Source organism: Acomys russatus, chromosome 23, assembly GCF_903995435.1.
Source record: "Acomys russatus chromosome 23, mAcoRus1.1, whole genome shotgun sequence".
Classification (NCBI taxonomy): Eukaryota; Metazoa; Chordata; class Mammalia; order Rodentia; family Muridae; genus Acomys; species Acomys russatus.
In genome coordinates this window covers 46,718,227-46,777,366 of record NC_067159.1, presented here as the reverse complement: position 1 = coordinate 46,777,366, position 59,140 = coordinate 46,718,227, and the positions used below count along the sequence as shown (strand labels likewise).

General features: G+C 44.6%; 1 protein-coding gene across 2 annotated transcripts; it reads right to left on the bottom strand.

The window, feature by feature from the left end:
• Positions 1-13,873: 13,873 nt before the first annotated feature.
• On the bottom strand, positions 13,874-49,538 carry Syde2 (synapse defective Rho GTPase homolog 2). Of its 2 annotated transcripts, none has more exons than XM_051165859.1 (7): positions 48,237-49,538; positions 38,616-39,308; positions 34,385-35,475; positions 29,029-29,155; positions 21,576-21,757; positions 19,722-19,950; positions 13,874-15,348 (listed from the first exon to the last, which is right to left on the bottom strand). In XM_051165859.1, the coding sequence occupies exons 1-7, from the start codon at positions 49,420-49,422 to the stop codon at positions 14,852-14,854; spliced, it is 4,005 nt and encodes a 1,334-aa protein (XP_051021816.1). In that variant the 5' UTR covers positions 49,423-49,538; the 3' UTR covers positions 13,874-14,851. The 2 variants fall into 2 exon arrangements, with proteins under 2 accessions (XP_051021816.1, XP_051021815.1); XM_051165858.1 differs by having other exon boundaries at positions 38,616-39,311; positions 48,237-49,536.
• Between the last annotated feature and the right edge of the window lie 9,602 nt (positions 49,539-59,140).

Here is a 59,140-nt window from a genome sequence, read left to right as displayed (position 1 = left end):
GTCCTCTCACTGAGACAGCGTGTACTCTTCCCCACTGAGCCATCACCCCGACCCCTCAACCACCATTCTGATCGAGTCTTCATTCACCACGGAGGGATAATAACTTCTACCACATGGAATTATAAAGATGAAGGGTAATAAGGAAACTGCTGTGCAGTGCGGTAGATGCAGCTGGGGCAATATCAACAACACCGAACGAATTTGAACTCTGGGGTAACTTGAATCAGCAAAGAAAGTTTACCTACAGTTGCTATGCTATAGCTTTTGCTGGTGTGATTCCTCGCAGTCAGTGTGCAACAGTCAACTTACCAAGATCTTCCACTCAACACTCCACTGGGAAAATAAACAGAAAACAGGCACTCATAAGCAATCCATTTGGGAAAAGGAGCCCAAATCAGACTTTCTGTTATAAAAGAGAGAGCCACTGCGTAAAAGGTAGGGTGAGTTTCAGTATGTTCCTCTCAGCTCTGTGTCGACAAGGGGACCATGGAGCCCTCTCTTGAGCATACCTTACTTTTTCAGGGCATTAGAAACTGTCTTGGGTTACAGTTCTCCAGCAGGCCGTTCTTAGCCCAGCACCAGGGAAGAGCAAAGCCAGGAGAGACCCATTGGCTCTAAGAAGGGAGCACTGGGGAGTGTTCTTATCCTTGAAGATGCTATAAGAGGACACAATTGAAAACAAAAGGCTCCGTTGGCTCATGGGCAGAGAAGGGAAGGCAGAAACTGAATCTTCCTGCCCGGCCCTGTGTGTCCATGTTTTCTGGAGCCCTGTGACGGACTTCTAGCCAGAGGGTGTGGGTGGAAGAGACAGAACCCCGCTCCAGGTCTGATCTGATCCCCCACCCTCGAAGTCCCTCCACGTCATCCGTGTTTGAGATGCCAGCACTTACGAGCAGAGAAATGTTTCTTGATCCACATCAGATTTTCACACCTGGGGAATTACCTTTTAGCATATTAACCCATCAGAAACTCCGGGTTTATGTGTTAGCACTGCAGCAGAGTCCACGCTAATGGTGAGTGGATTGGCCAGGGCACCACCTCATTAGAATTTGTGGGCACTGACAAAATCAGGAATTTGGCTTAAACCTTCATATAGAAAAACCAAACAAAGAAACAACAGTATGAAATCTTCTCTCTCTCTCTTTTTTGTTTTTGTTTTTTGTTTTTTTGTTTTTCAAGACAGGGTCTCTCTGTGTAGCCTTGGCTGTCCTGGACTCACTATGTCGACCAGGCTGGCCTTGAACTCACAGCAATCTGCCTGACTCTGCCTCTGGTGTGCTGGGATTAAAGGTGTGCACCACTACGCCTGGCTAACAGTATGAAATCTGAAAAGAAAGAAAAGAAAGAAAGAAAGAAAGAAAAAGAAGAAACCTTTTCTAGGCTGAAGCTTCCTTGTGTGTCTGCAGGTTGAAAGAGCATATGGCCATCCAAGTCAACTCCAGGTCCTGCACCTGTTGTTTTTAATTATTAATAGGGCCTAATAATCGTTTATCAGGCATATTATTATTACTTAGTATAACCCGATAGCAATCAATCAAAACACATACACTTGTATTTTAAAATAGTCTTAAGGCCGGGTGGTTGTGAGTTCGAGGCCAGCCTGGTCTACAAAGTGAGTCCAAGACAGCCAAGGCTACACAGAGAAACCTTGTCTCAAAAAATAAATACATACATACATAAATAAAATAGCCTTAGTTAACCTGGGGCAGGGCAGATATCAATCCTCTAAACTACTTCCCATAGCAGGGCAGGTGTGGGCTACCTGCCCCAATCCCATGTCATCTGTTTCTAATAACTTCTACCAAGCTACCTCCCATCCATAATCCCAAATACTTGCTAATGTTCTTCATCTAGGCCAAATCTCCATCCACGCTGGCCACGTGCTTTTCTTTCACCTAACCCATGGCAGCCTCCCTCTCTTCTCCTCTCTCCTCAGTCTGGTCTCTCTCTTTCTTCCTCCCAGGATTCCTGTCTCAAGCCAGGGAACCTTAGCCACGCCTATCTCAGTTGCCCTGCCCAGGTGGGATGGCTTTTTATTAATTAGCATCAAAATACATCAGACTATCCCCCAACATGTACCAAGTGTGTTCATTTCACTTCAGATCCCACAGCTTTAAATACTCAACACCAAAGCTGATGTCACTGTTTAAAATCCAAACTCTGGAACATAGAAAAGTTTGTTTTTAATTTTTAAAATGTATTAGCCTTTTGCATGTGTGTTTGATACAGAGTCACACCCTGCTCATTAGTTAGCTCAGAATAGCCTGGAACTCATGATAGTCCTCATGCCTCTTGCTCTCAAATGCTGCCGTGCCTGGCTGGGGGTTTATGGACTGAAGTGCACACTGGAAAACACTTTCCTTAGACACGCCTTCCCGGGGAGAAGCAGGAGCAGACAGCACAAGTCATATGGGATGTGCTGTCACTGTGCGCGCTCTGGTTGACACACTAGTCTTCAGAAGCAGCAGGTAGGAGTGCTCCTGAACATGCTGCAAAGACAAAGTATTGACCTCTTGTCCTAAAGAGAGGTGGACATGAACGTGTATGAGTGACTGGCACACCCATCGATAGAAAGGCAGGAAACATCCTGATCATCTGGGAAATCACTGTTTTCACTCATGATGAGCAGTGATGAAAAACTGTATACACCAATGGACAGGGAGTCCATAAGTCATCAAGGGAAAAGTCAGGTCATAAACAAAGTGCACCGGGGCCCCAGTGCTACAGAAGTGTTCTTGTGTTGCAGTAAGTAGGGGTCACATTCTCAGTAGATGAGAGTTGAGAGTGTGCCCATCAAAATGTTGGCCATGTTTGCTTCTGAGAAACGGAAAGGAGAAGGAGGGTATAAAAAGCATAGACAGGGGGTTGGAGAGATGGCTCAGTGGTTAAGAGCACTGGCTGCTCTTCCAGAGGTCCTGAGTTCAATTCCTAGCAACCACATGGTGCCTCACAGCCATCTGTAATAGAATCTGAGTCCCTCTTCTAGTGTGCATGAAGACAGAACACTCATATACATAAAATAAATCTTTAAAACAAAAAAGTGTAGATGAGCCCTTCACCACCATGACCAGTTTAAGGAGTCTGTTCTCTCTGTCCTCCATGTGGGTTCCACTACTGAATTCACGCCATTAGACTTAATAGGACATGCCTTTACCCACAGGACCATATCACCAGTCCTGACCCTAATTTAAACAACGATCAGAACTGAAATAATCTCTATACCTGCCACTACAGATTGTTCCAAAGTAACACCTATTTAATGAAAGATTAGGAGTGTTCTGTCTGCATGCAAGTATTTGTATCATATGTATGTCTGGTGCCTGAGGAGGCCAGAGGAAGACTTGACTCTCCAGAAACAGGAATTATAGACAGCTGTGAGCTGCCATGTGAGTGCTGCCAGTCAAACCTGGGGCCCCTGCAAGAACAGTGGGGCACTCTTAAAACTCAGAGCCATCTCTCTACCCCTAAAAATGTTTCTTTTAATTCTTGAATATTTTTATCCTGCCTTTGGTGACTTGAGCAATCTTTACAGATACCAAGGTTTTCTTCAAGCAGTTTGAGACTTTTAAGCTTTTGGGGTTTGTTTTGGTTTTGTGAGACAGGGTTTCTGTGAGTAGCCTTAGCTGTCCTGGAGCTCACTCTGTAGACCAGGCTGGCCTCAAAATCATAGAAATCCACCTGCCTCTGCCTCCCGAGTGCTGGGATCAAAGGTGTGTGCCACCACCACCCAGCTGAGACTTTTCAACTTTTATTCTTTCTTTTCTTCTTTTTTCTTTTTCTTTTTTTTTTTTTTTTTTTTTTTTTTTTTTTTTTTTTTTTTTTTTGTTTTTGAGACAGGGTTTCTCTGTGTGGTCTTGGCTGTTCTGGACTTGCTTTATAGACCAAGCTGGCCTTGAACTCACAGAGATCCACCTGCCTCTGCCTCCCAAGTGCTGGGATTAAAGGTGTGCACCACCACCGCCCGGCTCAGCTTTATTCTTAGTTAACTCATCTTGAGTTAACTTTTACATATGGTCTGAGATATGGATGGGCAGGTCTCATTTTTCATTTTGTACATAAAGATCCAACTTATGGTGCTGTTTGTTGAAAAGACCATCCTTTCCCCGTAGATTGCCTATGCTGTCCACATCAGCCTACTCCTGGGTTCATGGAGTTGATGCGATGCTGTATCACCTTGACTGTTGCCACTTTGTATGTCAGCTTAAAAATCAGCTAATGCTGATTAAAATCTGTGTGTGTGTGTGTGTGTGTGTGTGTGTGTGTGTGTCTAAGAAATATATTTGAGACAGAGTCTCATTGTTTAAACTAAGCTGAACTCAGACTTACATCAATTCTGTCTTTGCCTCCTGTGGTTGCCAACTGTGCTCTTTTTCAGTTCCTTTGGTTAGCTTAGGCTTTCAAATGTAGGCTTAACATATTAAAATAAATTTTATGAAAGTCAAAATCCTACATAATTCAGTGACTGACATGGGCAGTCGAGATAACTAATACAGAAGCCAAGGGCTCCCACAGCTAAAAAGAGTCAAGAAAAAATGTGTTCTCCTAGCATTTCCTTGGGAATAGTCTAGAAAGAGGTTTGTTTTGTTTTACTTTAAAATTAAAATAAAAATGAAGTGAAGCTGTGCATAGTGCGGTTGCTGGCAACCCCGTGAGGCAAAGACAGAATTGACATAAGTTTGAGTTCAGCCTGGTTAAAACAATGAGACTCTGTCTTAATATATATGTATTATTTCTTAAGTCAGAAAAGGCACACATGTGCGTGCACACACACACACACACACACACATACACACACACACACACACACACACACACACACACACACACTGTTCGATGTCTGGCAAATCAGCTGGGGTATATCATGGCAGCTATTGCTAGTGAGTGCTTGGGACCCTTTGTTGGTTTTGGCTGCTACTGGCACAGCTCATTATTTCTGGTTCCTCCTCTTCTTATTGAGGGTTCCCACATTCCACTAGTATTAGAGGAAGCAATATGAGCATTTGGGAGGAGACATCATTTCCTTTTTCCTTTTCCTGTTTCCTTCCAAGGGAGGGAATTCTAAACCTCAGGACAGGAAAAGTTGCTTCCCACTTTGGCTCCCTCAGTCACAGGCTGACTCATCCAGTGAGTGGAGGGGCTGGGTGTCTTCTGTGCTGTCCCCATAGCCAGCCTGTGGCAGGTGTGTGTATGGTTTTTATTTCTATACCTGTGTATTTGCATGAGCACACAGAATATTTGGAGGCCATAGAGCCTGCAGTGGGTCCCCTGGAGCTGGAGTCAATGGGCAATTTGGAGCCTATGTGATTGCTAAAAATCCAACTCAGGTCACCTGACAGAGGAGCAAGCACGGAGCCAGGAGTCATTCTCTCCAGCACTCACAGAAAGGTTTTGCTGTTGTTTTCTTGCTTGCTCTATACAAACTGTTGCACTAAGTCTACCAGTGAATGGGCAGGGGCGACCAGCCTGTGAAAGTGTGAAGCAGCTCACTGGGACAGGGTTCACACCAGGCTCTACAGGGGTTCACACCAGGCTCTACAGCTTACCGTCATCGCGTGGGATCTGGTGTTTCAGTTTGTGCACATCTAACTCCCGTGTCTTGGTTCTAGTCTTAGGAGGGAAAGTAGATCTGTTTTTGATCTCCTACCCCTGCTATAAAAGCAGATGTAAGTCAGGGAAGATTTGCCAGCAACAGCTACGGCATCAAACACTGAAGGGGAATTCATGGTGAGGGCAGCAGGAATTCTTGTGGCAGACATGAGGTGATGGGGTGGAGGTGGGGAATGGGGGGGCGGGGCGGGAGCCATGCTGGAGCACAGCATTGGACAGGCTGCAGACACACAGATCCTCCTGAGTAGACCCTTGGGAAATCTTAACCTCTGCAGTGCCACCTCAAGATGAGACTTGGGCAAGTGTTTATCTGGACAAGGTCCATTCAATCCCTAAAATGAAGAACGGTCTGGAAGTAGCTTTGTGTCCAACCCCAGAGCAGCTTTGACTTTTATGCCCCTCTGTTTGTGAGAGGAAGGAGGTACAACATTCCCGCAGTTACTGTGTGCATACAGCTCAGGGTGTATATCACTATACGTATAACAACTTAGGAATTTATTGTTATGTATAGGAAAAAATTATGCTTGCTGATGACAAGTGGTACTGGCTTTCTACTCACGGAACAATAAGGTTTACTCTAAATTTCACTTTTAAAAGATTTTTTTTTTATTTTGAAATTATGTTATATGTTTATATGTGTGTAGTGTGTCCCACAGTGTGTGTGGTACAATTTGCCAGGAGTCAGTTCTCTCTTTCACCCCCGTATGTCCCAGGGATCAAACTCAGGTCGCCAGTGCCTTTCCCTGCTTAGTCATGTTCTAACGTTGTGGAGAGACACCTTGAGGACAGTGGCTCTTATAAAGGAAAGCATTTCCCTGGGGCTGTCCTTCAGAGGTTTAGTCCACTGCTGTCATGGCGGGAAGCAAGGTGGCACGCAGGGAGACCTGGTGCTGGAGCAGTAGTTGAGATATCTACATCTGGATTGGCAGGAAACAGGAAAAGAGGGAGCCACTAGGCTCACCTTGAGCTTCTGAGACCCCAAAGCCCACGCCCAGGGACACACTTCCTCAAGACCACACCTCCTAATCTGCGCTGCTTCCTATGAGCCTATGGAGGCAATTTTCTTTCTTTCTTTTTTTTTTTTTTTTTTTTTTTTTTTTCCGAGACAGGGTTTCTCTGTGGAGCTTTGACTATCCTGGACTTGCTTTTGTAGACCAGGCTGGCCTCGAACTCACAGCAATCCGCCTGCCTCTACCTCTCGAGTGCTGGGATTAAACGCATGCGCCACCACGCCTGGCTGTTTTCATTTAAACCACCACACCTGCTGAACCATCTTGCTGGTCCTTAAAAAAAGACTCAGAAAAATCAGAAAAGCACTTAATGGCCAATTGTAGTGATACACGCCTTTAATCCCAGCACTGGGAAGGGAAGAGCAGGAAGATCTTTGTGAGTTCTAAGCCAGCCTGGTCTACATAGAGAGTTCCAGGCCATCCTGGGCTACATAGTAAAACCCTGCCCCCCCACACACACAAAATTAAGATAGATGGGATAGAAACATGACTGAATAGCTATAGGAAATGCTTTTATGCTTATGACTTTTACGTGCATGCACGTACATGTGTGTACCCAGTGCATACCTGCAAAGGTCAGAAAATGACATCAGATGCCCTTGAACTGGAGTTACAGCTGTGAGCCTCCCTGTGGGTGTTGGGAAGCAAACCCTGAACTTCTGCACAAACAAATGTTCTTAATCATTGAGGCGTCTCCGCAGCCTAAAACGTCTGTTCTCACAGGTGGTAAAGGGTGTTCATGTGGCATTCTGCTCTGTACGTCAAAGTGTTTATGACAAAATGCTGAGGAGCAAAAGAGACACAGATGCAGCAGCCTTCTCTCACATCCATCTGCTCAGCTTTGGGCTAACGTGGCACACAGACGTGTTGTGGAGTTAGTTCCTCTGATGAGGCACTGTTTACTAGAGGAAGGAGGAAGACGTCATACTCAAGAGGCCAAAATTTACAGGACCCAGAAGCGAGGAAGCTGCAAGACTAACAAGATGCCACCCTGAAGTCTGTAAGCAGCAAAGAATTACTGGAGGGAGGAGATGCAGTCCGGGGGTGCAGCACCCCTGCTGGCGTGGGCTTTCTGAAGGGACCGATGCCGTTGAGTCATTCGTGCACACACAAACCTCATAAAGTTACCGGCTGATCACACTTGACTTGGAATCGGTTTTGTTCCATTGTGGGCACTGCCTGGAGTGAGCAGACATTTGTTCATGTCTGCCCAGGGGAAGCCAGACACGATCAACTGCAGATTCATAACCTTGGACAGCCGGCAGTCTGTGCTGCCACCATGCCTTATCTGCCAGTCCAGACAGGCAGTTTTCACTTACCTAACGATCCAAACTCGCTCCTCGGGCAGAGTGAGCTGGACGGCCACAGGGGCACGGGTAGGCAAGAGCAGACACCAACAAGCTGGCGGCCTGCACCTTGTTTCTTGAGAAGATCAAGAACACAGGGCCTCTGTTCACAACCTGCAGCTGGGGAAACTACACAAGCTACAGGTTGCTCCGGTAACATCACAAAAAACACCCTGGATGTGAAAGGGGGTTCCCTCTCTCGACTTAATGTGAACTGTAGTGTTCTAAAGCTGGGACTTTAACCTCGCCATACAAGTTTACTTTGATGAGCGGAATTTCCACAGAAGTATAGAGGGATCCAGAAGCAAAGCCAAGATTTCACTACGCCCATGTCTCCATCAGGCGAGACCAGAGATAAACACAAATGACTTGAAAATGAATGGAGAGGCCTGAACAAGCAAGGATGAGGACAATCCAACCCAGAGGTTTAGACACAGAACAGGAAAGATAAGATGCCAAGCCTTGTACATGCTTCCCTGTATGGCTTCCCTGCTACTCTAATGAGAACGTTCTATTTTTTGTTTGTTTGTTTTGTTTTGTTTTGTTTTCAAGGTAGTCTCTCTGTGTAGCCTTGGCTGTCCTGGACTCACTTTGTAGACCAGGCTGGCCTCGAACTCACAGAGGTCCACCTGCCTCTGCCTCCCCAAGTGCTGGGATTAAAGGCATGTGCCACCACCGCCCAGTGAGAACATTCTACTTATAAGCCCTGTGCAAGCTTATGAAACTACTTCCTTTTAATAAAGAGGAAAAGAGAACTATGCATTTCTAGAAAAAAAATCTATATGTACACAAGTGAACTGGGCCAAAATCAAAAGGGTGTATTTTATTTTATTTTATTTTTTGGTTTTTCGAGACAGTGTTTCTCTGGGTAGCCTTAGCTGTCCTAGACTCACTTTGTAGACCAGGCTGGCCTCAAACTCAGTGATCTGCCTGCCTCTGCCTCCCAAGTGCTGGAATTAAAAGCGTGCACCACCATACCTGGCCAAAAGGGTATATTTTAATCATGCTTGTGTAAGGCTTCGTTAAATAAAATCTCCTTTAGAAACTGGTCTTGTGGCAAGATAGATCTTTTCATACACAAATAATTAAAGTAATCATTCTCACTCAGCAAAACTACCCAAAATTTACCAATTAACTTTTATGAGTGACTAATCTCCCCAAGTCCATTCTAATTCCAAAATTCCAAACCAAAGATACATCACTAAGACAAAACACGGGTAATTTATCATCAAGGGGCATTTCCTATCTGTGTATGTGTTCACCTGCCTGAGTTTGCCAAAGCTCATGGGGCCAAAAGAGGGCATCAGGTCCCTGGTGCTGTAGCTACCGGTGACTCAAGAAGAGGCTGCAGGAGCAACAAGTGCTCCTAACCACCAAGCCATCTTTCCAGCCCCAAAGATGGAATTAACTTTTTTTGAGTCACATAGAAATTGCATGTTGTAGCCCTTAGGCTTCACCTTTCCTCTATAAAGAGACAACCACCCTAAAAGTATCTTTCCCAGTAATCCATCTTTTAATAAATCGCTGATTACCTTCTAAGCTATTGCGCCTCTAGGCATAGGTATATGGTGATGAGCTAGACAGACAAGCTTCTTGTTTGCCACGAAAACACTGTTTACGTTTGAAAGACAGAGACAGATAACAAAACAAGGTAACTTCAGATAAACACCTTAATGGGAATAAGCCAGTGACAGTGTGTTGCAGCTTATAATGCTTTTTTAAAAAATGTATTTATTATGCATGTGTACATGCATGTGTCTGTGTAATACTGTGCACCCACCCAAGTCAGAAGCACCGCCCTCCTTCCACCTGGTGATTGAACTCAGGTCATTAGGCGTGGCAGCAAGCACCTGCCTAATGGGCCACCTCCACGCTGTGACGGTTTGAACAAAAAATGTCCCTTATAAGCTCCAAGTTTTGAACACATGGTCTCCAGTTGACGGTGCTGTTTGGGAAGGTTTAGGAGGCGTGGCCTTACTGGAGGAAGTATGTCAGTAGTGGGCAGGCTTTGAGGTTTAAAAGCCACACACCATTCCCAGTTTGTTCTCCGCTTTCTGCAGGGATGGTTTGAGATGTGTGCTCTCACCTTGCAATTCCAACTGCCAGGCCTGCCACTTTCTGGTCATGATGGATCTTATCCCTCTGGAATGTAAGCCCCAGTACACCTTTCCCTCTGTCTATCAGATGGCTTGGTCATGGCGCTTTATCGCAGCAAGAGAAAAGTAATAAAGAGCCTCTTTGAAGTGTCATTTCATCAGAGGCAAGAATGACACAAAGGAATTAAGCAACAGGTGGATGAACAGCTTCCCAAGCAGAAGGACAAGGGGAGGGAGGTCTCACGGTGGGTACAGGACAAGGAACACCACCACCCAGGAAGTGACGTAGTCTATTTTTCCAGGTCACTTTAGTCCCCACAGATAGCAGAGATGGTGGACACAATGAGGGAACAGTGGGAGCAGAGATGGAATAGAAGAAACTGTTAAATCTGTCAGTAGTAACGAAGCGAAGGGCAGCGCTGGGCTCTACCACACGCAGATCTTTGATGGATGAGTATAGAGGTGCATGGACAAGACTAATGCGGGAGCAACAGGGTAAGACAGAGACTAGTGAAGTGTCGTGGACATTTGCCAGTTCTGCTTGCGCAGCCTCCAGACTCATCCCTTGTAACCAGATAATTCACTACCATATATGCTTTAGGCCACAGCGGTTCTCAGCCTGTGGGTTGCAACATTTTGGAGGTCGCATATCACACATCCTGAATATCAAATATTAAGTTATGATTCATAGCAGTAGCCAAACTAGCTATGAAGTAGCAATGAAATAATTTTATGGGTGAAGGTCACTACAACCTGAGCAATAGTATTAAAGGGTCATGGCATTAGGAACTGCTGCCCTAGGGGAAGGATACAGCTAATTCCTGGAGACTGGGCGCAAAACTGGTGCTTTGGTCAAGAAATGCAAATCAGAAGTGATACAGTGCAGTGGTAACCACGGCACAGCAGCATCAGGACCACGTGTGGCCCTGACTGCCGCCACTGACCAGCCCGTTCCTGCCCCTTTCAACCTTTATTTTTAGCCTGCCAATATTTTAAAACAGAAACATAACTTACAAAAATCACAGATCTCACCTCTGGGACCACCAAGAACAAGATAGAAGACACCGTCAGAGAGCCTTGCTTCTGCAGTATGGTTTTAAGGTTCCTTCTCTGCCCGAGTTAGCCAGCTAATCTTTGGCTAAGTCACAGTGTAACCAGGGTCTCCAACTTGCGGCAATCCACTGCTCCATCAACTATGAACCAAATGAATTTTGCAAACAGAAGATGGGTGTCAAAGCTCATTTCTTGTTGCAAGGGCTCATGTGAACAGCAGCCAAATTAGGATTTGTGGGGATTTTTGAGAAACGCCTTTACTAAGTAGCCCTGGCTGGCCTTGAACTTGCAGTTGATTCTCCAGCCTTTGGAGATAGTCGTAAGGGCAATCCAACGTTTTCATTTCTTTCTTTCTTTCTTTCTTTTTTTTTTTTTTTTTTTTTTTTTTTTTTTTTAATTTTAATTTTTTTATTTTTATTTTATTTATTTATTTTTTATTAATTTATTCTTGTTACATCTCAATGTTTATCCCATCCCTTGTATCCTCCCATTCCTCCCCCCCCCCATTTTCCCATTATTCCCCTCCCCTATGACTGTTCCTGAGGGGGATTACGTCCCCCTGTATATTCTCTAGGGTATCAAGTCTCTTCTTGGCTACTTGCTGTCCTTCCTCTGAGTGCCACCAGGTCTCCCCCTCCAGGGGACATGGTCAAATGTGAGGCACCAGAGTACGTGAGAAAGTCGTATCACACTCTCCACTCAACTGTGGAGAATATTTCTAAGTAGTTGAAAAATTATGGTTTTAAATTATAAAATGACCATGTTCAGGAAAGAAACTCCAAATTCAGTCCCTAACTTAAAACTGCACAATCTGCCATTTTCCGTGGACGGCTATTACATGCAATGTGCCAATCCTCAGAGAGGCACAATCAAGCCTTTTGTTTCCAGAGTCTGATGGTGACTGAGAATCGGGACCAGACACGGGCAACTATGCTGCTTGCTAACAGGGCATTACATAGCATTTCCATAACTACTGCTACTATTAACACCTAACCTAAAGACCATTTTAAGAAGAAATCATTTTGATCTTTGGATTTGTTTGTTTGTTTTTGCTTTTTTGTTTGTGTCTTAGAAAAGACCTATGTAACCTGGCCGTCCTAGAACTTGCTATGTAAACCAGGCTGCCCACAAACCCACAGAGAGCCACCTGTATCTGCCTCCTGAGTGCCGAGATCAAACGTGTTGCCTGGCCACTTAATATTTTTTTTTGGCAACTCCCTTCTACTGCTTGGGCTATACATCAAAAGCCTACAAGCAGATTCTTTTGGACACACACACACACACACACACACACACACATCCCTCTACTGCTACTGCTCTTCTCTGAATGACCATGTTTCCATCTTAGCTTTCTACACAACTGGGAACACTGTTACCTAATGTGAAAAGCCTTTAACATTCTGAACTAGTTTCTACACAGGACTGCAAGCCCAATCAAAATGATGAATGGGGAAGGATGGGAAAAAAATAAGGGCTTGGTGAGACCGGGAGGGACTCCACGTTTAATCTCTGATGAAGCCTTGATGAATCCTTGGGCAGGACTCCCATGGGCCCAGTGAGCATCTAAAGACTGAGATAACTGTACAGAGGATGCAGGGCTGGTGAATGTGGGCTGAACACAGTTTAGTGATGACTGGCTCCAGTCAGTGATGCCTCAGTTGGTAAAGGTGCTGCTAAGCATGAGGCCTGAGTGTGGTCTCTAAGACTTTGGCACACATGCGATGCCAGGTGTCACTAACCCAAAACGCACACATATGCATATACACACGTTGTGTGTGTGTGTGTGTGTGTGTGTGTGTGTATAAATAATTTAGGAATATGAATGTGAGCTGAGTGTGGGGGTGCATGCCTTTAGTCCCAGCACTCCAGAGACAAATGTAGGCAGATCTATAGAGTTTGAGGCCAGCCTGGTCTACAAAGTGATTCCAGGACAGCCAAGGCTACACAGAGAAACTCTGTCTTGAAAAACAAAAAACAAACAAATGAATACCAAAGTAATCTTTAAAGTCAATTATAATAGTATGGCATTGTTATAATACTTTAATAAGGCATTTACATTTCTGGAGCCACTTACTTGATTTATATAGTATACATGACATAGCACACAAAAGGAAGGAAACAGAGAGTTTCCTTATAAATCATTTAAAAATACTTGGTTTACTCCTGACACACATCTATTACACAGTCTCTGGTGTTTGTTACACAAAGTTTTAAACAAAATCTCATATAAAAATAGCTGTTTTTCTTCATACTAGTGGGCTTTCACATTAAATACCTGATGTTATATATTTTGTATAGAAGTGGCTACAGTGTTACGTTACGTACCGTAATATTTAGAGAGACATTAAGAAGTCAGTTTTTTATGGCTGTCACACTTTAAACTTGGTAACTCAAGTTTCATTCATAATTTTAAAATTATACATTCTGTAAGTATAAAAATTTTTAAAGAAAATACATTTCAATTTAATTTTTAAAAGCCTTCTAAGCCAGGTGTGGTGGTGCAAGCCTTTAATCCCAGCACTCAGGAGGCAGAGGCAGGAGGATTGCTATGAGTTCAAGGCCAGCCTAGTCTACAAGTGACTCTAGGACAGCCAAGACTAACACAGAGAGACCCTGTCTTGAAAACCAAAACCAAAACAAAACAAAACAAAAAAGCTTTCCAAATTTACATTTTCACACACCACTATGATTTCTGTAACAAGTGCCTCATAGATGTACTTAACCAAAATAAGTTAATTTTTAAATTGTAATGTGTAACATCCTGACAAGATAACTTCTTTAGAAACAAGGACAATTATGAACTCAACATTTTAAGTATACCACCACAAATAAATAAAGCATCACAGGAAACAAAAATGCACAGAATGGGTCACTTTTTGTTAGGTCACCAGTTCAGGAATTTGTCTCCTCCACCCCTTATGTAGCTGAAGGAATTCAACTTAAAACGTGACTTTTGGCAGGGATACTGTGTCTATGAAGCAAAAACAGAAAGGCTGCTATTTCTACTCAAATACTTCTAGTGTGGTTTTATTCAAGTGGTTTCTATGTAACTTATCTTTTAACTTACACATTCTTTCTGCATAAGACATTTTTAAGCTAATAATTCTGGCCTCGTGACATAATTCCCAAAATACATGAAATGCTATAGTCAGCACCTTGCCTCATTCTGAACCCTACACACGTAATGCACTTATGAACACACACATATTCTCAGAATCATAAAAATATTTAATTTTCATAAGCTTAAATAATGACTGAATGTTAATACAAAATACATTAATATCTGTATAATTTTACATTTATAAAAATTTTTATAGCAGCATTCGTCTTGCAAATGAAGTATGACCAAATGACATTGCACAAGGACTCTGACTGCAAATCGACCGGTCCAGCTGCAGTGAACATCTGTCCCACCTTCCAGAAGAGCAGTTCTCACACTGCACCAAAGCCTTGATGGAGTAATAATGTACCCAGCCCTTATAAACACCTGCACGTTTCCTCCTTGCAGCTGGCAAGGTTTACTAAAATATCCCCCAAGTCCAAGTTATCTTTATGCACCAGGCCAGTTCGTAAGTAAAATAACCATATTAACCAACAGTGTTTGTAAATGAATTTACTTGAACTTATTAGGAATTAACTTAAGGTTCCAACATAAAAAATACCAGAAAGAGGCCACGAGAGGACTAAGGACTGGCGTGAAACTTGATGGGATCATCACACAGAAAACAGCCCCTGCACCTCAAACACTCAGATTCAGTTTGTTTTTGTTGAGCTCACGTTCCAGGTTGCCAATCAAAGTATCAATACTTTCTTGAAGATCTCTGAGGTTGGCTTTCTGATCCACTGTAGATTCAAGCGTCTCCACGGTCAAGTACGTCTGAAACGTGCACCCTCTGGGCATGGGGATCTGCTGCTCAATCGTGACTTCCGCTCCATCCATTTTGCTATAGTCTCTATTTTCTCTGTTTTCTAAGGGAACATCTTCGTAATCCAAATCCTTGAAATGTTCTTTTGTATTTAAAAAGTACTCCTCCCCGCAGCCACTCCAGTCCCCTGCGTAGCGGTTGCTGAGTGGACTGTCTAGCCTGACCTGCCTTGGCCTCAGCACCCCTGAGGAAGCCACACTGCTCAGATCTAACACACACCGTCGCTCTTTCTTTCGCCTCAGATAATTCAAAGAAGATGGCTGCTCCAGGCACGAACTGTCAGTGGGTCCTTTGACAGTTAAACGTTGCACTAGGAATGAACAATACACGCACGTTAGTGACAGCCACTGGCCTTGGAAAGACAGAGCGGACAACGAAGCTATTAATAATCAACTACGAACATGCACTTGAGAGAGACATGCGTTGTTCTACTGAAAAGAAAGCATCACACAATCATCTTCTACCACCAAATGTAATTGAGATTAGGCAGACAGGCTAGTACAATGCTCAGTGGTGCTATTTCATGCTACATAATAACACTTCCCAATAAAACTCCCCGCATTGATTAACCTTCTGTGCAAGTTAATTGCTATCTAGCTGTATTCTAAGGCAGTAGCTCCTCTTACATTAAAGACTACAGCAAAAAAGCAGGCAAGGCACGGTGTGCACAAGTAGCCGAGGCAAAGCCATCTCAAGTGATCACTTGAGCTCTGACCTTGGCGGGCTTTTTGCAGTTAGCAGTGTGTCACTATCTACCAAGCAGCCCAAATTTCACTTTGATGAAATGCATGAATATTAGACTCGGCCAATGATTACCTGAGTGACTACACAGCATTAGCTACTATCAATCTTCATTTTGTTTTTTTGTTTTTTGTTTGTTTTTGGCCTGGAAATAGCACAGATTATTTTATTTCTCAATTCTGGTTAGAGATATAACAACCTCAAATAAACAGTCTTTGTATTTAAACTATTTTCTTCTGAGAGAAGCCGCATTCTGTCTTCTTACATTGCACTGGTCAGACACACAGGACTATACACAAAACAAGACTTGCAGTGCTTACTCAGAACAAAACATTTTCCTAGGGTTCTGCATATAAAATAGACTTGTGTAAAATTCTAAGATTTAGTTATTAAAGATTACCCATCTCTTTCTGTTTGTTTATTCTGTTCCGCCTCTCCCTTACAGTTCCCTCTCTAAGATAAGCAAGCATAAAACAGTGATAAAACAGAGTGAAAGTTTATTTGCAAAAGAAAGCAACTTAAGAATGATACACACATCCTAGTTTTCCAGACTTAAAATAATAATCCCAACATTTCACAAAGATATTTTACTTATAGCTATATTTCAACTTGTGTTTTATTTTAGTGGCTGCGTATTATATGTTTTTAAACGTTTCTACAGGTTGAGTTTGTGTATTTATCTGTACCTTCATCTCTGTTATCCCTGTTTTTAGTACTTTTCTCTCGGCCTGGGCTTCCTGTGGCGGATGAACCGCCTCTGGTAATCTGGAGAGAAGCGCATATGTCTTTTGCTCATTTCCAGGACCTTTTCAAACTCTGCTTTTACGCAGTTTCCTGGAGAGCACTCGAGACACCAGTAAGTCATTATTTTACATTAAACTAAAAATTCAACTTCTGAGACATCAATGTCATTGTCTTTTTAAGCTATTCATACTGAGGTGTCTTCCTGTAAATCTGTAAGGAGAACGGCTAATCTTAACCCTACAAGTTCTGGTTTTTCTCTCACTCCTGACTGCCTGTTTTCAGCAAAATGAAGTGAAATGCAGCCAGCAAAGGCTGCTGAAAATATTTCAACGTGTGATACGTACTAAGAAACCTAATTTTTCCTTATGTTTTGTGCCAGCAGATTTTTATTCACTCTATTACTTTCATTTAGAAAACATCTTTATTTAATAGAATTATATTACATGATGTTAGTGCCAGGTTCTCTGCCAGGAACTAAGAATAATAAATATCATCTATGGCCTTACAAATTTTATAACCTCGTAAGAAAAAGGAAACCCCGCCCCAAATGTATCCAGCATGGAGACTGTGGGACAGCAACAACTTAAAGTCTATAGCTGCCCTCTGAAACTGAACGGATGGGCTCACAATAGCATCCAGTATTCTTCTTAACAGCAACCCCACTGTTTGCTAAAGCCCTAAACACAAACCATGTAAGGAGAAGACTGCCCTGTAGATGCATAAATGTGTCTACTGTCCCAGAAGCCCTTGCTAAGTCATGGGCAGAGAAGCACAGGGTGCACTGGCTGATGCAGGCGGGGTAGAGTCACCTTCACCAATGTAAAGTGCTTCTAACTCTGAAGACAGGACTTTCCAAACATAAACCTCAGAGTAAATTATCTTCTTGCCCCCAAATGAGGGGGTGGGGGGCAAAAGAAACACAAAAGCAAAATGTGTAAAAACAAAAACAAAAGAGAGAGAGAAGGAGGAGGCTGGAGGTAAGGCCTCTCTGGAGCTGGAGAAATTCCCCACAGCAAAGTGAGCTAGGCTCCTCCTCCCACTGGATGCTCTGTGGCTCTGGCATTGTCTATGTCATTCCTCGGTTTCCCCTTATTTACACGATGTCCACCTCTCCTAAAATCTGTAGCAGGCAATTTAGAGAGGAAAACTATTGTTTCCTCTCATCCTCTGCCCAGTTCTGTCTTTTGCCTAGGGTACTTTCAAGGAAAATAACAGGGTATAGAAAAAGGTTATTACAGCCAGCAACAAAAGCCTTTGGACTAAGATGCTGGCCGTGAGACAGTTGTTCAAGTTCTCATTAAAATGCAGTCAACAGGCTGGAGAGAGCTCAGAGGTTAAGAGTTGGCTGTTCCTTCGGTGCACGCAGGTCCAAATCCCAGCACCCACACAGATGTCTGTAGCTCCAGTTACAGGGGACCTGACACCATCTTCTGGCCCCACAGTAATGCACACATGTGGTGCATAGACAGACAAGCAAGCGAAACAAACATATAAAGTAAAAAATAAATCCTAAATAAGTAAAATGCAGCGTGTGTGTGTGTGTGTGTGTGTGTGTGTGTGTGTGTGTGTGTGTAGCACAGGCAGGTAGGCGGAGGGAAGGGAGGGTGGCTCAATGGTGAGGACTAGAGTTCCAACCAATGGACCCAAGAAGTAGAAAGAGAGAAGTTGTCTTCTCAGCTCAAATGCCCACTCATACACACACACCCATACACACACACACTCATTCACACACACCCATACACACCCATACACACACACCCATACACACCCATACACACACACACCACACACACACCCATACACACCCACACACCCAACCCATCACACACAAACACCACACCCATACACACCCATACACACACACACACTCATTCACACACACCCATACACACCCATACACACACACCCATACACACCCATACACACACACCCATACACACCCATACACACCCATACATACACACACCCATACACACCCATACACACCCATACATACACACACCCATACACACCCATACACACCACCCCCATACACACACACCTATAAAAATAAGTAAACAAAATGCAAACGCCCATTTTTTTCAAACAATTTTGTTACATGTGTTTTGTCCACATGTCTGTCTGTATGCTATATGCATACCTGGTGCCTGTAGAGCTGAGGAGAAGGTATCAGATTGCCTGGCACCAGAGTTATGGACCATTGTAAGCTACCATGCGGGTGCTGGGAACTGAACCTCTGGAAGAGCAACTACTGCACCTCCTCAGCACCATGCAAACCAAAACTGTAAGCCCAAAATATCAACAATAATTGCCAGCATGAGCTGAAGTAATTTAAAAATACCCATTTGTATACTAACTCTGTCAGAGAAAATGCGCACGGGCTGGACTGATGGCATGGTGGGGAAGAGCACTTGCTGCCCTTCCAGAGGACCCACATCTGGTAGCTCAAACTTGCCTGCTCAACTCCTGCTGCAGGGGACCCAGTGCCCTCTCTGGCCTTCTCAGGCACCCTTATGCACAAGTGCATCACATAAGTAAAAATAAAATAAATCTTAATACAAAAAGAATAAGCTTAAAAATGAATTTTGCTTTGTAACAAACTAAATGAAGGTGAGAAAATAAACTAAAATTGAGTATTAAGTGCTAAAAGCTGTGGTGAGCATCTTAAGAATATGTTTGCACCTTAATTTTTACACAAAGTCTATAAACGCTATTTACTCGGAAGATGGAAATAGTAGCATCTCCAGTTAGGAGAATTTTGCCAGGCCAGGTGTTGTGGCACACGCCTTTAATCCCAGCACTCTGGAGGCAGAGGCAGGTGGATTGCTGAGTTCAAGGCCAGCCTGCTCTATAAAGCGAGTCCAGGACAACCAAGGCTACACAGAGAAACCCTGTCTCAATATATATATAAAGAAAAGAAAAAAATGGAGGATTTTGCCAAGGGCAGAGTGCCCTGTGTGGTACAATCAGAGTTCCAAGCCAGATCTTACTAAACTCAGAATGTTAAAATGGCTCAAACGTCTGCGACTTTACGAGCAAACGCAAAATACAAGCGCTACAGAGCAGTCCATCTTTCAGTACCGAAAAAGCAAAAATCTAGATGTTTTTTGTTTCCCAATGCGATCTGGGCATTTCAATCACTAGCTAAGCCACATACCCCACTGCTGATAAAGAATTGTCCTCCACAGAAGCCTTTACCTGGCCAGAGCTGGAGCAAGTAATGAAGAACCTCGATGTGTTTTTTAAAATCCAAAGCATTTGCGAGCTCTTCGGAATCGGTGAAGACTCTGTTGTGGGTGGAGGTCTCCTGCCTCTGGTTAAGCAACACGGGCCCAAAGCACACAGCCAGGTTCTGACAGGTCATCTTATTCACCTCGTGGTGAGAGGCCACCAACTTCAGATGATCTAACAGCATCTTGAGGGTTGCCTAGGTGTGCCCAAACAGAACCCAGTGCACTAGATGTTAGGTGTCTGTGCAAAACACTTAACAATACACTCAACTCTCCCCTGACCCCTCTCTAAGGGAACAACAGCAGCTGCTGGGAAGGGCAGGAGAACGCACGTCAAACACGCATGATTGTCGGGGTGTGAGTGGGGCCTGCCACCCGAGGAAGCCTGAAGCCAGGCCAGGACCCCGATGACTATTATGAAAGTGAAAGGATGGTTTTAAAAGGCCAACTTGATTTTCTTGTTTTCCCATCATGCTTTTTAACTAATAAATATTTTAGGCAGACAAAATTATGAAAGGGGGAAAAATAGAATAAAAAAACTGTTTGTCCTGAGCTAGGTGTGGTGGCGCATGCCTTTAATCCGAATACTCCAGATGCAATGGCAGGTGGATCTCTTGAGTTCAAGGCCAGCCTGGTATAAAGAGCGAGTTCCAGGGTAGCCGGGTCCCCACAGAGAAACCCTGTCTTGAAAACCCAAATCTATTTTTCTTTCCTGAAAATATATTGTTTAAAGTTTTTAAACCAAAAAAGGTAATTGGCACTAGGTGGAGCCAGGGGAACCCTGCAGAAGAGGTGGGGAAGGATTGTAGGAGCCAGAGGGTTCAAGGACACCACAAGAACAGGGCCCCCCAAAATTCAACTATGCAGGGCTCACAGGGGCTCGCAGAAACTGAAGCGACCATCTTGGAGCCAGCGTGGGTCTGAGCTAGGTCCTCGGCTATGCCGTATGGCTGTGTAACTGCATGTTCTTGCGGGAGTCCCCACAACGGGAGTGGAGTAGGGTGTCTCTAACTCTTCTGCCTGTGCTTGGGATCCTTTTCTTCCTACTGGGTTGCCGCGTCCAGTAGTAATATGAGAGTTTATGCCCAGTCTTATTATACCTTGTTAGGCTAAGCTCAGTGAAGATCCCTGGGAGGCTGTTTTGTTTTGTTTTTGTTTTTAAAGGAAACAAAGGAGGAGTTAATCTGGAGAAGAGATGTGTAGGGAGAGACTGGGAAGAGTGGAAAGAGGCGACACTTGTTAGGATGTAACGTACAAAAGAAGACTGAAAGTTAAAAAGGAAATAAGAATAAAGGTAGTCGGCTCAGAAAGAAAAATTATTTAAGTTTTAACCGCCTTCAGAAAGAAAAGTGGTTTTTTTTTTTAAAGTAGTAGTATATTTTGCCATCATAAGGAATGAGACATAATTCCTTTACAAATTATATTAAACACATAACTGTGAATTTAAAGCTGCTATTTAGGGGCTGGAGAAATGACTCTTGCGGAAGGCCAGAGTTCAATTCCTAATGCTTAACAGCAAGCAGCTCACAATGGCCTGTAACTCCACGTCCAGCAGATCTGGAGCCCTCTTCTGTGAGTGGGCACCAGGCACGCATGTGGTGCGCATACATACATGCAGGCATCATACATACACATCAAATGAAATAAATCACTAAAGCAGAACTCAGAAGGCACATGCATGCGTGGGCTAAAGTTATACAGAGAAAACATAGCCGAAGTCATGAAGGTCCAAGTGCCACAAATGTCAGAGACCTAAGGGCTGTGTGGGGATGAACCTGGCCCGTGTGCTAAGTCTCAGGCAGAGTCTGTCACCCACACTTACCTTCTCAACGTCCGGCAGGCAGTTCAATAGGTCAACAGTGAGCTTGGAGTCACTGGACTCATTCTCACAACCACTTAATGACATTTTCAAAGGACTTTTCACCATTGCATCTAACACAGCCTCATACAGCTGCTTTGTTATTAGTGGGGAAGGAAGTTCTCTTAGATAGTCCTTAAGAACACCTGTAAAAACAGACCAGAGACAGTGGTGATGGGTCTTCACAGTGCAGTAGGTGTAGCGGACTCCTTAAAAATGCAAACACTATGGCAGTCAACTTTAACATTCTGAAAAATAACAACAACGTGGAAAGTATTATCACAAAACATGGCAACTTATATTCCTGTAAGCTGTTTTAGTGACTAACTTTGGATCATGCCAAGTAGAGACATAGCTCCCACAGTTTTGTTAAGTCATGATGTACACCCTACTGACTCCGCCCCCTGTGGAAGCTCCTGCATGTACAAGAAAGTAAGAAATACAAATGTTAGCTGGAAACTAGTAAATTATCCAAATTATGAACTTTGAAACTTTTAAGGAATACTGAAAGGGCAGCAATGGTCCAAAGCCTTTGCAAATCATCGAGGGCTACCAACGAATCTCCTCTCTAATGCTGCACACGTATTTTAAACAGGTATTCTAGATCTGCAGTCTCTGGTGCTACTGTCATACAAAAGGAAAGACTGTCCCTAATACCAGGCAAATTCAAACAAAGGTCAAGAACAGAAAGCAGCAGGCTTGTCCCTGTGAAAGTAAGAGAAGACTGGAGAATATTAAGAGAAGCCCTAGAGGACAGTCAAGGCTACACAAAGAAACCCTGTTTCGAAAAGACCAGAGAGAGAGAGAGAGAGAGAGAGAGAGAGAGAGAGAGAGAGAGAGAGAGAGAGAGAGAGAGAGAAGTCTGAAGAATACTGTGTATGATCAGTTTATTTTTAAAAAGCATTTGCAGGAAAAAGAAGGCACGGCATGTTTCTTTTCCAAATCTAGGGCTTTGCCAATCAAGTGAGTTTTCAGGATATTGCTTGAAGCAGGGGACACAGGAGTTAAGTACAGGTTAGCAGGTAGGAAGAAGGGTGTCTGTGGGACATGTAAAGTTTGCTTCATACAAAACTATAAGGCTCAGAAAGACATGACCAAAGAGCTGAGCCTGAAGATGAGTGACTAAAAGACGACTGTTGCTCCAAAGGTGGCAGCCTAGGACCTCAACTTCAAGGTCATCTTCTGTGACATAGGAAATTTCAGGACAGGGGCCCTATGTTCTACCCCCAACCCCCCCAAAAGAGACAGACAGACAGAGAATCAAGAAGCGATAAGCAGCACCAAGAGATGACCAGGAAATAACTCCAGAGGGAAGAAGAGCTCTCTCAAACACCGCTAAGGAAGAGTAACAAACTCCCGTGTGGTTAAAAGAGGAGGTGTTGGGAGGAGTGGAAAGGCGTATATGTTGCCAAGGAAGACAAGGAAAAACTGCTTCAGGACACACCGACCTCGAGGTGTCACGTGATAGCAAATAATAACTAGGTCAGATACGAATGGCCGTAGATGCCACAGGGAGCAGCCCATTCTAGCCCCTGCATCGTGATCCACTGCCAGGGCCCCTTTTTTTACACACAAATACCTCTTGTGAGGAATGGCAGCCAGGTTTGTAGCTAGGTATAGGAGACAATGGCTAGAGGCAGCCAGAGATAAGGGAAAGAAAAAGGAAATCAGCGGTCTTGGCAGGCGGTTACTGGGAATAAAGGACAGACAGTGGGTCAGAAGAGGAATGCACCTGAAAGGAGGCAGCGCAAAGGTCTCCAGGGCCAGGAGAGACGGACTGCAGCCATCTGGGGAAGTCCCCAGAGAAGAAAGCAGAGACTCCTGAGAAAACAGGAAGGAGGGGAATCAGCTCAAGATGTCAGGAAGGATGAACCAAATACTAACAGGCCAGTCAAGGCAGACAGCACTGCTCCTGTGTGTCAGCGTCCATCTCTCTGTGAAGTGGGGAGGCGAGACCACCAGTAAGGCTGTGGGTGTGGCATGAGAAGGGCAAGATGCTAGACACTGGAGGAGACAACGGGGCGGAGGACAGAGCGGAGAGGGAGAAAGAGGGAGGGAAGCCTAGTGGGGGGAGGGGCAGATAAAAGAAAGAAAAAAGCAACCCCAACACATTAGCACCCAAAAGAATTAAACACCTCAGGAAAACAAACAGGTGCAGAAACGAACAACTGTTCTTGAAAAGCAAATTATAGGAGATCTTAAAAAAATACAATGCAAGTATAGGCCGAGTTTATGCACCAGAAGATAACACTGTGAAGATAGCACACCCTAAATTGATTACAGAATTAATACAGATCCTACCAAAATCACAGCTGGGAGCTGAGGCGTAGCTCACTGGTAGCCGCTTTACCTAACATGTCCAAGCCATGGGTCTGATCACCATTATCACCAAATAAATAAAGTCTGGCTAGCTCTGTCGTAGAAACTTACAAACGGATGCTAAAAATTCCATATAAGAAATAGCCCCAAAATCCTGGAAAGAAACTGTGAGAACCAACACCATTTCAGCTGTTCTTGCTGAGCTTCAGTCATTAGGCGACAAGGCATCAAGTCGGACAGCCTAAAAGAACAGTAATGAGAGCCCACATTCAGTCAAAACACTAAAAATAAGCAGGGGGCGGAGAGATGGCTCTGTGGTTACAAGCACTTGCTGCTCTCTCAGAGGCCCAGGGTTCAGTTCCTAGCACCCACGTGGCCCTCACCGCATCCCAGGGACTCCAAATCCTTCCTCTGACCTCATCAGGTACCACGCATGCACACGGTGCACATACATGCATGGAAACAAACCAAAACACACAAGGCAAAATAAATAATAAATAAAGAAAATAGTCAAACACAACAGGGAAAAAAGACTCAGCAGAAGCTACGACAAGCAGATATCCACTTGCTAAAGACTAATAAAACACCTCATAAAATGCACAAAAAAAATTTTATTGTTTTTGTTTTTGGTTTTTTTTTTTTTTTTTTTAGACAGGGTCTCTCTTTGGCTGTCCTGGACTTGCTTTGTAGACCAGGTTGGCCTCAAATTCACAGAAATCCATTTGCCTCTGCCTCCTGAGAGCTGGGATTACAGGTATGTGATCGATAGCATGTCCAGCCTGAGACAAGCAATGATTTAAAGAGTTTAAATTTGCCTTATGATGTCAGAGGCTTCCGTTTACGCTGGCTGGCTCCATGGCTACATCTGTGGTAAATCAGAAACACCACAGGGAAGGAGAGCCACCCACCTTAAAGCTGTTGGGAAGGTCAGAACGTTGAGAGGGGCTAGGGACAAAGTGCAGCCTTTAAGGGTCACACACCAATGACATAGTGGCCACACCTTCCATTTTTCGACCATCTCCCAATAATGATATTAGACTATAAACCCATCAATGGGTTAATTCTCTGACAGAGACAGAGTCCTCAATACTCAATCATGTCCCCCCCAAGCTCCCTGTCTGAACACTGTGACTCAAGGGTCATCTCCAATCCAAACTGTAACAGCACCTAAAAGTTCAAGTCTGTGTAACTTAAACAATTAAGACAGTATGACTTTCGGCATCACTAGACATGCATATGCTGACTAGAACTTGTGCATGAATGCTCACAACAGCTTTACTTGTAACAGCCCCAAATTGTTAACAAGGTCAATGCTGGGCAAGAGATGAATACATGAGCCAATAACATCACATCTACTGTATCCATAGTGGCAAATGTTGTTGGGCATTAAAAAGAAAATAGGCCATAGGCACTTACAATAACATGAGAATTTCAAGATAATTTTGCTAGTAAAGAAAACCATGTATTTACATACATATATATGTATATATATTTATTTATTAAAGTCTCCCCTGTATGGTTCTATTATGTAATTTCTAGAAAATGAAGTTAATTTATAGTAACAGGAAGACCTATGGCTGAGAATGGGGGCAACAGAGGTGACGGTGCCAACAGGAGAGACTACGAAGGACATAAGGTGGCACTTATATATGAAAATACCCAGCTGCATACTTTAAATACATGCATCCTATTTTATGGCAGTTATGCTTCAATAAAACTGTCATGTGAGACCAACGCTGGCATTCAGGGTCGCATCTTTGCCAGGTGGGAGGAACAAAACAGTGGCCATGAGAAGGACACTCGGGACATTTAATGGAAGAAGCTGTATTAATGAGTCATGAAAAAGAATATTTGACAGCAGGGGCTTAGGAGAAAGTAAAGATAAGTCAAAGGAGGCTGACTTGGGGTGGGGGGGAAACTGAAGAGAGAGAGAGAAAGCCTAAAGGAGACAGGGAATCCTTTGAAAGTGTTGGCAGCAAAGGGAATCTGGACGACAAAAACCGGGTTAGATCTTATGAGTGAGTCATTAAAGCAGAGTTGATGTAAAGGTCACTGGGCGCCAAGGCAGGTGGCACACACTTGTAATCCTAGTACTTGGGAGCGAACGCAGGACTGTAAATTTGAGGCCAGTCTGAGCTATTTTGTGAGACTCCGTCTCAACAAACCAACCCCTTGGGATAACAAAGAATGACGAATCTAGTGTCTGAAATGGCTGGCTGTACCCTAAAGTGGCCTAAAATGATGGAAAATATAACCAGAAACAAGGTGCCGAAGACTCCAGTAGGTGGGCTTGATGCGTGAAACTCTGTCCCGTTCTCAAGCAGAACACTTTGGACCACTCTGTTCTGTCCCAGACAAAACAACTCCTAAAAACGCATTAACTTCTGAACATGCAGCCACACTCACTTCATTACTTCTGGTATTTCAGACTTACTAGCTATTGTTTTCCAAAGTTTATGCAGAAATGTGAGTTCAAGCAGAGTAAACACATGAGGTGACGTCACCACTGGCCAATCGCAGACCCACAGTACTCTCTCTGGAGGTACGGGGGCCCTGTGTGCAGTTCACCACAGTGGCTCCGTGTGTAATTTATCCCAGTGTCACTGCTTCTCAGACAAATCATTTCATTGTTTTTTGAATTTTTAATCAAGAAAGAAAACTGCTTCAAATTCTTTTGAAGAACAGCTTTACTGAGATGGAACAGTGCAAATAACAGAGGCAAGAACCATCTAGTTTGTGGCTTCAGACTCTCCTATTTAGAAAAGAATGCTACAAACCAGACCTTCACTAACCTATGATCATGTCTACAAACATTACAAAGCCAGGATCCTTTCTGAAACACAACAGTCAACTCAGATCACACCTTCCATCCCTAGACCATAAACACTTAGCATCACTTTTATTTCTAAGCTAAGGCTTTGCTGAAACAACAACAACAAAACACTGTTGTTTATACTTTCCTAGAAATAGGTATCTATGCAATTTTCCTTTCGTGAACTCTTAAAGTGAATCCTTTACTAATTTTGCAAATTATGTATCGTCTTATGCTTTTAAGGAATAAGGCACTCCTTACCAAAAATGTAAAGTTTCTGATTTGTTAAAAATTCATGTGAGCCCGGCAGTGGTGGCACATGCCTTTAATCCTAGCACTCAAGAGGCAGAGGCCGGCAGATCTCTGTGAGTTCAAGGCCAGCCTGGTCTATAGATTGAGCTCCAGGACACACAGGGCTACACAGAGAAACCCTGTCTTGAAAAACAAAAACAAACAACAACAAAAATTCATGCGAGGTGGTTCAATGTGCATCGGAGGCAGAGGCAGGAGGATCGCTGAGTCTGATGCCAGTTTGGTCTACATATACCGAATTCCAGGACAGCCAGAGCTACATAGTGAAATCCCGTCTCAAATAAAATAAAATAAAATAATCATTAAAAAGGAAAAAAAAAAACCTTTGTTTCCTTTCTCTTAGTGGTAAACTGCTTGAGATCAAAGTTACAGCATTCAAGATGAAAAATAATAAATAGTGTGTAATACAGCCACTCGATTCCTAAAGCCACAATTCTAAAAGTAAACTTCAAGGCGCAGGATCGCTTCAGTATTTATGAGTGAACTTGCCTTAAATTCTTACCTAAACTTAACTGTGTATGAAATAAGAAAATAAATTAGGAGAGGCAAACACCAATACACCAAGACAAAGAAAATGCCAGAAAATAGAGCAAAGAAAACAAAACTACCAAAACCCATTGAGGACAGAGAAATCAACGCCCTGAGTCATCTACAGGTCAGAGGGTTTGATGTCTGTGGTTTGCCTCTCCACGATCTTGGGTTGGAGACGATCAGAGAGGGGAGAACACTACGAAAAGCAGTCAACTGAAATGGATGTATCTCTCAGTATTCTGCTTCTGTACTGGCTCCAAAACTTTAGTAATTAAAAAGGAAAGCCACACGAAATTGTATGTGAAGATCAGACCCAGAAAATCATTGGTAAGACTGCAAGCCATCTCCTCATAGACAAACTCAAGCACCCTTCTGGGGTTCTCGGAAGGCCACCCTGCACCACAGTGGCGCCGCACATGCCCATAACCTCTGCTGCCTCTGGTTTCCTGAACCTTCCAAGGTTCTTCCTTCCTTGCCTGCCTCCAAAGCTTAGAGAGCTCCAAAGTTCTTGTTTTTTTAAACTTTTATGGAAATCCAAGGAAAGTTGCCACTGCTGGTACTGCCTCCAAAGCTGTACCCTGGGCTATGGTCACCGCTTGGACAAATAGTCTCCTCATACTGGGCATGGCAGCACTGGCCCACAATGCCAAGAAGCGGAAGGCAGAGGCAGGAGGATTGCACATTTGAGTGAGATGCTGTCTCAGAAAAGAGAGAGGACCACCTCAATTCCCACTAGAGCTTTTCCTCAGCAGGAGATGAGAGCGTTCAACCTCACTTAACTTTCCATCCACGTCTCTTACTTCAAAAACCCAATGTACAATACATCCCGGTATTTCTGCACCTAACACAATATCCCGGCTCCCGTCACATGACCAACCACGTCTGTCTGGCTTGTCCTCGGATGCGTGTTGGCCCCCAGTGCTGTGACCCACCCCCACAAGCTGCACACCGTAACACTGGGAGGTTGCCAAGGTCCCCTGAGTTTCTCCCTCTCTCCTCTTCAATCCACAATGTGCAGCTGCCAGATGAGCATCCCCCAAAACAGCCGTTAACGACTCCACCCTTGTACTAAGAAATTCTTTATGATTATGAAAATAAGTCACTTGGCACCTAGGAGGGAACCTAAATTCTCTCATCAGGTGAGGCATTTCTTTTTCCTCAACCACCCGAGGGCCAGCCGGGCTCAACTCCTGAGTCATTTTACTTCTTTCCCTAAGGACACGGGAGACAATCCAGGTCTTGCTTCCTCATCATTCCTTCACTACTTAGTAATGGAAGCCGTCTCTTAATAACTCCCCTCAGAAAATAAGTCAGTCCTTTATGAAAGAAAGCAAAACTTCAGAACAATATCAGTCAAATGTAGGTTATAAAAGAGTATTGCCTCCTTCTTTCCTATAGATATAGTCTTCCCAGAATGAACACAAAATAAAGTCTATGTTTTACCTGTTATTACATTTATATCTGGGTACTGGTTTTCACACAGACCAACAGTTTTGCTATCCTTCTCAAAAGCCTCTCGAAGCTCTTTCTTGACAGCTGCTGAACCACACAATCGATACAGGCCTACAACCTGGAAACAAAATGCCATGTTATGGGGACAATAATGCATGTAATGATCTAATATAAATCACATAAACTTGTCAGTCAGAAGTACCCTAATGTCATCATAACAGCTCACACACAGCTTCTGAAATGTCAAATTAATTGTATACAGTAATGGAAGAAATTAAACCAATTTTAGTAAAATAGGTAATAAGTACAATTTTTTTAAAAGGTAAAATGAAGCCTATTTTAAAATTCATACAGAAGTCCCACAGACAGTGCTCACTGCACAACCTGCAGTGCAAACACTTGCTGTGTAAATGCTGCTGGCTCTCCTAATTATCCCCGTACACATCCAGCAAGTCAACCTGGTCTCAGCACCACACACAACCTGGTGTGGTGGCATGGCTGCAGGCCAGGCTCTTGTGGGGTCGGGGTAGGAGGGCAAAGAATTTACATCATCCTTAGCTGCATAGTAAATTCAAAGCCAGCCTGGACTACACAAGCCCAGTCATAGGAGGGAGAGACGAAGGGAGGAAGGGAGGGAGGGAGGGGGAGATGGAGAGAGGGAAAGGCCATAAATTTACAGAGAATAAGGGCATGTTACCTATGCTTTCAAATCAAAAGACGATTTAGCAAGCAGTCACCCTGAGCTGAAGGAACAGATACAGAAAATTATTTCGCAATAAGGAAACATGAACATTCCTCAATATTCACTGAATTAGGAATCTCCATATAATTTTAAGTTATCTAGATTATGAGGAGGACACATGAAATGTCGGGGTTTATTTCTGGCTGCCTGTGCCCTGAGTTACTTACACAACTACAAGATCACCCGAGTGGTGGCTCTGACACAGGCCAGCAGCAACAGTGGCACGGGCAAATGGGAAAGTACTCAGTTGACTGTCTGCTGGTCAGAAACTCGACCTGCTTCAGAGAAATGTCCATGCAAACAAGGAATGTGCTAGAAAGACAGTTCTCATTTCCAAAGTCTTGATGTCATCCTGAGCTATACACACTGAGAACAACACGTTAGGACCAGCACACCATCTCAAGAGGCAAGTGGTGAACACCTACGGAGCTGCACATGCATGGTGCATAAATATACATGCAGGCAAAACACCCATGTGCCTAAAATAAAATAGTAATTATAAGAAAAACTGGCTAGCAGATATAAAATCTAAAAGCCAAGTCTCTGTCACAGTCCTGACTAGCAAATAGAAACCACTCACTGAGAGAAACCACACATAAAGTTTAATATTTTAGGCAATACTCTATTTTTAAAATATATACATGACAAAAAATAAAGCCCAAATATTAAATAAGATCAAGGGAAAGCAAGTTATTATAGCCCTTTTGATATAGGCCCATTTACGTGTAATAAAATCCTATACCAAGGATATATGTATGCCTTTGAATTCATAGACAAAATAACCCACAACAGATTAAAGTACTATTTCAGACAGGAGACAATAAATTGATCAAACATTTTATCCCCCCACAACTCAAATTACAAACCCAGATTTAAAGATACAGAAGTGAGGACCTAACATGCACCGTAAAGTGAGGACATTTAAGATAAAGCCCTCAATTCAGAGGCTGGCCTCCCAGGTCACCAATACGCACTTCAGCTACAGAGGACAAGCCATGAAGCAGAGGCAGCAGCAGCCAGTGCAGCACACACAAGAAGCTCATGCTCACGTCACACCCTCTCTGTGTAGGAATCTCAAGTGGTTTTCACAGTGGGAAAAAACCGGAACAGTTATTAACAAAAGGGCAGGCGAAACTTGAGTGGTAGTGGCGTGTGGCGGTCCGCACAGTACCGGTGTGAGCCTCTCTTGGCTTGGCCTCTCTGTGCACGTGTGTACAGGGGAGGGAGAAAGGAGGGACTCAGAACAATTACTTCTTGAAAGTAGGCAGCTTCCTAAAATGATTTCTTAGTTATCATTCTATTACATGTATAGGCATTTGCCTACATATGTGACTGTACTGTGTGCATGACAGGTGCCCGTGCAGGCCAGAAGAGGGTGTTAGGTCTCCTGGAAGTGGAGTTACAGGTGGTCGTGAGCCACCATGTGGTTGCTATGAATGAATCGAACCCAGGTCCTCTGCAAGAGCAGCCAATGCTCTTAACTGCTGAACCGCTTCTGAGGCCCCAAAGACGTATTTGTAACTATATATGTGTGTGTACATGAGCATAGATCCAGAGGCACCAGCTCCCCTGGAGCTGGAGTTAGGGGCCGAGATGAGCCACCAGACATGGGTGCTGGAAATAGAACGTGCATTTTCTGGAAGAGCAGCAAGAACTCTTGGCCACTGAGCCACTTCTCTACCATGTGGTAGTGCACACCTGCCATGTCGGTACTTTGGAAGAAAAGCTGGAGCATCAGAGTTCAAGACTAGCCTCAGCTACCTACCTGGTTTATCTTGCAATCACTTAGTTATCTGTGTACACACCAAGTGTGCCATATTCCATGTATGGAGGTCACAGACTCACTTTCTCCCTCCACCATGTGGGCCCCAAGAATCAAGCTCAGGTCAACAGCCTTTACCTGCTGAGCCACCTTGCTGTTACAGGAAATATTTATTTATTTATTTTTAATTAATTAAATTTTTTATTTCCTGTGCATTGGTGTTTTGCCTGCCTGGATGACCGTATGAGGGTGTTGGATCCTCTAGAACTGGACTCACACACAGCTGTGAAGGGGCATGTAGGTGCTGGGAATTGAACCGGGTCCTCTGGAAGAGCAACCAGTGCTCTTAACCACAGAGCTATCTCTCCAGCCCCCAGGAAATCTTTCTTAATAGAAACCTTTCTAAACATTTATACAAATAAGACAGCCTACAGACTGGGAAAAGATGTTCACCAACCCTACATCTGACAAAGGTCTAATATCCAAAATATATAAAGAACTCAAGAAATTAAACACCACCAAACCAAATAACCCAATTGAGAAATGGGGCTTGGAACTAAACAGAGAATTCTCAACAGAGGAATATCAAATGGCTGAGAAACACTTAAAGAAATGCTCAACCTCCTTAGTCATCAGGGAAATGCAAATCAAAATAACTCTGAGATTCCATCTTACACCCATCAGAATGGCTAAGATCAAAAATTCAAGCGACACCACATGCTGGCAAGGATGTGGGGAGAGAGGAACACTCCTTCATTGCTGGTGGGAATGCAAACTAGTACAGCCACTTTGGAAATCTATCTGGTGCTATCTCAGAAAAATGGGAATAGGGCTTCCTCAGGACCCAGCTATTCCACTCCTTGGAATATAGCCAGAAGATGCTCCAGGACACAACAAGAAAATTTGCTCAACCATGTTCATAGCAGCCTTATTCATAATAGCCAGAACATGGAAACAGCCTAAGTGTCCATCAGTAGAAGAATGGATAAAGAAACTGCGGTACATATACACTATGGAATACTACTCAGCTATTAAAAACAAGGAATTCCCGAAATTTGTGGATAAATGGACTGAGCTAGAAATGATCATAATGAGTGAGTTAACCCAGAAGCAGAAAGAATCAAATGGTATATACTCACTTATATCTGCATACTAGCCCAAGGGGCATGTCCCATGAAAGCCTTCACTTACCAGGAAACTGGGACAGAGGGGAGGACATCCTATTGGGACTCTAAATGAGAGAAGCATGGGAGAATAGCAAAGTAGAAGGATCCAGAGGGTCCTAGAAACCTACAAGTAGAACATTATGATAGGCAGATTTGGGCCCAGGGGTCCCGCTCAAACTAAGGCACCAGCCAAGGACAATACAGGAGGTAAACTTTAAACCCCTACCCAGATCTAGCCAATGGTCAGAACATCCTCCACAGTTGAGTGGAGAGTGTGATATGACTTTCTCACGTACTCTGGTGCCTCACATTTGACCATGTCCCCTGGAGGGGGAGACCTGGTGGCACTCAGAGGAAGGACAGCAGGTTGCCAAGAAGAGACTTGATACCCTATGAGCATATACAGGGGGAGGTAATCCCCCTCAGGAAAAGTCATAGGGGAGGGGAATAATGGGAAAACGGGGGGGAGGGAAGAATGGGAGGATACAAGGGATGGGATAAACATTGAGATGTAACAAGAATAAATTAATAAATTTAAAAAAAAAAGAATCACTGCTAAAAACAACAGTGTTTATACAGCAGTTTAATAGATCTTTCAGAAAATAAATTAAGATACACAACTGCTTGCACTCTTTATTTTCATTTTGAATTGAAAAGTGTATATTTAGTAAGATTAACTTTGAAATCTACTCAATCTCTGAGCTCTCTACACAAGATGGGGTTGTGGGTAAAAGAGGAAGTAGAAAATTTTATGTCAGTCAAGTCAACTGACTGAAAGTTGGACTATAATGTAAGCAGTTTGTCCAAAGAGACAACGTAAACTAGAGACAGAATCGCATGTCTGAACTGAAGTCCTTCTAGGTTACACACCCTACTTCTGGGTACCATTTTCAAACTGTGTTACAAATAACAATGGGTTTGTTTCTTCCATGGGTTGCCTTTGCTGTCCTATTTTAGACAGATGGAAAGATGTTTCCACAGTTCAGAGCACTGGCTGCTCTTCCAAAGCAGCTCTCTGTTCAATTCCTAGCACCCACGCGGCACCTTACAATTATCTGTAAATCTAGTTCCAGGGCATGCAACCCCCTCTTCAGGCCTCTGTGGGCCCCAGACACACATCATGCAGGCAAAATACTCATACACATAAATAATAAAAATAAGCAACAAAGCAAACCGTGGACATGCATTCTAATCAGTGGGGGCTCTCCTCATCTCAAATGTGGCGCCAGAGGAAAGGGCCAGGTGAGCGTGGGTTTCCGAAGACTAGGGTGGAGGGAGAGCAGGGAGTAAGCATTTAACCTCAGTGTAGTGTGGAGCCAGACACTGGCACTCACTGCTGGACCGGCCCCACAACTTCAAAGCACGCTGAAATGCATGCTAAAGGATGGAGCCCTTCCGTGTTGCCAACTTTTCTAGACAAGTCAGTGCAGAGGAAGACAGTCCTTTCCAGTACTAAAGCCCAAGCGCTGCTGCCTGACAACGTAAACTGTGACGCCGGCTAGCGCGCTCTCAGATCACAGTAACAGGAGCTAAGATGTGGAACACACTCCAGAAATAGTGAACTGCGGCCTGGGGAAATGTCTCCCTCTTTTTTTATTTTTAACCTTACCTTGAATTCCTTTCCCCAAGACTTAACAACCATTCAACAGAGGACAGAGCAGAGAAACAGTGAAATACCTGACAACCTCTCTTTTCAATCTCCACGATGCATTTCTGTATCAGCAGCGGCACCATCGAGCCTACGTTTTCTTTTTCTACAACTTTCTGAATGTCCACACCAAACATTACAGATTCTCGGTTTTTATCCAGGCCGTGGAGAGAATTCTCCCACTGTTCCATGAGGGTCAGCTTGACATAGATAAGTCCTCTGGGTTCGAGCTTGACGGCCAGCTGGTGTGTTTTTGCCCCTCTGAATAAAGTGGGCAGTACAACTGTGCCGTGGCAGCATACTCGGTTCCTCCTCGGCGTGGGCTCCCAGCTGAACACCACCAGCTTCAAGTGTTGTGCGTTTTCAATCTCAATGTTGAAAGTGTGGTCCATGTCCAGAAACGTCGTGCGGCAGGTGAGCAGCGCCGTTCTGGCTTTGTTCACCGAGTCTACCTGAATTGCACAGAAGACGTCTTTAGAGTCTATCCGGGGGGGCTTTAACCCCTCTGCGCCGTAGAAGTGCACACTCAGGAGCCCGGATATGTACTGGGAGCACCTGGCTTGGTCCGCAAAGCTGTAATGTCTGAAGGCATCTGTGTCTATATCACCCTTGCTACAACTGCTTGGAACCGGTTCTCGCCCCTTCCACACTTTGTGCTCGGCTCCGTGCTTGCCGGACTTGGCTCGCAGTTCCGGCGAGTCTCCATCGCTGAGGTAGCCGCCCTTGCAGGAGTACTTTGAGCTCCTGGGGACTTTCTTTTGGTGGCTGTGCTGAGAAGACACAGTGGTATCAAGATGGTAGCGGCTTATCACGTTCCTGGTCGGGTTCCCGGAAGGCAGAATAACACTATGAGGAATTTCTCGACAGCTACACTTAGACAGCGAAGGGGAACTATCTGGACTGTTGACGTGGTGCGAGGCTCCCCGGGCACCCAGCTTTCGGCTGAATTCTGGCAACCGCTTCATTTTCATAGAAAGTTTCCTCACAGTACGTGGAGATTTTATTTTATCTGGCAAAGACCAAGTAATTGAGCTGCCTTTCTTCACAGGGCTGGGGCTTGGAAAAGACGGCTCCATAGCTCTGAGTTCAGTCCTATGTGTAGAAACTAAGATCCCAGGACCTTAAAAAGAAGAAAGAACCATACTATAAAGAAAAGTGTACCGACTCCTTGTTTTATTCCTGCTTTATAAGCAAACTGGCTCTCAGAGGGACGGAAACACCTCCCGCTTCGCTTCCGTGGGAGCTGAGGTGGATCTTCACTCAGCATGGCATTCGGATGCTGACAGGAAGAAGTGGCCCCTGCCTACCTGCTGTTCTGAAGCCTGGGGTGGGGCCTTGGGCTCCTTTCCCACACTTCCCTCTGCAGTGAGCACAGAGCCTTAAGGAGCTGTAGAGGGGCTGTAGAGAGCTGTGGAGGGGATGTGGAGAGCTGTGGAGAACTGTAGCGGGGATGTGGAGAGCTGTAGCGGGGATGTGGAGAGCTGTAGAGGGCTGTGGAGGGCTGTGGAGAGCTGTGGAGGGCTGTGGAGAGCTGTGGAGGGAATGTGGAGAGCTGTAGAGGGCTGTGGAGAGCTGTGGAGGGCTGTGGAGGGGCTGTGGAGAGCTGTAGAGGGCTGTGGAGAGCTGTAGAGGGCTGTGGAGGGTTATGAAGAGCTGTGGAGGGGCTGTGGAGAGCTGTGGAGGGCTGTGGAGGGGCTGTGGAGAGCTGTGGAGGGCTGTGGAGGAGCTGTGGAGGAGCTGTGGAGGACTGTGGAGGAGCTGTGGAGGGCTGTGGAGGGTTGTGGAGGGCTGTGAAAAGCTGTGGAGGGCTGTGGAGGGGCTGTGGAGGAGCTGTGGAGGGCTGTGGAGGAGCTGTGGAGGGCTGTGGAGGGCTGTGGAGGGTTGTGGAGGGCTGTGAAGAGCTATGGAGGGCTGTGGAGGAGCTGTGAAGAACTGTGGAGGGCTGTGGAGGAGCTGTGGAGGGCTGTGGAGGGTTGTGGAGGGCTGTGGAGGGCTGTGGAGGAGCTGTGGAGGGGCTGTGGAGAGCTGTGGGGGGCTGTGGAGGGCTGTGGAGGGGCTGTGGAGGGGCTGTGGAGGGTTATGAAGAGCTGTAGAGGGGCTGTGGAAAGCTGTGGGGGGGCTGTGGAGGGTTGTGGAGGGCTGTGGAGAGCTGTGGAGGGCTGTGGAGAGCTGTGGAGGGCTGTAGAGGAGCTGTGGAGGGCTGTGGAAGAGCTGTGGAGGGGCTGTGGAGGGGTTGTGGAGAGCTATGGAGCAGCTGTAGAGGGGTTGTGGAGTGGCTGTGGAGGGGCTGTGGAGGGGATGTGGAGGGCTGTGGAGAGCTGTGGAGGGCTGTGGAAGAGCTGTGGAGGGCCTGTGGAGGGGATGTGGAGGGCTGTGGAGAGCTGTGGAGGGGCTGTGGAAGGGCTGTCTCCATCTCGGCACATCCAACTGGAAACACAACTACATCACAATGCTGCTTCTGTATGTATTCCCTCTAAAGCCAAGTGTTGTTGATTTAGAAAAAAAAAAAGTTAAAAACCAAACAAGTCTATAATTTAGGCAGCTAAGAGGCCTTCTTTGTTCTAAAGGTCTCAGGATATTGTATATCCAATTAAACTTCCTGGTAAGCTGGTTCTGGTGAAACATTGATAGAACATGTTAAATGCTAAAATTTCCCCCATTTAAAGAAAAAAACACAAGAAGTTAATCAATTTTATTTTGAGTTTGAACATGCTCCTAAGTTTTCAAATTAATCACACAAAAATATGTTCTCAAACATGTAACTTAAATTTTCCTTTATAAAATAATACAGTCTCATTCCAGCTGTTTAGTAGTCAATTTTCTATTATCCTTTAGATAAATATCTTACTAACCTTAATACCAGAATCAACTCTTGGCAAACAATTTCAGGGATAAAATGTGAACGTGTCTGTTCACACACAAGTCTTGTCCTGCCCACCTGTGTATCCTAGTGACAAGTGTTGTCTGCATACAGAAAAGCAACTGTGATTAGCATGCATCCTGGGCTTTCCTGGTAAACAGCTAATGAGGAGTAGAAGACTTGCACACAGGACAAAGCGTCCCTGGTACTGCCTACCACAAAGTGTCCTACTGGCTCACTAGTCTAGAACCTTCTGTGGTAATCAGGGTCCTGCTTTGTCTAACATTAACCTATTTTATTAAAACCTAGAAAGGCTATCCGGTGTGTTAAACTGCTGAGTTTTTCTAAATTATTAAGGAATTTAATATTCTGATCCTTGGCCAGGCGTGGTGGCACATGCCTTTAATCCCAGCACGTGGGAGGCAGAGGCAGATGGATCACTGTGAGTTTGAAGCCAGCCTGGTCTACAAAGCAAGTCTAGGACAGCCAAGGCTACACAGAGAAACCCTGTCTCGAAAAACCAAAAATAAATAAATAAATAAAAAAATAAAAATAAAAAAATAATATTCTGATTCTTTTTATAAATTGTTAGTAAACAATTCCTGTCCTTAATTGTTAAAATGAATATTTTACATGTTAGAGCTTCTATTGCAGACAGGACGGAATTTATTTATTACCACAAAAGTGTGGGGCTGCAAAGAGGGCTCAGCGAGTAGAGTCTGCTGCATGAGGGTTAGAACCTGAGTTCAAACCCTTAGACTCCATGTAAAGTCGGGTCTGCTTATGTGCGTCTGTGATCAGCATTTCCACAGCGAGATGGGAAACAACTAAAGGGGACCTACCTCACCCAAGGTGGAAGATGAGGACAGATACCAAAGGCTGTCCCTGACCTTGTGAGTTCTGTAGCATGCATGTGCCTTGACTTACACACAGGAACAAGCACACACGTGCACACACATGCACACACACAAACGCACACACGCGTGCACACACAAATTGTTTTGATCTTTAAAATCCATTAACATTTAAAAGTACAAAATCTGTTTTCATTGAAACTACAACTTAACAAACAAATGACAAAACAGCTATGAGAAACAAGTATAAAATGAAAAATGCTTAAATATACAAAATTATACACCAAGTTATAGGTGCTGGATCATCTGGGAGCTGGTATTATAGAGGGCCAACTCATGTGGTGTTGAGACCCAAGCTCAGCAGGTCCCCTCTGAGAGCAGCAAGCTCTCTTAATGCTAAGCCACCTCTCTCTAGGCCCAAAATGTCTTCACCTTATAAGGACAGAGTATAAGATACAAAGAACAGACATCACCTATGCTCAGCTTTAGGAACTAGCAAAGACCCAAAAAGGACAAAAGGAAACTCTGGTGCGCAATCACTTTTACCTGTAAAAGCAGATTTCAACACAGGGCTGTCCTCTGCCGTCACACCTTCTTGTGTCCTGTGTCCCAACCTCTGCTTGCCCTGCTGCGTAACTTCTGTAGAATGAGTGGAATCTACAGAATTAATTCCATTTGAATGTGCAGCCTGGACATCCCCTGTGTGTTGGGAAGGACACAGCAACTCTTCACTGTGAGACTCAGCCTTCATCAGGTCTCTAGCAGACAGCACGCTCACACTGAGAGCAGGGAGCTTCAGGCCAGCCGTGTTTGCCTCCTCCAGACTCAGGACGCTTGCTATGCCAAGGTCGTCATCCTCGGGGATGGGATTGTACCAGATTTCTCCTTCATCATCAGCATCATTGTCCTCACTAAAGTCCAGAGAGCAGTCTCTTGATAAGGGAGAGCTGGCAGCATTACACACCGCGTGTGTACAGTGGCCCTCAGGGGACTTACAGAAAGGCTGCCATAGCTGATGCCTGGGTGGAGACACTGGGGAGAGGGAGAAGTAAGTTCTGTCTTGGCATCGCTTACTCTCTTCCAGACTCTGGGATCTCAGAGTGCTCTGATACAGCCAGTTGCGTTTCTTGGAAACAGTGATGTTGTTAAGGGGCCGGTGGCCTCTAAGCGAAGCCGTGTCCTTTGCATCTTCAGGCTCTCTTTTCTTCAGTGGAGACCCGTAGACGTTTTCAAATAAGTCTGCTTCAAGGGAGAAAAGAGAGAAGAAAATAATGTTGGGTGTAGCAGGAAAGGCATGTCACTGAAGACCAGTTATTAAAATGTTTAAGAATTAAAAGTGATGCCAATGATATTCATAGATCAAAATCAAACCACAAAAACTTTAATATTTTCCACTGAAATATAAAGTTCAATTTAGAAATCCAAGTGGGTATGTAAATGTTATGAAGTTCTAAGAAAAAAAAAAAAACAAGCTAGCATTGTCTATTGCAAAATACAACAGTATTCAAGACCTAACCCTAAGCAAAATATCTAATTTATAGAAAGCTCCTAAAGAACACTTTTTATACAACAATACGCTTTTAATTGTTATCTGAGTAATAGTCAACGCATGATTAAAAGGACCAGAAGTCATAAACAAGCACAAGAAACATTTTTTTATTTTCATAAAGATTAATTTTTAATAAAAGCTTTCAATTTTTAACAAAAATTGAAAATTTTAATTAAGGCACAAACCGAAGGAGCAAATAAATCCTTTCCCACAATCCAGAAAAGACCCCCAGATACTTACGTGTGTGTGTGTTTGTGTGTGTGTCAATAGAGTGCTGCAGTGTGTGTGTGTCAATAGAGGAGTGCTGCAGTGGTATAAGAACGTTACATGACCTGCAACTAAAGAAACTTATGATTCCCAAGAGTTGGGTTAAGTGGCTGTGACTAAGCCAAGCACGCATCTATCACCATAGTTCACTGCACATAGTTAAAGTACACCCATAGCTGTGGAAACCCGAGATGGCGTCATGTTTTTAAATAATACCATTATAGTGTTATGACACTCTGAGTGTCTATATGGCTAATTCATCTTGTTACAGCAAATAAAGCAGAGTGACGTAATAGCAGTGATGCCAACGTTAAGCTATGATGAGCTTAATAACAACCAACAGATTAGGTCCATGTACGATCAAGGCTTCCAATAACCTTCCATCTACTGAAGGAAAAAAAAAATCCTTTAAAAATGTAAATCTACCATTCTCTTTTTAAATCCTAAACTTGTACCCAACCAAGCAGCTTAATCAAAGCAAAACCTTTATCAGAAACTGAGGTTTCAATTCAAATAGTTCTAGATACATAAACAAGGCTAGCTCTCAAGAGCGCCTACTATGTAAGTCATTGATTTACTCAATGAGTGACTACTATGTGCCAGGAAGGAGAGAGAAAGCAGCAAGGAAGCTCTGGGCCCGCTGACATTCTACAGCAGCGGTACCCAACCTTCCTGACGCCGCCACCCTTTAATACAGCTCCTCGTGTGTCGTGGTGGTGACCCCCAACCGTAACATTATTTTCATCGCTACTTCATAATTGTAATTTTGTCACTGTTATAAATTGTAATGTAAATATCTGTGTTTTCCAAGGTCACTTCTGTGAAAGGATCCAAAAAAAAAAAAAAGGTTGAGAACCGTTGGCTCTACAGCAATCCTCAAAACTAAGCCTCTCTGGGCTGGAGAGATGGCTCAGTGGTTAAGAGCACTGACTGCTCTTCCACCTGCCTTCAAGTCTCAGCAACCACACGGTGGCTCACAACCATCTATAATGTGATATGGCTCCCTCTTCTGGCCTACAGGAGTACATGCAGGCAGAGCACTGTATACATAATAATAAATAAATAAATAAATCTTTTAAAAAAAAAACAAAACAAAACTAAGCCTCTCTAACCCTAAAACTAACACTCTCACCCATTTCCCAAAGACCACACCACCCACTGGCAGTAAGGAAAGGCCACTCTCTGAACATAAGACACTGCATTACCTAATAAGGCAGCTGCTGGTAAAGGACTGAATCTATGTTTGAAATGCAATGAAAACTGTTAAAAAAAAAAAAAAAAAAAAACTCTACTCAGAACAGCCAACTAACGCGCCTGGGACCAGGCAGCTGGTAAACGGAAGAGGCGCTGACTCACGCCTTGCAGAAGCACGGGAAGAGCCGTTTCTCCATCCTCCAGGACTGAAGATGCAAACGTGACCCAGACTCAGTAAATCCCTTGACGTGGTTTCCTTTTTAACGTGTTTAATTAATGAAAGCTTGCCTCACGTGTCTTTCTTTGGGGCTGGAGAGAAGGTTCAGTTGTTTAGACTGCCTACCGCTCTTGCTCAAAAGCCAAATTGGATTCCCAGCACCCACAACCAGAAGCCGGAGACACCTGCGACTCAGCTCCAGGGCCTCTTGCTCCTCTTTTGGTCTCCACGGGTGACAATATTCACTGTATTCATGTGGACACAGACACATAATTGAAAAATAAGCCAGGGCTTGTAGCTTACAACTTTAATCCCAGGAGAGGCAGACAGCGCTTAATTATATTCTTATAAATGTCAGATATTGAAGTTTATGCTTAGGTTTTGGTTCAAGAAAAGAGAACCTGGCCGAGCGCCATGTCTTTACCTTTTTCAAGACAGGGTTTCTCTGTGTAACAGCCTCTGCACCTCTATAATGCACACCTGTAATCCCAGCGCATGGGAGGCAGAGGCAGGAAGGAGTTCTGTGAATTCGAGGACAGTCTGGTCTACAAAGTGAGTCCAGGTCAGCCAGGGCTGTTACACAGAGAAACCCTGTCTCGAGAAACCAAGAAAAGAAAAGAAGGAAGGAAGGAAGGAAGGGAGGGAGAGAAAGAGAGAAAAGAAAAAGGTAGAGACACTTTTTTTTCTCTCTCTTTGTGATTGGCAATTAAATTAAAACCTTCAAGCAAATGTTTTGCATTTGTCATGCTAACTTTTGAGACTGAAAAAGGAAAAAGGAAAACTTTGCGACTGTTTTCAATTCCACAAAAGTAACAGGGGGTGTGGGAGAGCACAGCACGGAAGAGGTGAGCAGAACAAGCAAGGACGGCTGGCAGGCTCCCCCAGCTCACCTCACTCCTCAGCGTCCAGCCTGCTCACCCAGCAGAATCCTAATGACCCAGGGCAAGGCAGTGTCCTCCCAAAGCCTGCCAAGTGCCTACACAGAACCCAATTATTTTAGACTTCTCACCGAAGCCCAAGGAAAGAAGCCACAAGAAGTTGACTAACTGTCTAAGGTCAAGGAAGTAGTAAAAATCTGTCCAGAAATCCAGACCCTGGGCACCGCTGTTCCTGTGTGATCCCCTCTGCGGCAGATTCCAAAATCTCCCAGGACTGATTGGTGGGAGATGGAATCAATTAAGACAACGATTCAAATACATTGTACACTTTCAGCACCATTAATTCATACAAGAATGAAGTGACCACCGTTTTTTGTTTTGGTTTGGTTTTGGTTTTGGTTTTTCAAGACAGGGTTTCTCTGTTTAACAGCTCCAGCTGTCCTGGAACTCGTTATGTAGACCAGGCTGCCCTCAAACTCACAGAGATCCTCTGCCTGCCTCTGCTTCCTAAGTGATGGATTTTTTTTTTTTTTTTTTTTTTTTTTTTTTTTGAGACAGGGTTTCTCTGTGTAGCCTTGACTGTCCTGGACTCGCTTTTGTAGACCAGGCTGGCCTGGAACTCACAGCAATCCGCCTGCCTCTGCCTCACAAGTGCTGGGATTGAAGGTGTTGGTTGTAGAGAGTGTTGGGTGACTGTTCAGTCAGTAAACTGTCTCTGTCATTTTTTCATTTTGGAAGCTGCTAAACTGCACTTCCAGTTCACTCAGGTATTTAAGTTTTATTCTTCTCAAGTCTCTGATGGGGTTGAAGACTAGATAGTTTAGTCTTTCAATTAAGCTTAGTTGGTTAGAAGTTCCGATGTTGTAAGATCAATGACGATGTTTTAAGTTAATAGAAATGAGATATGATAGATACTGATTTCCATTCAGAAATTTAGACCCAACAAGACAAAAAAGATGTTTATTTCAAGTTTGACTAATACAAATAGCCAAATCACTATGAATCTAACATTTATATAATTCCTGATTGTCTCATGGTTCTTCCTGCTGTATGCATTTTATTTTATTCATGTGTAATAATATAAATGTATATGTTAAAAAAGAAACATAGTAAAAAAAAATGAAAGAAAAAAAAAAGAGTGAAGTAAGGAAGGCTCTGTGCTTTGTTCTAGCTGGGGTCAGTTTAAGTATCAAGTATTAAATAAAGAAGTGTTTCCAAACCTAAGAGACATGAGAACTCTGGATCCTCACTAAAGTGTGGCCTTCCAAACAGCGCCGCCTGTCTACTGAATGCTGGTGAAAATGCAGAATCCTGGGGCCCTGGCCACACTTACTGAATCTGCACTGTAAAGAGGTTTCCCAGGAACCCATACGCACACTGTCTGACAAGCAATCCTTCTCCAACAGTGAGAACCACACTTTCTGCAGCAAGGGCCCAGAAAACAGCCCAAGCCGTTCTCAGAGGCTAAACAGATTATCTCCTCTTTGACTGAGAACCACTCACTGGTCTAGAAGCACAGGACTTTCCAACCAACACGACTCTGCTCTCTGCTGACTTTGTGATTCTCAAAGTTTGCCAGCCACCAGCAACTCCAATGTTCCATGGCAAGCTTCCAAAGCAACAAACAAAAAGGCTGCACTTGCTTCCAAAGGCCGGAAGGCCAAACTGTCTCAGTACAGGCTTGAAAGGCAGAAGACAGTCAGAAACCACACACTTGCTGCTACTAACGTTGGGGGTACTGGCGGGGTGGGGAGTGGGGGCAAAGGACAAATCAAAAAAACAATAATGAAACCAGAGTTTCAAATACTTAAAAAAAAAAAAATACAGATAAGAATCTGTATCACAGTGTCAACTTCACTTAAGATGCCTGAAAATCACACTAGCTTGGGGGTGGGAGTAAGGAGGTGCAGGTAGGGGTGTCTAGAGAGATGGCTGAGCGATTCAGAGTACCAGTTGCTCTTCCAGAGGGCCCAGGTTCTATTCCCAGCCCCCCAGAAGGCAGTTAACAACCACCTCTAACTGTGTGGGCACCTGGCATGCTAGTGGTGCACAAACAAAACAGCTATTCAGATAAGAATAAATAAATCTTAAAAAAAGAGAAAGGGGGAAGGGAATAAGCTAGGGGTAAGGGGCAGGGCTTGTAATGGTGGCACGAGCAATTAATAAACTCAGGAGGCAGGCAGATCTGTGTAAACTCAAGGCTAGCCTGTTCTACACAGTGAGTTCTAGGGCCACATAGACTCTGTCAACCAAAAAACAAACAAACAAAAAAGATCATGCAGGCTGGGATCTGGGCGTGTGGCCCAGTGGGTGTGGTGCTCGCCTAGTGTGCACAAAGCCCTGGGCACCAGCCCCTGCTCATCATGCACTGGGTATGGTCATACACAGATCTGGAGTTCAAGACTAGCACTGGCTACAAAACAGCAACAAAAAAGATCATGCCATCTAATTATTACTGCCTTAAAATCTTTAGGCAATTATTAACAGTTAACCTACCCTAAGTGTCTTCTTTCACAGAAGCAAAAGTGCAGTCAGAGAGGCTCAAGTACACTTTTAACACAATAAACAGTGAAAGTGGCTCAAATGGTGCTCCAAAATATATTTCTAAAAAATGCGTGCTAGCTGGGCATGGTGGCGCACACCTTTAATCTCAGCGCTCAGGAGACAGAGGAAGGCAGATCGCTGTGAGTTCGAGGCCAGCCTGGTCTACAAAGTGAGTCTAGGACAGCCAAGGCTACACAGAGAAACCCTGTCTCGAAAAAAAAAAGAAAAGTGAGTGCTAATTAAAACTTTTTTAAAAAAATAAAGACTTTTAATGAAGAACAGTTGGCAAATAAACTATGGTTCTTTCATAACCTTAAGGCTTGCAGAAACTTGACAATATTTACTATGTATAATGACTTTAGATTTCTTAAATAATCATCTCAATTAGGAACAAATTGGCCACTCTATGAAGACTACAGCCCACTTAAACGCATCCGACTGTTGGCTTTAAAATACCATCAAATTGAGTAGTTCTTGGCAGAAGCCAGTTATCAGAGCAGAAAACCACTTTTGTGTGCATTTGTCCTAATAGTCTCCAAACATTAAAAAAAAAAAAAAAAAAAAAAAAAAAAACCTCAGATTAGGTTTCCCCACCCCATTGCATAGCTCTTATGTATCCTGACTTGTAATTTTACTTTGAAAGAAAAATATCCATATGAATAGATAGAAAATGTGCTATAAAACTGTTAAAATACTGTCTTTTACACAACTAAGAATGTGCTGCTCAAAACAGACTGTATACTTTTCCAGAAAACAGCTTTAAGTTTTTTATTTTATTCTCTTTCACGGGGGTGGGGGGGATGGAGGGGTGGCAAGACCAAATCCAGGTCTTGAACCTCCTAAGCATACACCTTACCACTGAGCTACATAAGCAACCCAACAAAAGGACTCAAAGGGACTCCAAGCCACATCAACTCTAAGTAAATAAAAGGCAGGTACATAGCAAGGCTGGAGAGACAGCTCAGTACCAAACAGCACTTGTTCTCCCAGAGGACCAGGTCTCAACTCCCAGCACCCAGACAATAGCTCATCGCCCTCTATAATTTCATCTCCAGAGGATCTTATACTCTCCAAGGGCACCAAGCAGGCATGCTATGCACAGAAGTACATACACGCACATACACACATGCTGGCAAAACCCGTACACATAAAATAAATCTTAAACATTGTTTTAGTTGAAAACTGAACTAAATTAAATTATTAAAATGTTTTTTTTTAATGTGAAGGACCACCCCACCTCCCACTCACCACTCACCCCATCTTCTTGCAAGAAGTTACTTAGCGTCCTAAACGGGGTTTTATAAAATTCCACCCATCTTCCCAGGCCAAGCCGTTTAATAAAATTAATTGGCTCAAGCCTCTGGAGACTTCTGAGTGTGCCTGACCCTTTATGGAGGTTCTTAGTCTTGAGAACTGAGTGTGAATCCACTGGACAAGCTGATTTGGCATCAGCCGAACCCCTCAGCAAACTCCGTGCCCTCTAGGACCCTTTGTTGTTGAGTGACAATGGACTTATCTTGCATGGGGGAGAAAGGATGAGAGAAGACCTGAGGAAAGAATCCAGAAAGGTCTAAGACCAGCAAACTAAGAAAAACTGTTTTAACCAACCACAGCCTTAGATACCTAAACACCTACATTGTTTATTTTCACTTCAGGTTAGATGTCTTATAAAATACTGCTACAGTAATTGCAATTATTTGGTTTCAGCTTCTGGAAGCTGTTAACACTTCCAGATTTAATGTCAGAATGGAAGAAGCAACAAATTCATCCTATGAGGAAACATATTTATTTAACTCCCAGGATACTTGCACAACTACTAAAGTAATTCCATGGTGAATGTTTTCCATCCAGTTTTGTTACCAGTAAGATTTGTCATACAGAGTTAAATTAACCAAGCCAGGGGACCTTAACTAGGTTGTGAGAGTAAGGCTGTGACTACAAATACTTTAGATTTGGGTTAAAAGGCTTGTTTTGATGTGAGCTTCGTAAAGTGCACCTCTCTTGGCAAATACAGTCTATTATTCCTTTTTTCAGGTGAAAGAGAATTAGAATCTATTGTTGAATGCCTACTGTCTATATATCATACAAAATCATTCTTTAATTATAAGTTGTGTGAACTTTGCTTCTCCCCACATTTGTGTTTACTGGTTATAGTGTGCAAAAACCCAATCCTGTGGAGTATGTAATCTTTCTTTTCTTTTCTTAAAAACAGTCTCACTATGTGGACCAGCCTGGCCTCTCACAAAGATCCACCTGCCTCTGCCTCCAGAGTGCTGGGATTAAAGCAAGCCTGGGCTGGATGCGCATTCTTACCGTGAAACCCTCATTTGATCAGAGCTTACTATTTTCAAACTCTTCCCGAAAGGGGTGTCAAGGCGTCACATGGTTTTGATCTGTTTCTTTCACCAGATAATTTTGATGTTTATAACAAAATTCAGAGATTTCTAAAACTAGATCCTCAGTGGTAATTTAAAACCATGCACAGAGCAAAAGAATGTGAATACTATATAAGGACAAACAACGTTAACATTTCTTTTTCTACTATAAATAGTGTTTCCTAAGTTTTCAAGTGACCTCAGGTGCTTGGACTTGGTCATGGGTGACATTTACTTTCATTGCAATACCGGTATCCTAGCTTTCCTACAAGTAAATGACACCTTAGCTTTGGTTAGTTTGAGATGTGCGGTGTGTGTGTGTGTGTGTGTGTGTGTGTGTGTGTGTGTGTGTGTGTGTGTGTGTGTGTGTGTCCCCAGCACGCTCCACGGGTTATGTCTGAGTTCAAGTATGCGTAAGAGCCTGGGTAAGAAGAAAAGGAACCTAATAAGTAAAATAACGGCTTATGAAGCCTTTAAAATTCTACCTTGGATCAAATTCAGACTCACAAACTTCCCAAGTCCTAGGGTTTGCCTAGAGCTACAGAGGAAAGTTAAGGCAGCCGCCGCCCCCGCCCCCGCCCCCCCCCCCCCCCCCGCCGTCTCAAAGCCTCCAGAAAGAACTTGACTCACTGTTGTCCTAAGGGAGAAAACTCGCTGACTCTTGGAGAAGAGAAAAACATCCGAAAAGAGAAAGAAGGGACTGGCAGGAAACGAGAGAAAGAGAGGGGGGAGGAGGAGGAGGGAGGACGAAAAGAACACAAGATTTAGTGCATGACACTGGCAGGGTCACGGGACCCTGGCAAAAACACTGGCGGAGGCAGAAGCCCACTTGGCAAACATCAGAGACTGATTCTCAACCTGTAGGTCTCGACCCCTTTGAGTATTGAGGGAGTCTTTCACAGGGGTCGCCGCAGAAAACCACTGGAAAACACAGAGATTTACATTAATGGCTCATAACAATGGCAAAATTGCAGTCGTGACGTAGCAATGAGGATAACTCCGTAGTCTGGGGTCAACACAACATTGAGGAGCTGTATTAAAGGGTCGCAGCAAGAGGAAGGTTAAAAAAACAAACAAACAAACAAAAACGCTTCGCTGGAGGCAAACCGAGTTGCTTCGCATATTGACTGCAAAGTGCCCTACCTGTCAGTGTGATTCTTTGGTCCGCTGTCACCGAGAGGACGTGGTTTTCATGCACTTTCCAACTGCCCAAATTTGGAGAGGTTGCCTGCGCTCCGGGAACTTTGGGTGCTGCCTCACGAGCGCGACCCTTCATCCCCAGGGACAGGAGGCGTCCTTTGTACATCCACTTCTGTAGTTTCTTGACTGTCACCGCAGGTGGCTTGAGGAGGGCGGGCTCCTCGGGACGGTCTTCTTGGCTGCTGGATAACACAGAGGTCCCCGCAGAATCCCTAAAAGGACGTTCGGAGGACCGGCCCGAGTCCTGGCAGATGGGAGGCAGCAGGGCGACGGACGCAGCAGCCCGGTGGCTGCCCCGGCCCCAGCCGTCCATCCCACCTTCACGTGGCGGGGGCTCGTCCCTGTCCCTTTGCGCACCGCACCTGATCCAGCTGTCGCTCGCCCACCGCTGGAGCAGAGGTGGCTGGGGACTCACGCGGAGGCTCTCGAGACTTCTGCAGCTGGACAGCCGCGTCCGAGGACTGGCCGGCAGTCCTACCCGGGACTCCCTCAGAGGCGATCTGGGCGGGGACACCTGCCGCGGAGGGCGGTCGCCGCCTCGGGGGCTGCAGGCTAGGCGCACGGCTGCGCCGCGGGGGAGAGGCGGCTGCTGGCCCTGAGCCCGGGCTCCCGCGGGTCCGCCCCGCCGCGTGCCCGAGTCAGGGGGCAGGTCGTGCATGGCCTGGATCAGCAGATAATAGGCCTCTCGCAACTGGGTCTGCAGCCTGCCGGTCTCCAGGAGGCCGCCCTCCATCCCCGGGGAGGAGCCCGCCGCGGGGGAAGGCGAGGCCTGCAGCACCTCCGCCCCTTCGGGCGCGCTGCCCGAGGGCAGGTTCTCGTAGTAGTCGGCGCCCTCGTCCTCCCCGTCTTCGCCGCTGCCCTCGGTGCCCGGGGAGGCGCGAACAAGCGCTCGGCTGGGAGCGGCGGCCTCCTGTGCCCCGCGAGACCATGGGACCCGCGCGCTTGACGGCTCGGGGCGCGCCCCGGTCTCCCAGGAGGGATGCTCCATACGGGGGCCCAGGGGCTCGCGGAGTGGCGAGCGTCCCTCGGAGCGCGAGGCCACCACGGTGTCCGCGTGCAGAGCGATCGCCCCGGGACCGCGCAACTCCCGGAGCGGGCCGAACGCTCTCCTCCGCAGGGGCTCCGCCATACGCGCCGCCTCAGCAGCCAGGCTTGCCCAGGGCGCGGGGAGGGCTCCGAGTCCCGCGCGGGCGGAGGCGGCCGCTCTCCATGACCGCGGCCGGTCCTCGCCAGCTCTTCACATACTTGGCATAACTCTGCAGCGGCGGGCCTTGGGGGTTGGGCGCGGGCGCGGGCACGGCAGCGCGCATGCCCCGGAACTGGAGCCGCGACGGGGCGCGCGGGCCACAGAGCTGGGCTCTAGAGGTGGGCGCTCCGGGGGCGGGGCCAGCTGCGGAGAGGGAAAGGTGGAGCGGGTCGGGCTGCCACGCCGCCACCCTCCCCAACCCCTCCCCGCTGCCCCCCGTGTGGGGCGTGGCTCCGGTGCAGCAAGTCCTAGCTTGAGAGTAACAAAGACTGTTTGGACCGACCCAGTGTGAGTGCAGGTGTATCTCACTGGAGCCAGGTTCCAGAGATATTCCGATCAGCTCCCTCCCCTACGGAGCTGTTGGAAAGGAATTTGCGGGGCTGGAGAGGTGGCTGCTCTTGTAGAGGACACAGGTTCGATTCCCAGCTCACAGCCTTCAGTAACTCTAGTTCTAGAGGTTCCGATGCCCCCTTCTGGCCTCCACTGGCACCAGGCACACGTGTTGTAGACAGACAAAGGTGCAGGCAAAACAACCATGTACATAGAAATACATAATAAAAAGGGGGATTTGGGCTGGAGAGATGGCTCAGAGGTTAAAAGCACTGTCTGCTCTTCCAGAGGTCCTGAGTTCAATTCCCAGCAACCACATGGTGGCTCACAACCATCTATAATGTGATCTGCTGGCCTGCAGATGTTCGTGTTACCAGAGCACTGTAAATAAATAAATCTTTTTTAAAAGGGGGGGGGGTTGCAGCAACTCCTTTTTAATAAGTAATTATTTGAATTCTTTATGTCCTAAGTCATCTCGGTTCCCTCTCCTTTAAATCTGTTTTTCCTTCTGTAAAAAATGATGCCTGCTCATCCAATGTTAGTCCCTACATCAAACAAAACATGTTAAGTGGAGCCACAGATACCAGAGTCCTGAGTACGACTACCAAACAAAACCTGCTAAATTTATAGCTTTTAAATGTAAAAATGATACTCTCCATTTCAGTTCCATGTTGAGAAACAGCTGGATTGAAAGAGAGAAAGGCGGAAATTTGGAAACACCTACTCTCACAAAACAGGAAGGCTCATGCTCCATGTAGCAATGCCAAACCCAAGTCCCTCATATTTAATTGACACCGACGATCGATAAGAATCAGTGTTACTATCGCCCCTGACTTCAGCTATACTCTTTAATTTTTATGTGTTAGGAATGACCTCTGAGCTACGTATAGTGCACAAATATCTCACACATACCTGCACTTAGTAGGTACTCAAGTACTCAAAAAATGATAGCTGAGTAAACAGGACTAGATTACAAAACAGGATGACTTGGTCCACATGTTCCTGTTGTTTTCTGCACCTAAGGCTCCATCTTCTAAATTCACTTGGCTCTGTGCTCCTTCTGTTAGCCCCTGGCTCTCTGCCTTCTGTTTGTGGCAATCTTGCCCATCCTTGGCGTGGTGTGCTGGTCTACATGCTTGTAATCTCGGCACTGGGGGAGGAGGAGGCATAGCATGGGCAGTTGGGGGAACAGCCTGAACTATTTGGTGAGACCCTCTCTCAACGAAGTAAACAATGGAACACAGGACCTGACAAGATTGCTCAGCTGTAAAGGTTGTCTGGCTGCCTTCAAGCCGGATGACTGCAGTCTGAGTTATCTCTTCAGGACCCACATCATGGAGGGTGGGGACCCGTTGCTCTGACCTCCACCCGCAGCTGTGGCACACACTCAAAAACATAAGAATGTGAAAAGGAGGTAGAGGGCCTGACCCACCTTTATTTTCAACTGCCTTCTTCACCATGACGTCAGCTCCCAGAAGGGCATGACTTCAAGTTCTACGAACCCTCAATAGCCCTTTATTACTATCCAGCACACACACACACATCACACACGTATATCACATACCACACGTACACACACATATAACACACACCACACATACATATACACACATATATGTCACATACCACACACACATACACAACATACACACACATATATGCCACGCATAATCACACACCACACCACACACATATATACACATCACACACACACACACACACACACACCCCACAGCACACACATACACACAAATCTTTATCATATATTTGCTGGGACAGATTGCTGTAGTTACTTTGTTTTACATAATTTGTGTGCATGTGTTTTGTCTTCCTTACAAGAAAATTCAAAGTTTACCCACTTCCCTAAGGACAGAAACTGCAGTTCCCTGTTGAACTGTGGTAAATACAGCGTCTTAAACATTGAACGTGATGACTCTTTCTTTCTTTCTTTCTTTCTTTCTTTTTTTTTTTTTTTTTTTTTTTTGCCTAGTATTTTTTTTTTATTAATTAATTTGTTCAGATTACAACTCAATTGTTCTCCCATCACTTGTATCCTCCCATTCCTTCCTCCCTCCCACCCCCACCCTATTCTCCTCCCCTAGGTCTATGACGGAGAGGGATCTCCTCCCCCGCTTTATGGTCACAGGCTAACAAGTCTCATCTTGGTAGCCTGCCTATTCTTTCTTTGAGTGCCATCAGGGCTCCCCACCAAGGGGAGGTCATCAAATACGGGGTACCGGAGTGACGAACCTTTCTTAAGTGACAGCAATGTTAGAGAAAATAAGTAGTGACGGTTTCCAGTCTGCTGCTCAACTCTGTACTCGGACCGTGCTGCACTGGGGTTGTATTAAGAGTCTCTCAGTAACAAACAGAGAAAACAGATTTCAACACAATCTCAGTTCGTATTATGAAATGTTACGCTATGGTGTTCATACGTTAATGCCAACTGTGCTAGGATTGTATTGCAGGAACCTGAGGTTACTTCATGAATAGTCAAGACATAAAAATATTCCCACAGGAAATGAGTGATAGCAAAGCTGCCAATAATGGGCTTTATAAACACAATCTGATCTCTATCTCAGAAATTGTTTTCCTTCCAACTGTGTTGCACAATCTTTTTATTCTTTGTAGTTAACAGAGTTTAAAATGCCATAAGCTGCACACATGTACACACACACACACACACACAATCTATATATTGAACTCTGTCCTTAATTTAACTTGCTAACTTGTTTAGGAGTCAGGAAATTCACTGGTCACTGTAATATGCCATGCAATCCTTTAGACATTACTCAGAACCAAGCTTAACATAGCATATCACAGTGAAATTTAATACTACTAAAACTGAGGATGGGAACTGGCCTAGGGCTTTGGCTCAGTTGGTAGAGTGCTTTGAGCAGGCACAAAACCTGGGATTCTAACCCCAAAACCGCATAAAGTAGGTGTGGTAACCCACATCTGTAATCTCAGCATGTGGGAAGTACAGGCAGGAAGATGAGAAGTTCATGTCATCCTGAGACTGTTCTAGAACCCAAAATCACAATTTTAACTCTGTTTTGGGTCACAGAAACTAATACTACAACTGTGACCATGAACACTATTTAATGATCTTGAATATATAAATCCTATTTTTTTCTCTAAGTGTATTATACTTAAATGAAAAGTCTGTAAACATGTCGTTCTGAGCTGTACCCACAGACCTCACATGGTCTACAGTATAATTCACCATAGCAAGGTTTTGATCCATTCAACTATCTCCATTTCCTTTTCTGTCTAATCTTGCAGATTCCCGTGGAAAGTAGGGGGTGGCCAAGACATCTTCCAGTGTTTATACTTGTTCCTCAGGGGCTTGGCAATCACTTGGTGCCTCATGAATTGACAACTACCACACTGGCGCTGCCATAAAAGATTTAACAGCGATGGGATCATAGGGCTCAAAGAAGGCAGGAAGCCAAGCAGGCTGGGATGGCCCTGACTCAGCCTGGGAGAAGGGAGCAAACGGGCAGGCTGAGGCACAGGGTTCGTTTAGCAGCCGTGGATGGGACTGACTGTAGCTAAAAATGTTTCTCTAGACAATCTAATGTACCTGCGTCTCACTGGGTCCCAGGCTTCCATCGTACTCTTGGGGAAACTGAATAAGACAAGGTTAGCCCTGGAATTTCTGCAGTTCTTTCTTCCTAAATCGCCTCACCGGAAGCCCAGGGTATAGACCCATCTGGTGTACCATGCAACTCCATCAGCACTGAATAAACAGCAGCTTGAGCCTACACATGACCACACAGAACTGACCCAGACAGCACCTTCTCCACACAGAGGTCCTTGATTAACATCTGGCACTTTGCCGCATCCCTCATGCCCTCCTACCATCCTGTAAAGTAATGAAAGGAAGACTTTCACTAAATCTGCATGTGGCTTCTCATGTTTTAGAATATTGACTGACACTTCATATTCCCTAATCTTATACCATCTATATAATTGCTTGCTCACGTTCACCACGATGAAATGGGAAACAATCCGTCAATCCTCTCCCCCAACGTCTGATCACAAAGCCACTACAGCCCTGTGGCATTTCCTAGAACAGAAATAGATGAGAGGCACTCTTCCTAAGATGGTGTCTGCTTTTACTTGAACATTCTTTGCTGCACATTATCTGATCACCCTTCAGAAAAGAGTTTAATGTTTTATGAGTTTGTGGGAAACACAACCAAACATGTGAATTGTTCTTAAAGGAGCCTTCATCAGGGCCGTTAGAGCTACAGCCCACATTCCTGCTACCTGTGAGTTTATTTGCAAAAAGCCATAATACCAAACACATAAAAGGATTTCATCCTGAAAAAAAATGGATACATTTTGGCTATATATTTATGCTTTTATATTTATTTTATTATATATGTTGAAGTATATAAGTATCTCAGTTTCAGTTATATATTTATGCTTTTTATGTTTATTTTATTGTATATGTTACAGTATATAAGTATCTCGGTTTCAGTTATAAATTTATGCTTTTTATGTTTATTTTATTGTATATTTTACAGTATATAAGTATCTCAGCTTCACAGGAAGCAGCCATTGGCTATAGGCCCTGGCTGTTTTTTAAAGCAACAGAAGTGTGAAGTGAGACAGACACAGAGAAGGAAGAGAATGCTGACAGTTGGCCTCCAGCCAGATGAGTCCCAGGGCAGCCCCGCAGTGATAGAAAGGAACCTCAGCTACGAGAGGAACTCGGTCCAGTGCCGCCTTCACCAGAGCGTGGGACTGACCCCTGACCCACCTCCGCCAACGCCACGCCATTATCTTTCCCTCTAAAAATCTACTGCACTTCTGAAATACCTGGCTTCCAGGCATGTCCAGTCTTTTCATAATGAGATAACAATGTGGTCGGCCACAAAGTTCAAGCTAGAAAACTGCATAGTCAAGTTACTAAAAACACAGTTTGGCCGGGGAGGAGGAGGGGAAGTGGGGGAGGGGGGGAAACTCAATGTTTTCAAAACTTACAAAAGAAAACTATTGAGAAAAAAAACCAAAAAAATTTAAACAGGGTCTCACTATGTAGATCAAGCTGGCTTTAAACTCACAGACATCTGCCTCCCAAGTACTGGAATTAAAGGCTATAGTCACCACCTGACTAAAAATCTCAGCACGTTTAGGGCTTCCTGTTGGCCTGCGTTTACACCTGTCCTGGTCACATTCTCCCCTGCTGCTTGCACATGCCTTTGGGAACTGTCTCGCCGCTAGCTGTCTCGCAGCTTTTCACTTTTTGTAGACACAGGACAGCTTCCTCTGTTCATTCCAGAATCTACCTCATTACTTTATTTTTGTCATTTCTAGCTATCTTGGTGATTCATTATGTAAGGATACATCTAATACCTAGGCCTGTCCTTCTTTTCTCTTTTCCTTCCTTCATCCTTCCTTCCTTCCTTTTTTTTAAAGATAAGGGTCTCACAGTTTAGCTATGGCTACAAAATTCCTCCTGCCTCTGCCTCTTTACCAAGTGCTGAGATTAAAGGCACGTGCCACCACTCATGAATCCCACTTTTTAAAACTTTTCCTGAACCCAGTGTCAGAGTCACACTTTAGCCCTTGTCACAATCAGTTAACTCCAACTCAGCACACCACCTCCTTGGTCCTAGCACACTTCCTGTCACTTAGGCAGCAGTTACATTTGATTGCCTTGTCCCCTCTCCTTTCTTCCTGCTTCCCTGGGGCAAAGGGAGTTTCCTGTGCGCATCCTTACTCCCTCTCTTCCACTGCTCTGCTCACTGGGTGAAACCTCAACTCTGGTTCAAACTAACTTTTCTTCATTCTCTGCGTTTGCATCCAAGGTCCACCAAGACCACCATGCAGTACCACCAAATACCAAATCCTTCTGGTCTCTGTGTGCCCCATCTCTCTGACAGGCACATGCTGAACTCCATCAACCTTTCACTCAGTTGTGACTTTTCTCCCTGTTACCTTGTGTCTTTAGTCACTGTTCTGTTTCTGTGAAGGGACACCGTGACCACAGCCACTCTTATAAAGGAAAGCATTTAGCTGAAGCTGGCTCACACACAGTTCAGAGATATAGTCCATTATCATCACGGCAGGAGGCATGGCAGTGCACAGGCAGACACAGTGCTGGAGAAAGAGCTGAGAATTCTACATCTGGATCTGCAGGAAGCAGGAAGAGAAAAAACTAGGTCTGGTTTGAGCATTTGAAGCCTCAGGGAGCTGTGGGCTCGGGGGTAGAGCTTACTAGGAGTAAAAGTGACTTCTAGGCATGTCCAAACCTCGGAAATCTCAAGCTGAGATCACAGGAGTAGGGCAACTTCCCCTCTGCCCCAGGCCAGCATGTAGTGCACGTAGCCCTGCACCCCAACCCTTGCCTGGAGGTCATGTCACCTGGTAGCCAGGTCACACTTCCTCTATCCTTATAAGGTCATGTCAGAAGGACCTGGAATTTCTCCTCATGCAAATGAGGTATCCTAAGTGCCCTGGCCCCCAACAGGGATGTACATGTACCCCTAAAGGCCCCCAAAAGTTCAACTAGCCTTTGTTCCCCCACACCAATACCATTAAATGAGCTGTGTCACTGAAGAATCTGTCCTTGTGAAGCTATCCAGGGCACGAGGTCTACACACACATACACACACACACACACACACACACACACACACACACACTTTCTGCCTCTCTCAGGCAGGCTGACTGAACCTAAGCGTTGAGGAAATGGAGCCTGGACAGAATCCCAGTGACACACTTCCTCCAACAAAGCCACACCTCCTAATCCTTCTCAAGTAATGACTAAGCATTCAAAATATAAGCCTTGATATAAGTGAGTATATACCGTTTGTCTCTCCAAGGGATACGTACCATGAAAATCTTTACTTACCAAGAAAGTGGGTCAGAGGAGAGGATATCCGATTGAGACTTTAGGCAAGAGTAGCATGGAAGAAAGAGGAAATTGTAGGACCCACAGGGTCCTGGAAACCTACAAGAAGAACTTTATGACAGGCAGATCTGGATCCTGGGGTCCTCCTCAAACTAAGGCACCAGCCAAGGAGAATATAGGCAGTAAGCTTCGAACCCCTACCAAGACCTAGCCGACGAACATGATACTCTCCACCGTTGAGTGGAGAGTGAGATCTGACTCTCACAGGAACTCTGGTGCCCCTTTTCTGACCATGTCCCCCAGATGGGGAGACCTGGTGGCACTCAGAGGAAGGATAGCTAGTTACCAAGAAGAGACTTGATATTCTGAGAGCATGTATAGGGGGAGGAGGTCTCCCTAGGTCACGGACATAGGGGAGGGGAGAAGGGGAGAAATGGGAGGGAGGGAAGAATGGGAGGAAACAGGGGAAGGGCTAACAATCGAGATGTAATATGAATAAATTAATAAAAAATCTTAAAAAATATATATATATATATATGTAAGACTTGGGGACCCATTCTTATTCAAACCACTATACCTTGGGAAAATAGAATTTAGGAGAAAACTTTCTCCCGCCCCCCCCCCTTTTAATCTACCAACCACATCCACACTCTTAAAGCCACTGGGCTCTCTGTCACCACTACCATAGAAGAGCAAGCCTTACTTCAAGCATCCTAAATGCCTGTCTTCTTACTGGGCTTTCAATTTTACATATTCAATATGTAAATTGAATTTGAGGCCACTCAAAGTGGAATTCATTAATTACCAAAAGATTTAAATCTAAGTTTACAAATTAAATCAACAGTAAGAGTTTTCTGAGCTTACAGCAGCTCATGTCCAGAACACACTCAGCCTTGAGGGGCAGCCCCTTTCATAGCGTGCTCTAATCAGGTGCTTTAGGAAAACAAAACAAAACAAAGAACAACTAAAGAGCCTCACCTAGGCTCATGAGCAAAATGATCTTTGCTGAAAGAGTCTTTATCTTTTTAAATGCTTTCCCCGTAGGACAGTTAAAGGGGAAGGAGATACATTATTACCTATTTTTAAAATTAATGAAGTCTCAGTCTTGGAGAAAATAGTTCCTTTAATTTTTTTCCTTGTTATAATTATGAGATTACTATAATGAAGGACATACGGGTAAATATTCCTTTTTGCTTAATTTTTAAATTACATTTTTTAACTTAGTGTGTGTGTGTGTGTGTGTGTGTGTGTGTGTATGAGAGAGAGAGAGAGAGAGAGAGAGAGAGAGAGAGAGAGAGAGAGAGAGAGAGTGCACTTACGAGCATGCACAGTGTATATATGTTGGTCAGAGCCTAGCTTGCAGGAGTTGGTTCTCCTCTTCCACTATGTGGGCCCTGGGGATTGAACTCAGGTCATCAGGCTTGGTGTCTTTAGTTTCTGTTGCTGTGAAGAGACACCATAAGCACAGCAACTTTTGTAAAGGAAAGCACTTCCTTGCAGCTGGCTTACAGTTCAGAGGTTTAGACCATTGTCATCCTGGTGCGTGCAGACAGATACGGTGCTGGAGAAGGCTCTGCAGGCAACAGGAAGAGACAATGAGGAAGAAGCTTGAGCTTCTAAAACCTCAAAGCCCATCCCCCAGTGACATACTTCCTCCAGCAAGGCCACACAAGGTGTGGTCCAAGAAGGCCACACCTCCTAATGCCACTCCCTAAGTATTCGAATATGGGGGCCATATTTCTTCAAATCATCCCACTTGGTATCAAGCACATCACCAGCTTACCCATCTCACCAGCCCAGACTGTTTTTAAAGTAACTTGTTTGGGAGCTTGGGAGATGTCTCATCAGAGTCCCACAAGCCACAGAGAAAGCTAGGAAGGATGGCAAGCACCTGTACTCCAACAGAGACAGGAACCTGGAACAGGAGAATCTGCTGGATGCTTGAGGGACTAACAAAGCCTAGAGCTCAGTGTCATGCAGCACAAACAGGGAGGCAAGGATGTCCTCTGTCCCACCCACAATCTCCATGGCAACTCAAGCCCCACTCCCTTGCTCACACACAATTAATAAATCGATCGATTAATTTAAAAAGTAGTAAAGTAACTTGTTTTCTAAGGGTAAAAGAGTCAAAGAACAAAATATTTAGCTTTTGTCTATATTTGGGTAAATCTCATGACAGAGCAGCCATTACCAAGGGAATTTTTTCCTGGATTATATCTTCTCTGAAGGGTGAAACTCCGTGTTACTCTTTGAATCCACAGGAGTGGTGATTCTACTTTCCTACCGAGCTTTAAGCTCCGGACACCAGACTCAAGTCACATTCCTGTTCAAAAATAACCTTCTTGCCAGTTTTCCTATCCAGTTCATCCAGGAGTGAAATTCCTGCACACATTGGTGATGGAT

Coding starts and splice junctions, on each gene's coding strand:
- Syde2 (XM_051165858.1), bottom strand. CDS start 49,422: ATGGCGGAGCCCCTGCGGAGGAGAGCGTTCGGCCCGCTCCGGGAGTTG. Junction 35,476..38,615: donor GTTGAAATCTGCTTTTACAG/GTAAAAGTGATT, acceptor CTTCTTTTTAAG/GTCCTGGGATCTTAGTTTCT. Junction 19,951..21,575: donor GCCTGCCGGACGTTGAGAAG/GTAAGTGTGGGT, acceptor GGGCACACCTAG/GCAACCCTCAAGATGCTGTT.